The sequence below is a fragment of the Crinia signifera genome, chromosome 2, assembly GCF_055691185.1.
Source record: "Crinia signifera chromosome 2, ASM5569118v1, whole genome shotgun sequence".
In the NCBI taxonomy this organism is placed as follows: domain Eukaryota; kingdom Metazoa; phylum Chordata; class Amphibia; order Anura; family Myobatrachidae; genus Crinia; species Crinia signifera.
In genome coordinates, this window is record NC_139218.1 from 145,179,993 (window position 1) to 145,252,081 (window position 72,089).

The 72,089-nt window shown below is 43.9% G+C and overlaps 1 protein-coding gene across 1 annotated transcript; it reads left to right on the plus strand.

Moving 5' to 3' along the window:
- The first annotated feature begins 7,744 nt into the window (after positions 1 to 7,744).
- On the plus strand, positions 7,745 to 44,745 carry PROK1 (prokineticin 1). The gene is made up of 3 exons (XM_083173081.1): positions 7,745 to 7,816; positions 13,020 to 13,145; positions 44,554 to 44,745. Exons 1-3 carry the CDS (start codon positions 7,745 to 7,747, stop codon positions 44,674 to 44,676), a joined length of 321 nt encoding a protein of 106 aa, XP_083029207.1. The 3' UTR covers positions 44,677 to 44,745.
- The last annotated feature ends 27,344 nt before the right edge of the window (positions 44,746 to 72,089 follow it).

A 72,089-nucleotide genomic window follows, 5' to 3' on the forward strand; every position in this document is an offset into this window, starting at 1 on the left:
GTTGGCAGTTGCACTCCTATAATTTTGCCTGCGGCCTTTACAATGCGTTCTAGTTTTGAGCGCTCCCTAACCGTGCAATTGCCGAACCAGACGATAATGCCGAAGGTCAGAATAGTGCCCTGTGTTTCACTACATCCTCACTAGCTCCCTGCCTCTCCCTACTGCCCTACATCTCACTGTGCCCTCCCTAGCTCCCTACTTCTCACTTTGCCCTCCCTAGCGCCCTGTGTCTTACTACACCATCCCTAGCACCCTACGTCTCACTGTGCCCTCCCTAGCACCCCAGGGGCAAACGCAGGATTTTCAGAAGGGGGTTTCCAGAGGGGCAGTGCAAAGCACGGAGATGGACACTTAGGTGACCCAGTATATGCCGGGTCAGTTAAAGTATTATAGATAGACCAAATGTATATTAATAATAATAATAATAAATATATGTATATATAACACACACACATATATATATACTGTATATACAGCAGTGTAGACCCATGGGCAAAGCAATGTACTGAATGAAGGGGCCCTGATACATAGCTTCCAGGGTTGTACAGGATGTTTAATATGCAGAGGAGGGGTGTATAGTGGAGTGGGCTTATTATTCATAATTTTCTGGTGGGGGGACAGCTTGCTTGACTGCAGATATCTCCAGTTCCCGGAAATAGATTTCTTAGATTTTAATCTAATTAAAAACTAGAGAATCCCACCTACCAAATGGGATCAGAGTTCAGGAGGCAAAGCAATCTGCCAATGAGAATATAAAACTACATACCAGGTGTGTGAAGCTGGAGAGTTAATCAGCTGCTGGAAGGCTGATATCTCTGGTTCTGGGAACAGTAGAGACAAGCTACTAGTGTCCATAAAAGGGGGAGAGTCCCAGATTTTGAAATTTACCCTCATAAAAACTCTAAGTCAGAAAGAACCTGAAATATCTGACTGGGAAGAGCAATTAACAGGCTTGGATGAGGACCACTATTTTGAAGTCAGATATCTCCGGTTCCCAAGGGCCTATTTTTAATATTCTTGTACCCATGGAAAGAAGGGACCCTCAGCTTTCAGCCCAGTGTCTATAGACTCCTGGGGGGTTTCTGGGTACTTAGAAACCCCCCTGCGTGAACTACTGCACCCTGCATATTTTCTATCAATATATCAATATTCTATAAATTAATATTGAGGTGCATGTCTACTTAGTGCAAAGCAGAAGTGAAATGTTTGCAGAGAGATGGAAAAATCTTATTATTACATGTGGCACTTTTGTTTGCTTTAAGAATAGATTCACACTAGAGGAAGTTGTCTGCACCAGGAAAAAGAGCAATGCACAAAGAATTGCTAGGTCACTTCCAGAGGTTCTACAGACTGCAGTGTACGTGTTTAGGGTATCCCGTAGTCCATCTGGCATAAAAATTTGACAAATAAAAGTAAAGGAGAAGACCAAAGACCTGAGTCAAAGTTGACCAAGGGCCCGAGTCATACAGATTAGCCAAATTAGCAACACAAATAGGGAAAATATCTAATCACAATCCCCTTGTAAATCAAAACAGAAAGTTGACATTTGGGGTTGTCTGAAAAACGCAGTTGTGTCCAGCCGTTTTAAGCAAGGGTGCATGATGTCAGCCTGTCTCTGTCAGAAAGTTGTGGAAAGGTCAAACTCAAATTTGCACAGACTCACATTTACTCACAGATTTACAAAGGACTGGTTTTCTGTCTGTCTGGGTGGCAGCTAACTACACGTAGTCATCTGCAACTTTGCAGATGAGCGAACAGGTATGAATATGAACCCATATCTGTACTCTTCCACTCCATTATTTCATTCAAATTATTTAATATTCTATATGCAAGTTTTAATGTGAAAACCAATGGTTTGTTCTACACCTCACTCATTTTGAAACTTTGTAAATCGCAGCACACCGAATGCAGTTTGCCAATGAGAAAAAAAGTGTGTGGTGTGCAATTAGCAGTGGCTGGCAAGCGGTAGTCACTCCCCTAAATGTATATACAGAATAAAAAAAAGGAATATATGCCAGCGCTGGCTGAATGATAATACACAGGTTGGCTCACATTGATACACTATATTTAATAACCATAAATAAGTATAATAGAAAAAAAGATATAAAATACTAAGATTAATGTTTAAAAACAAGAGGAATGATTAAATCACACACACACACACATATATATATATATATATATATATATATATATATATATATATATATATTACCCTCTCTGTTGTGGTATATATTACAAACTATTCAACTATTTATAAAGTCATTTATCAGACGGATAGATGATAGAATTCATATTCCCATTCTTTTGGTTGTCCTCTGGTATGTATTTTGAAATTTGTAATCCAAAGGGTGGTTATAGACAACAGTGTTCCCCAAATGCTCTAGAATTTCAAGGGCTCAAGACTTCCATTGGCATCCCACTTTGACATCCATTTATTAGGGATTGGGTTATGTATCCCACAGATTTTCAATCTCAGATTCAGTTTTTTGTGTGCACTGAAGTTTGGGAGAGGTAGCGTAGGTCACAGGTAGATCAATAAGTGCCAGCTAATGGATGAATGTAGCTCAACGCATTTCCCCAGATAAATGAACCTCTGGCTTTCTCAGGAGCAAGTGTTTGACTGTGAACAAAGTGGCTCAGTCAGGGCCGGCGCCACCACTAGGCAAACCTAGGCATTTGCCTAGGGCGCCGGCCACTGGAGGGCGGAAAATGCCGCCCGGGTACCTGTACCTGTCTATTTAAACCTGGCGGCGGAGGCAGCGGGGGTCCCTGCAGTCTATTAAAAATCACGAGCGCTATCCGCCGGGCTATGCGGAAGCGCTTCTATTGTGAAAACTCTGGCAGCACGGCGCACGCTGATCTCAGCCAATCAGCGTGCTGCCAGAGTTTTCACACTAGAAGCGCTTCCGCATAGCCCGGCGGATAGCGCTCGTGATTTTTAATAGACTGCAGGGACCCCCGCTGCCTCCGCCGCCAGGTTTGATTAGAGAGAGCGCCGAACGAAAGGTACCCCCCCCCCCGGCACCGGGGCGCCCCCAGCCCGACTCGCCTGGGGCGCTCCGGTGCCTTGCACCGGCCCTGGGCTCAGTATATACAGCTACATTAATTACCAAGGTGATTCACCTGTGTAAAGGTGCCCATACACGTTACAATTATTGTATACAATATTGTATACAATATCACATCTCATCGATTTTCAGTTTTGCGATGAGATGAGATCTAGTACAAAAAGTATGTGCAGCACATACTTTTTGTACTAGATCTCATCTCATCGCAAAACTGAGAAGCGATGAGATTCGATATTGTATACAATATTGTATACAATAATTGTAACGTGTATGGGCACCTTAAGACTCAAACTTTAATCAAAGGAACCGTCATAAACAGAAGTATCTTAATAGATATAAAAGTAGGCAGTCCTACTTATTAATCTGTACTAAATCAATTTCAATAAATATAGCTCCAAAGTGGAGGCTATTTAAACACAGCAGTTAAATAATTTATTTATTAGAGGCCTGGTTGGTCATGTGACCCGGAAGTTATATGGCCGCATTTTTATATTATATATTGTAACGATCACTGCTATCCGGCGCGCACTGGAGTCACCAATTAGCCTCTTGATTCCTAGGGGACCTCCGTATAATGATTACAAAACAAAACAATTGTTTACATACTTTAAACTAATAATCCATAATTAGTTTATAAACTTTTATGCTGTGTACACACGGGGTAATATGATTGCTGGGGATATATTGCTAGCAATATATCCCCAGCAATCATATTGCTCAGTGTCTCCTTTTCATCAGCGATGAAAAGGAGACAGTGCTACGGGGCGGAGGGGAGCGCAGCAGCAGCAGACGCTGCTGCTGTCACTTTGATGGGAGGAGGGAGGGAGCAGCGGCACGGGGCTGGGGAGATCAACGCTGATCTCCCGGCACAGCGATCGCCGGGGAAAGCCGCTGGTCGCAGGAGCATGCTCCTGCGACCAGCGACCATTAGGCAGTGCACACGGGAGCGCGCAGCTGGCGATTTATCGCCAGCTGCGCTCCAAATCACTCCAAATCACTCAGCGACCATATTCCCAGCGATTTTACATGAAATTGCACCCGTGTGTACTCACCTTCAGAATGAAAAAGTTTGCCAATGAGACCTACAGTATTATTATCCTTTAGTACTGTAATAAAGTATAAAATATAGAACTGTAATTAGTGAATTCGCAATCCGGTCGATGATCGAACGGCTGCTCATGCACAGAGTCTACATTGCACATGCGTGTACACATATTGTGAATAAATATCTGTGCATATAGCAGTCGCATTGTGGCCCATTTTCTGGGTTTGTTTGTGGAAACACAGGTGTAGGCGTGGGCTTAGGCAGTTATTTGGGGGGTGTTTCTGACGTCAGCGATGACCACTACCAGCCTGGTTCTTTAAGCAGATTAGTGGAAGCTGTAGAAAAAAACAAAGAGTTTGATTACTGCGAATAGATCCGCGAAAGGCATCACTATTTGCGATGCATGTCTGTTTATTCTTTCTGCCTGGGTTGCATTAGAGGCAACTGCTTTGTCTCTAATTAGCAATCCATGCTGAATTAGGTCCTGTGTTCACTAATAACAGGTAGATGATTAACAATTCCAACTTTTAAACCCTTTTCATACGCCTTATAAATCTGAGGAATGTAAAATTGATGCAGTGATATATTTATTCAGCAGCAACATATCACCAGTGATTTATATAAGCAATAACAAGAAGAGCTGAGCTCTTTGCCACTAGTAATTTCTTTATACTGTTATTGAATCAGTGTGAGGGCAAATAATTCACAATTACAACAATACATTTGTGATGTGCTATGAAAATAGGGTCAGCTAGGTATAAATTAAAGTTGTCATTTACATTCTGCTTCTTCCTAAGCAGGCAAAACCTATTACAGTTAAGAAGAATAACTATAACATTCTGCTTTCCAAAAGTAGAAAATGTCATGACCTCTAAGCCCTGTGGCCAGCAGAAGGTTCTTACAAAAGAACTGACATTTGCCCTCCGCTGCCCAAGGCAAGCAGACAAGGCCTAGCAGTGGTGCACGTGTTCATATGCTCTTTTAGACCCAAAGGGTATGGACCTGATATATATTTGGGAACTAAGCCTGTGGCTCCTATACTCAGGTAATAGGTCCATTGAATACTATTTAGTTTGAATGCTACACTAACTGTATTATTAGACCTCTGACATTATTGGGCACTTGCATATTGCAAGCTGTAGGGGGTCTATTTACTAAGATGGGAGTTCCACTGAAGATTGGGATTCAATCTATTATCTTTTATAAGGTGCTAAATAAATGAGTAGAATCAGATTGGTTGCTATAGGCAACATCCCTTCTTCAATAGGTAAATTGACCCCTAAGTCTGTGCTGTGTGTTGGCCACTAGACCTTATTCCTCCTCTCTAAGTATTTATTGTGGGGACTACGACCTGACTATTAAATCTAGCTTTGTGAATAGTGGTCACCTAAAACACCTTAAAGACCAGGATTCCAATTTATAACACTTTCATCAGAATTAACAACAACTTAGCGTGCTGCACTTTGGCTACTAGGATATTTGTCTCAGATCTTGCATCAATATGCCATTCTTTAGGAAGCAGTGACATTATGGGCAGGTATAGTCATTGGCAATTCCCCACCTAAACATGCTCGGTGATGTGTCTGTTGCTGAGTTAAAAAAAAACAGTATGTACACCCTGACCGCTCACCCTCATATAGCTTACCCCCCCATCCCCCACACACACTAGTTTATTCCTGCCACATTCACTTAATCTACATACTGTAGGCAAGCATGTGCTGGTCATCCGCCACCAGTTCCCAGACAAGTTCTTCAGTTTTTGCATCACTTTCAGTGTCCATCTGTATCTGTATTCTCAGCCCTCTCTCACTCCTCTTTTCCTTGCTCCTCACTAAGGGTTCCAATGTTTTCAGAAAAGCATTCCATTCAGAAATTGCAATTCAAGCTCATTGAACTTTTTGGAAGATTCTCTTCATGATGACCCATGGCGCAGCTCTTTGTTACGATCCGCCTCCAGCGGGTCAGTGTAACTCTCCAGTCACCATGTTCTGTGTGGGTTTTGTATTTGTTCACTGGATCAGTGTTCCGGGTTTTGCTGATCCACCTTGCCTGGTCTTTGGGTGTCTTTGGGTGTCTTTGGGTGTGGCTGCATGCTAGGTTATTTAGCTATGCTTCCAGCATGCAGACCCGACTGGTTATAGTTTTGTTTGTCAGGGTTCCTGCTCCAGAGTGTTCCCGGTCTTAACACCTTGTATCCAGCATCCACAGTGTCTGTGACTCGTGTTCCTGGTCCCATGCTGCTTCAGTCCTCAGTACCTGCTTTGTCCAGCCTGCAATGTCCTTGCCAGACCCTGCTGCCAGCCATTATTTCAGATAAGTCAGGGGTCCCCTGCATCCTTATCTTTGCATTGTCCTTTGTTACCATCTCTGCATTGTTGCAGTTACCTGCACAGGAGGGTCAGGCCTTGCCTGTCCAGGGGGTTCCCCTCTCCTAGTTCAGGTATACAGGGTTATTATGATTCTCTTTCCATCTGTGCATTGTTGCACCCATTGTGTACTTTAGGGACATTCACCTAGTTAACATCTGTGCATTGTTGCACCTGTGGGTTCATACCCTCACGTTCTGGGAGTGTATACGTAATTTCACCCATTCTTGCAGTGTGTTCGATTTCCTGCGGGCCACCTTGTGGAAGACACTGGTCTTGGGCCGGACTTAATTCGGCCCCACAAACGTGGTTGTTATTGGCGAAGTCTTAGCTTGCAGGAGGCCAGCAGGACCGTCGATCCTCTGCAATCAGGTTCCCGCACTCAGCCCTGCCTAACACTCCTACTGTCACTTACCGACCCCCATGGCTTTTTTCTTCTTCCACAAATAAACCTTTTATAGTACATTTTTTAAATGATACTAAATTCTGAATCAATTGGGCTATACTTTTAGCAGTTCATGAGGTGGGTTAGAACATATAGGGCCAAATGTAATATGGTGTGAGAATCAGAAAGTGAGAGATTTTGGGAGAGTTTTCCTATTTTTTTAAAGTGGCAATCAATTACACTGCAAAATCAACCTGGGTTTTCAATGTAAATGATTGCTACTTTAAAAAAAATAGAAAACTGCTCCCAAATTCTCTCTGATTCTTACACCCTATTACATTTGGTCCATAAGGTTTCCTTTTATGGTTTAACTGTCCTTTTAGTGATTTTGTACGTAGACTTATATTCCTGTATTATATATTCCTGAGGAAGGCTACTTTAAATTATACCTGCAGAGCAAACATTATTTATCTTTTTAGTCTAATTTGTGCATATGATATTCTGAACATTGTATAGTTGCCATTATGATAACATTTTTAAATGGCAAAAAAAAATCACCCCCTACACACATAAAAATAAAGATAACTAAATAGCAACAGAATGTAAAGAATGATTGCTGAGAAAGGGTGAGCATTCTGTCCCTAACAATCTCTAAATCTTTGTAGCATCTTATTCGAAAGACCTGTCAGATAACTGATTTTTTTCTTAACTAATGTTCATTATAGATTCAGAGGAGCATACATCACAGAGGGAAACTGAAGAACTCTCTCCCTTATATACAGGGGCTGAAGTAAAATGCTGCCATACTGCATAGAGACTCTAGAAGATAAAGCAGGACATCAGGATCTTCTCCTAGATATTGTTTCTCTAATTTGCAATGAAAATTATAATGCAGATATTTTTTATTTTGCTGATTATCACATTTTCAAATTGTGCGGTCATAACTGGGGTAAGTCTGATTTTATATCTATAGATATATATCTATATATAAATATAGATACAGTGTATATATATATATATATATATATATATATATATATATATATATATATATATATATATATATATATATATATATATATATACAGGTTGAGTATCCCTTATCCAAAATGCTCGGGACCAGGAGAATTTTGGATAACGGATTATTCCGTATTTCGGAATATTTTAATATTTCAATGATGTATTTTGAAGTATCTTGCATTTATGCTGTATAAACACATAAAATAAACACAAATATATTTTATTACCACATAAAATACACACAAATATATTTTATTTGTTCAAAAATCAAGGTTTCAAAACGTGAAACAAAATGTGTGTACTATCTCAGCACTGAATTTGAATGCCAAGCAATCATTGTCATGCACATATATAGTGCCAGTTACATATCATGTCCCCAGTGATGCTGTTACAAATGTCCCCAGTAAGTTTTTAGCAAAAAAAATTTTTTTTTTCACTTTCTGGAATGTCTGGTTTTCGGAATAATTTGGATAACGGATATTCGGATACGGGATACTCGACCTGTATATATATATATATATATATATATATATATATATATATATATATATATTTCAAATGTTTCATTCTGCTAGCTTGCCAGTAATGTTGTCAAGAATGTCATAACAGCACTTTATATAAGATAAAGATTGATTTTAATTTAGATGCAATTCCACGTAATATCCTTATTTAAAGAATTGTGTATTTACTTAAATACAGAAAAATAGGTATTTTATATGAATAAGCACTTTACTTGCCATGCTTAAAAGAAATTACAAATAGCAGTATTTACATATCAAATTGCTTTACGTAATACTGCGGACTTAGCTAATGATACATAATAATACCCCATTCTCACAGAAAAGCAAATTATCAGGTTAAAAATTTCTACCTGGTAATTTGTCGTATTGCCCTTTCTGTATGAAAGAGTCAATCTGGGTCGTAAATACCTTTCAAACAAAAGGAATACCTGAGTTATTCAGCAAATTACCGGTAGAAATTTTTAACCCGGTAATTTGCTTTTCTGTGTGAAGGGGGGTCAGACTGGGATTGGCAAAATACCGGGTAAAAGACAGGATTTTTAGACATTTATGTCTGAAAGTAGTATACATTTCTTAGCGTATTAACCCCAACAAAAATAAACAATGTAACTGCACTATGTTGCAAACTTAAATATTATGGTATCTATTTTTCCATCTATCTGTTTAGAAAATAGTGCAAAATATGCAATTATGGAATGACAGAAATGTACTGTCATTGTGAAAATACAGCAACCGGCAAAGTTACTAGTGTATTTACCCCAACAAAAATAAACAATGTAACTACACTCTGCTGCAAACTTAAATATTATAGTATCTATTTTTCTATCTGTTTAGAAAATAGTGCAAAATATGCAATTATGGAATGATGGAAATTTACTGTGATTGTAAAAATACAGCAACCGGCAAAGTTACAGTATGTTAGACAAAGAAAGCAATATTTGCTGGGGCCCTCTTATTACAGCTAAAACTTAACTTTTTGTTACATATTAAAATATGACTCACAAAAATACATAACACCCAAGTAACTAGTAATCAAAGTGGGGCATAGGAAATAAATCCCCCTATTCACTTATCAGCAGATAATCACACTGAATATACCAATCCTGTGTATGCGTGAAACAATCACCCAGGACCTTTTTCAATACCTCAGGTGTTCGACATACTGTATGTAAATCACAATATAGAAATGTTATGAATAAACAATGCTGTGATACATGTACATAGCAATAACCCAACTGCAGGAGACATGCAGCATGCCAGGATTGGCAGCTATTTCTGTCTTAAATATGTTACCAGCACATATAAGTGCAACCCCACACTGAAATGTTGATTGCCATATCAGGCTCTACTGTAATAAGTATTTAAGTCTCCCAGAGCGTCATCCATACACTTACTATTTATACCTTCTCACACCAGGATGCAATTATCCAAGTGTTGCACAGGAGTGTGGATTTTCCTATGGGATGCTTATACTAATATATTTATTTATATATATATATATATATATATATATATATATATAGCTATATATATATATATATATATATATATATATATATATATATTTGCAAATTGTAGCAGTTTGTATATATCAGCAAATTAATTGGTGAATAGATGAAAAATGCAACTTTTTTCTTTTATGTTTTTATGTTTTTATTGCACAAAGAAGAGAATTTACAATAAAGAATGTCATTGTACAATAGTAAGGTCGATTCCATACATTTTCTTATCATTTTCTTCATGTAATAACAATTATATGATTACAAAGTGTGGTGGTGGTGGTGCCATGCCACTGTGGGCAGCTGCCCGGGCCCCTCCAGAGGCCGGGGCCCGGGACAGTTTTACCCACGGCACCCCCCTGTCGGCGGCCCTGTATATTGATGGCACCACTGGCCACCAATAATGTTTATAATGCAGTAATATATACATTACTGGCACATGCCAGCAATGTATATATTACTGGCACCACTGGGCACCAATGTTATTATTAAGCCAGTAATATATACATTGCTGGCACAGACCAGCAATTTATATATTATTGGTACCACTGGGCACCAATGATTACGTATTAGCTAGTAATATATACATTGCTGGCACAGGCCAGCAATGTATATATTCAGGGCCATCTTAATGCAAGGGCTTGATGGGCAGTTGCCCTAGGGCCCCATAATCCTAGGGGCCCAAGTTCCAGTGGCGGACTGTGTCGGGTGGCAGGATGGACTGTGCCCCCCGAGCCAGTACAACTCTACAACTGCGGGACCCTCCATAAAGAAACAGCTTTAACCTACTACCCGTCACCCTCACTCACTTCCCATCACCCTCATGCTGCTGTCACCACTATCCTTCACCATCACCGGCCACCCTTACACTGCCGTCACTATCACCCACTACCCGTCACCCTCACACTGCTGTCACCCACTGCCCGTCACCCTCATCCACCACCCTTATGCTGCTGTCAGCCACTATCCATTACTATCACTCACTGCTCATCACCCTCACACTGATGTCACCCTTATGCTGCCGTCACCCACTATCCATCACTATCACCCATTGCCCATCACCCTCATGCTGCTGTCATCCACGATCCGTCACTATCACCCACTGCCCGTCATCCTCATCCACCACCTTTACGCTGCTGCACCCACTATCCATAACTATCACTCACTGCCCATCACCCAATGGTGTGTGGCATATTGTGTAATTGGCTTTATAGTATGTGGTATAATGTGAAATGGGCATTATGGTGTTCTTAGTCCCCTGTCCCACAAAGCCATGCCTTAAACTTTTCGCAGGCCAGCAAAGTATATGTTACCACTGCCACTGCCCCCCAATGCATATTTTATTATGGCGTAACGTATACATTGCTGGCAAACATGAATTAATTTCTCCCTATGTGCACGGCTACAAATTAAATGTTTGCCGTGAACACGGGCGGGATTTTGCCCGGTCAGGGCGGCGTGGGGTGGAGGTTACCAGATTGCTCGGCTCCAAATATACACAGCCTCACAATCAGTTCTGAATCAGGCACCAAGAACAGGAATGCACTGATTAAAATGGCCCCTGCTCCTACCTTTGGAATTCAAACCCAGCCCATTATGTAAATAGCCTTGTATATGAAAGATTTTCAGCAAAGTCTTTCGCCTCCTGAAAATCTCTTGCTCTTTGAGGAAAATAGTCCAGTGTGTACACACTACTTTGGTGAAAGATTTATCTATCAAAGATTTTGGCAAAGTCTTTTGAAATTAAAGTCTACCAGTGTGTATGGGCCTTAAGTTATACAATAAAGATGTGTCAAAAATACACTCAATTGTCAGTAAAGTGTTGCCAATTCTCAGTTCCAAAAATGCTATTTGAGGGTCTCTAATCAGAGACAGAATTTAAAAAAACACTTTGAAATACAATAGAGTACAGTTACTACTCCTGTGAAATCCTTGCCACCTGGGGATCTAAATAAAAAGGTTATGTGGAAAACTAGAACAGGGAGGCTCTTGTAGGGTAATAAATACATTTAAATTGAATAATTTATGCATATTTTGGATTAAAAATCTATACATCATTAAAATAATCTATGAGAATATCAATAACACATTAACAAGGTCCAGGAAAACCGATATTAACCACATTGAGTACAGCTTGTTACATAATTAACATTGTTTTCCTGGACCTTGGTGATGTGTTATTTATTTGTGCATTGATTATTTAAATGATGTATGGATTTTAATCCATATTTTTATTTTTTAAATCTAAACTACTCTAAATTTTTATTTTTATAGACAATAATGTGAATTCAAATATATAAAAACAATAGAAAAATTCAATTGAATTCTAAAAACTTTTTTTTAAAAGCAATTTAAACTTTAACTGGACAAAGTTGATAATTTAAGTTTATGTTTTCTATATATATTTATTGAGGGTAAAATTATACTAGTGAAAATAGAGAGTGATAATATGAATGAATTGGACCACAAATGATAAATTATTGCTAATGATAAGAATGTGTTAGTTACAAAGTACTGTAAATATTGGAGGAAACACAGTGAACATAAAATCCTTAAGCGTTGTGGCGGTCAATTAATTTTATAAATCATGGTGTTTGGATATTTCCTGACCATAATTAAATAATTAACATATACAATGTAGTTTAGTATTACTCATGTAAATTTTAGTTTTACTCTTATTTTACTGTTGCAGAAGAAATTACATGTAATGAGAGTTACAAAACAGATATTTTTTCTACAGTAGGAGGTAAAATATGTAACCATTGCCTGTATATTGTAGGGATATTATACTTCATAATTAAAGAACTTAACTGTACAGGATCTCAGTGAAAGAGAACAACAGAGCAATTTATTGTAATATGGGGTGTTTCTGTTACCTCGGATGCAATACATTACTTATCTTCTTTGTATCATTTGTGGAAAGGAAATCACACTTTGTGTCACTTTATTACAGTGATGGGCTTGCTGAAATGATGTTACATTTAAATACAATGCATATATATTTGAATGTCATTAATGACTACAAGTAGCTTTTTTTTTAAGATTAGCTTTTTTTTTTTTGTACATAGTATCCTTATATAATGAGTTAAAATCCTTCTGAATCACATTTTAGGCCTGTGAGAGAGATCTACAGTGTGGGGTTGGAACCTGCTGTGCAATCAGCCTGTGGTTACGTGGACTACGAATGTGCACGCCAATGGGACAGGAAGGAGAAGAATGTCACCCATTTAGCCACAAGGTATACAATCATCCTACAAACATATCAGTTCACTTTGAAACTAGGGGAGTGTCACTGTCACGTTTATAATGTAGCATCAAATGACTCATTATGGAAATAATTTCTATAAACCTGAGACATTATCACATGAACACGAGTCTTCTGAGTAGTTTTTCATATACTGCTGCAGTGTCCAAAGCACTAATTACAAATGTTGTCTGTGTGACATGCATGACCTGTGAGTGGAGCGTCACATAAATGATAGCTGGGGTGATGAACAATTCAGTTGATATTACAAAATAAGCCCCTTGAGAGATGCATTTCAAAATGAAAAATACATATAAGCATCAATAAAAATAAATTATTACAGGACAGTCCACTCCAGTTGGTACATGAAAGCAATAAGGTTAAAGTTGAAGCCCGGGTCTGATATTTCTGGAAATATAGCATAGTAGATATAGCAATCTGGCTGATATGCTGAATGCCTCTGTATATCAAATCTTAGAACATCAGATCATCTGTCATTTATAGTATAGAGATTGATTTTTATTTGATGTAAACTGCTCCCCTGTGTCTTTTTTAGTGTGTCTCAATATCAGTCTCTTTGGAAAAAACGTCAATCAAGGGAGGGCAAACTAAAGGCTGTCATGGAGCAATTTTAAGAAACTGAATTATCAGTGAGTTATAATTCAAGGTACTTGTGTAGTTTCACGACGTCACGCTACACTGTCAGCGTAGCCCAATGGCAGCCTAGCGTAGTTAGCGTAGTGTCCCAGCAGCAGCCTTGCGTAGTCACCGTACTGTCCCCATGAGCTGCAGCTCTGTCCCCGGGGTCCCTAGCAAGCCTAGTGAGCACCTCTCACACAGTGCCAGTAACCACCAGATCCCCTGCGTGAGTAGACGCCAGCGGAGAGGTGCTCCATCTGCCTGAGACGCACAAGCAACAAGGGGGGTCAGAACAAAGGTTCTGTGGCAGCACTAGGTTGGGGTGATTTTAAATGAAGGTGTTGAAAGATTGGATGATCTTTACAGACAATTTTATGTAATGATTATACAACCTGTATACACGTTGTTCTATTAAAATTCAGATGTAAAATATCATGCACATAAACAATAAAAATTATTTATAATAAAACACTCTGCCTGCTGGGTCTGTGTGGTAGCTCTGGATAGAAAAGTACTCACCAATTGCTCAGTACTTTTCTATCCAGAGCTAACACTAACTGACTACGCTAACTGCGTAACACTGACTGACTACACTAACTGCATAGCGCTGACTGACTACACTAACTGTGTAAGCTCCGGTTAGGCGCAAAGGTACACACTACGCTGGCTGTGGGAACACAATGCTGATGCTGACAGGGACGCTGACTACGCTGGCTGCGATGCTGACAGGGACACTACGCTGACTACGTAACTGCCACCGTGAAACTACTCAAGTACCTAATTCAATATTTTCTTCTTTAGTTACAAAGTCAGCACTTACAAATAGATGTACTCAAGCTAATATAGATACACCTAGTCTAGACGCCAATATAAAATGATATTATTTATTCAATACCCCTTGAATCCCTTGACTTCTAAATTAGGGGTCCACAACATCTAAAACATAAGGGGCCCATTTAGTATAGGATCGCATATGCAATTCCACACACATTCCACTGCAATTCCATCATTCTCCATCTTGCCCATTGCATTACCCAAATGGCTGATGATATCATTCCTAGGACAGAAATTCCTTTGCACCACTGTTACCAGTTTTTGGTTCCTGTATCTTCCCTTAAGTGTAATTTTGTATCAGCAAGTGTTTATTTGTAGTTACAAAAACTGTTTACATCCGATTCTGACAGATCAGCCTGAGAAATCAGATGAAAAGTGGCCAAATCGCAGATGTTTGAGATCTGATCAGATCCGATGTGAGTTCCCATGCACATCGGATAGGAGGTCAGATGTGCATAACATAGGATAAATCACAATCTGACCCATCAGCCGTGCATCCGATTTCCCTTGAACTCCCCCGGAGCTTCCCAGGAGTCCTTTTACATGTGATAAATTGCACATAATTGATCAAATGTAAAATTGGCACATCAAGTGCCAAATCTTATGGAAGCCCTCCCGATCTTTTGTATCAGTAACTCTAATTTATTTCCAATAGTAATGACAATTCATAAGGCAATAATACCAATATATTTTTGGAATGAGAGTATGCTGACCAAGAATAAAGCCACAATGCCCTTCTTGCTATTACTGCATTAGCCACAGCTGTAGCAGCAAAAGTAATTACATCCAAAGAGGCTTTACACAAATACAGCCCTTTGTATTATCTCCAAACTCTTTAATAAATATCGCTTTGAAATATTTCTTACAGATCTGTATACACCGCTGCACAATCTAAAAGCTCTAGAAACTGAGGCAATAGCCACACCTGGCAGTTTTTTTAAAAAGAGACCTACATTTTATTTCTATTGTGTCTTTAAAATAAGCTCCATCTTCTATAGAGATTGATTTAGACAATACTTCAGGAACAGCAGCATCCCATTATTGGTATCATACACCATTTAAGAAATTCTGCATCCCTTATGGAATACATACGGTCGATCTTATGATGTGTACACATGGTGAGATTCCCTTGCTATTCGTCTTAAGATTTGATGGCTATGCAATCTTTTCTAACTCTGTACTATTTACATCCAGTTTATGCTATCTACATTCGATTTGCACTATATAGTCATTGCTGCCCTGTCTATCTGGGTTTCGATTTGTGCTGTCCCGGATGCGTGCATTGAGATCACAAAGTAAAAAACCTGTGCGATCTGCATGCGATTTTGACTATACAGTCAAAATCTAGTGTCAAATCTCACCGTGTGTACGCAGCATTAGCAAGACTTCCTTGTCATTTATCCAAATTCTACCATTCCTTTGTTACAATCTCCTTAATAACTTTATGTACAAGAAAAACTCTATTTGTCTTTAATCTACCGTATCATAAAAACAATGAATCCTGTTCATCAGCTTTTTCATGTTCCTTTATAGTTCATAGATTTGTGAATATTCTTAAAAATACTTTTAATTATAGCAATGTTAAAAGTCCTAATTTGTTTACAAATGTCTCCAGACTCCCCACTAGAGATATCTGCAAATTCTTGACTTATACCACATTCTGAGAAATCCATCTTTTCATAATCAGATCAGATTTCGTAATTGAGATCAAGACCTTGAAAGGTTAAAAAATCTTCCTTAGAACAAATGATCTTTCCATCCATTTCATTAACTCGTGAATCTGACTAGACTGCTGGCTCTACACAGGTGAAGGTCTGCACAAATAGCCAATAGCCTGATTCCCACAGAATGATCTGTCACAGCTGCACATTTAGCATTTAGACACACTATAGAAAAAATAATAAATCATTTTCTATTAACCTACTATAACTAAAGAAAATAACTATGCTCCCATCGCATAAGGACTTACCCCATCTGGGCACTATTTGGTTGTAGGAGAGAAGGCTCCTGTCCCATGTCTGCATTTTTAACCTGCTCTAGCTTGTCAGAAATAATGGAGGGCAACAAACAACTCCTATATCCCGATGCATAGCACCATATAAATCCCTCTGTCCTCATGAGGGACAGGTGCATGTGCCATACGGAGCTGCAATGCATGCTGAGTTGCCATGTTATTGACCTACTCCAACGCCTGAAAGTGCATTTCTGCCACTGAGGACAGAAATGATGACTGAGGACTACTGATCCAAAAAATTACCAGGTGACTGGATTAGAGCTGAAGACTGAAGAATGTACCAAACAAGCGAGTAATAGATCTAGAGAATTTTTAGATGAGTGGACTAGAACCGAAGTCTGAAGAAGGTACTGAAGTAGGTACTGCAGAGAACTGACAAGTTAGAAGGAGCTCTACACATAAAGTCTGGCAGTGAAGTATGGTACTGGCATCTACTGCTTGTTATAAGAGTAGCTTTATAACCCTGGACTCACCATACTAGCTGCTGGCTCCTGCCGTGGATTGGTCAAGGAGGTCATATGACAGTAGTCCCTGCTGAGTGCCATGATAGGAGAAGAGACGCTGCAATCCCCTGCAACCGGAAGAGCCGGAGGCAGGAGCCAGCAGACAGGATAGATGCTTACCAGCTGGAAGAGGGGGAATCCAAGCAGATGGGTTAGTTGGATCATCTGGACGGGTAAGCATCTCCACGGACAGATCGTAAGAGAGCCCCCTCCCCACTTTGAAGTGGACTCAGGATACTTCCTAAGCTTGTATTGAATCTCTTGATGGAATTTCAGCTTAAGAAAGGGAACATTGATGCTTCAACACAAGTTATTTCCAGTCAACAAGATATGGCAATTGATCAAATGTCTTGAATCTAAGATTTTCTTGATTTCAATATCCAAAGTTTAAAATTAAGGGTTTTAACAAAAAATATATAAGTTGGGAATCTATAGAAAAGGATGTAACTGTAACTTGTAGACAAGAGGAGAGATCACAAATTTCATGGTGGAGAATCATCTGAGATTCTGTGTGGAAAACCAAACTTTATCTACTACTGTAGTTTGAAACTGGGAACTGTTCTTCTTTGACAGTTAACACATTTATTGTATCGGGTTTAGGTTTTAGATAGGAATGAGCTATTTTCCAAATGTTAGAAAAGAGACATAATGATGATTTAACTGCAAGAACATACAAATTAAAAAAAAAACGGGAAGACTTTGAAATTCTGGTACTTGGGGATGACGACCATAGATGACAAAAAAGGAGTGGCTTCTGAGGAGGAATGATAGGATGCTATTATGCACAAATTTAGCCTAAGGCAACAGTTCAGACTAGTTATCTTCAGAAGATAGGTATAAATGTAAAAAGCATCCAAAGCTTGATTTACTCCTTCTGTTTGACCATTGAATTGTGGATGGTAAGCTGTGGGTGAAAAACTTTAAAAATTTTGCTTGTAAAGCTGAATAAAGAGCCCTCCAAAAATGTAGCTACAAATTGAACTCCTCTGTCCAAGATTATTTATGTAGGAAGACCATGCAATCAAAAGATTTTGGAAATAAAAAAATAGGCTAATTTGGGAGCAGTAGGCAATCCTTTCAGTGTGATGAAATGAACCATCTTGGAAAAACACTCAATGATTACCCAGATTGTATTGTGACCATAAGAAGAAGAAGGTAATTCTGTAATTAAATCAGTAGAAAGATGGGACTATAGACATTCAGGATTGGAGAGAGGCTGGAGCTCTCTGGCAGGAGGTTGAAGAGATACCTTGTTCTGAGAGCATTTCTTGCAGGATGAAATAAACTCTTTAACATTAAATTTCATGGTGGACCAGCAATAGGAACACTTGATGAATTCCAGATTACTGCATGAATCATAAAGCATAAGCCCATAAAAGCAGTCGAGGCCAAAGGTGCAGATCCACAATTGTTTTTCCATGGGGTACTGGACAGGTCCGGACATGTAAGTGTATCCCCTGCTGGACCGGGACATAAAGTAATGGTATCTATACCACTTTCCAGATAAGATATTTAAACATTCAGGAAGGCAATAGGATTCCACATCACAAATACACATAGATGTTTCAACCTCTGTAGCTAAGTTAAAAGGTAATCAGTGCAGATTTAAATTGTTCAAATCCTATCATAATATAAATAAATAATCTATAGATATATATTAGACCGTGTAGACCATAGCCACATAGGGATAAAGATTGTTATGACTTCACATCACATATATATATATCTATTACACAAAAAAGATGTACCCCTTCAATGCGCTATAGGAATATTAGTTGGGCAGCAACCCCGTTAGTCCCCCCTGTTAGTGGGGGATATGGGGAAAAAATGGATATAGAAAAACAGAGTGCGCCCCTGGTATGTAGTTCCACCACCAAATGAGAAGAACCGTAGTGACAATATACAAATCACTTTTCAACAGGTTTAATACAATTTTTTTCTCTCATAAAATACAATATAAAAGCATTTTTTTCATCTGTAAGGAGTCAATGATTCGGTTCAACAAGTCCAACAGAAACAGTCCAACGCGTTTCGTTGAAAACTACTTCATCAGTGGTAACATTCTGGGTGGTGGAAAAAAAAACAAATTACTCACTATGCATGCATGGCGAAGTGGTAAATTATAATGTAATAAATAGTGATGGTAGGAGTACATACCCATAGGTACAAGGACCATGAGTTCTATTGGGAACTCCAGATGTCGACCTTTCAGGGAAGGTGTACAATTAATAAAATTGGATCCCTTGGAGATCCTAATGAATAGATGCGTACCTGCATCTGGAACACATATAATGATATGCATAAGGAGGAGAGCAAGCAAAGCATGGATAAGGGAAGGTCTATATGGAATTGGCAACATACCAATTTCCACAAATGTCCTTGTAAAAAAGTCCTTGTTAAAATCACAAGTTCTGAGGCAATAACCTATAACATCAATGGGTAATAAGTGTCAACTTCCCATATTGCCCAAAGCCATATCAAAAATAGCCCCATAACATTTATGGATACTGCCTACCCCTTAAATGGGAAGGCACAGGCCACCACTTAAAGCAATGAAACACCACATGGCATGTTTTTAACATGGGGTTTAGATATGTACAATGTACAATCTCTCTCTCTCTCTCTCTCTCTCTCTCTCTCTCTCTCTCTCTCTCTCTCTCTCTCTCTCTCTCTCTATATATATATATATATATATATATATATATATTATTGTTTTGTCCTGACGACGGGGGAGACCCCGAAACGTAGACTTCCAGGCAATAAATTTGTCCTACGTTCACCTGCCGTACTAGTCCCTGAGTGCCCTTCTTTTCCTGTATCTGTCTACTAAGGGCTGCGAGGCCCCTTGGGTGGCACCAGGGCAAGCCAGTTAATTTGGACTACATTTAAGACCTGCGTGAGGATCTTACCCTTGGATATATATATATATATATATATATATATATATAGACACATAGACATACAGGATACCACCACACTTGCCATTCCTACGAGTGGGGTGCAAACAGCACACGCCATTCACTGGTTGTGGTGAAGTTACCACATGCTCTAGTAAATACAAGTACAGGGGGCTCAACACTGGCCATCATAAACTAACACCTCTTACTATACAAATTATCAATTAAATAAATAATGGGGTTTTAGTTCATGAATTGATCAATGCATTTAAGCTTGCAGCCCATCGCCAAGGGACCCCATTTCAATGCAAGTTCTACACTAAAAACTGGTCTCTTTAGAACCTGGCAACAGCTGACACATCATAATCAAAATGAACATGTGCTTGTTTCCTGGTTTAGAGCTTACCTTCCACCTACCTTATGGCTTTTAAAGGTGAGACAATCACCAACACAACTCCTGAATTAGCACTAACGGGGCAGCTGTCACAGGTTTCAGATAAATTAGCTTACCTGGGGTGCATGAGAAAGCTATGATCACAGAACGATAATTAAAAATGAACTCACATATATAGATACAGGATACCACCGCACTCACCATTCATACGAATGGGGTGCAGACAGCACTCACCTTTCCCAGGTTGGGGTGCATTGGCCTGTGACCACATGCTCTAGTAAATACAAGTATAGGGGGATCAACACTCACCATAATAAACTAACTCACTTCAATATACAAATAAAAATAAAAATAAATAATGGGGTTTTAGTTCATAAATTGATCAATGCATTTAAGCTTGCAGCCCATCGCCAAGGGACCCCATATCAATGCAAGTCCTATACTAACAATTGGTCTCTTAAGAACCTGGCAACCGCTGACACATCATAGCTAAAATGAACATGTGTTTTTTTTTCTAACAGAAATAGTCTGCCTGACAGATTGTTGTAATGGCCCTTGATATATATCTACATGTTAAGCAGGACTCCCCTTTAAACGTCTTTTTTTCAGCGTAAACATTCCTAATTTGGCTAGTCTGACCTTAAGGCCTCCATCCCTTTTATTAGTTTAGTTACCCTTCTCTGGACTTTTTCCAATTCTATGATGTCTTTTTGTAATGTGGAGCCCAGAATTGTACTCCAAATTCTAGAGGAGTTCTAACAAGTGTCCCTAGCTTCCATTCCCCCTATTTGTACAGGCTAGTATCTAATTTGCCTTATTTGGTGCTACATGACACTGAGCAGTGCACCCCAGTATGTTGTCAATTTCCTAGGTCCTTTTCTAATTCTGATTGACCCAATTCTACCCTGTTTAAATTATATGTAGCACCTTGGTTATGCCTCCCTAGATGCATAACCTTACATTTGTACACATTGAAAATAATTTTCCATTTTCTCGCCTACTCATCTAGTTTATTTATCCATACTAATCACCTGACACAATTTTGTGTCATTGGCAAAGATCACGACTGTCGGGATATCCCTACATTTGTGACCCTGGCCTGTTCTTGGTCCACTCACCTGTTAATTGGCAGGCGGGATTCATTGTCCTGTCTGCCGATTGACAAAAAGGGGTCGTGGCCGTGTAAACGGTCGTGGATTGTCAATATATGGCTGGGAACGCCCATGAAATGGTGGGCGTTCCCATGGGCGCATCCCCTGGCCCGCCGTCCCACGCCCCCTGCCCGCACTGTTGTGTGCGAGCACCCGGCGAATAATATATTCATCGTGGTCGCTCACACACAGCAGCTGCACATGCGCATAAATTACTTTGCGACGGCGCAGTCACATTAAATAACTCCCCTGGGACTACATGCAGAGGAGTGTGTAAATCAAAATAGAGCTCTAAGTCCACATTATTTGTTAGTACTACAGATGGAGTGCCTCCCTGCCAATGCAGGGAATCACCAGAATCCCTTAGCTGGTGTAGGCTGGCGGAGAGGCACTCCATCTGACGGTGATGCACGAGCGTCTCACACGCATGCCCGTCCCTGTCAACATGGAGGCGGGGAGTGCTTTTCCTGCCAGTCTCACTTCAGGGAGATGGGCAGGGTTCGGGGGGGGGGGGCAACTGGAGGGGCTGCGGGGGAGCTGCAGAGGGCTCAGATGGAACGGGGCATTCGAGCGGCTCGTGCCCCCTTCCATCGGCTGGCGAAGGCTGGCGGATGGCGATTGTATTGCCTGGAGCAGCAAGTCCAAAATGGCCCCATTTTGAGTTGGAATTTCTACAGATTGCATGATATACTGGTTCTTCAGAAAGTTTAGAAAACCCCCACATTTAGCTGAAGTGCTAGTCTCATTAGTCCAGTCTTTGTCTGGATAGATAAAATCCTCTTCCCCCGACTACACGAAGAGGAAAAGCTCTATACAAAGGATGGATTCCCCAAAAGGGAGAAAACATCCAATAAGAGAAGAGGAAACAAAAGCGGTAGACAGCTCTCCCAGAAAAAGAACAAGACAACCGATCATCGGATGGGACACTTTATCCCAATCAGAGATCACTTTATTAGATAAAGGTCTTAAATTCCTTCCAAATCAGCACATAGATCAGTTTGAGCTATGTATAGACCTGAACCAATTTTTTCAGAAAATTGAGGTTACAACACTTACTTAAATGTAAAAAAAAAAATCCAGTCAAGCCTCACTCAGGAACCATTAATTCTAACTCCAGTGGAGTCATCTAGATATCTTCTATGAATCCATCAAGGAAGAGTTCGGCAAAATTAACCTGACAACTGTAAAACAAGCCTTAACTAAATTAAAAAGCGACAATGAACTGTTCATAAAGTTGGCCGATAAAGGTTGCGCTGTAGTAGTACAAGAGAGATCTGACTACATCCAAGAGGCCTTGAGAAAACTGAACGAGAATTCTACATACTCCATTATCCCTAACTATCTTACTGCCAGGGCCGGCGCCACCACTAGACAAATCTAGGCATTTGCCTAGGGCGCCGGCCACTGGAGGGCGGCATTTCGCCCCCCCCCCGTGCCCTGGGGGTACCTGTCCTGCAGCTGTGTATATAAAGCTTGCGGCGGCGGCAGCGGGGGGTCCCTGCCGTCAAGAAATAACGAGCGCTATCCGCCTGGCTACGCGGAAGCGCTTCTGTTGTGGAAACACTGGCCGCACGCTGATTGGCTGAGATTCAGCCAATCAGCGTGCGCCGTGCGGCCTGTGTTTTCACAACAAAGCGCTTCCGCCTAGCCAGGCGGATAGCGCTCGTAATTTCTTGACTGCAGGGACCCCCCCCGCTGCTGCCGCCGCAAGCTTTATATACACAGCCGCAAGACAGGTACACCCCCCCCGGCACCGGGGCGACCCCACCCCGACTCGCCTAGGGCGCTGCGGTGCCTTGCCTATAGGGATGAATTACTAGTAATTCTAAATAAAGTGCTTTGGAATTACATAATTTGCAAGAATGAATATGATTACTTATCAGCTGAGAATCCAAGGATCCCAGTCTACTTCTAACTACCAAAGATCCATAAGGATAAAGAACATCCACCGGTTAGGCCAATTGTGGCAGGAATCAACTCTTTAATAGCAAATTTATCACACTATCTGGATCTAAAAGTCAATAAGTATGTTAAAGCACAAATATCATACCTCAAAGACTCGACTAGTCTACTAAGAGAACTGATCACCCTAAATTGGTCACCCGAATTCCAGTGGCTGATATTAGATGTACACGCTCTGTACACTTCCACAGAGATGTTGGCACTCAAAGTGTAGCAGGCACCAGAGTCCAATATAGACTGCAAGCTCCCTTCCAATGAATAACTCTACCCAGGGTCCATGGGCAACAAATCTATGTCGAAAGAGGAAAGAAGGGGTGATCCACCATAGGGCATTAAATGATACATTTAATATACCACATCAAATAGGTAAATCCAGGCACAACAGGTATTTGCTCATACAAAGACATAAAACTCTGTGGGCTGGCTACTGTACGGCATATTATTAAGGATACCCAGGCAAACAGCTACTCCAGGTGTGTAGTCCTTCTGTTCAGGAGACCTTGTGTCGCCACAAGCGATGGCTCACACTGCCGCATTCCAGGTACTTGGCAACTGCTGACACATTGTACTGTATTTAAAATGGAAACAAGCACTTCTTCATTTTAGTTAGAATGTGTCAGCAGTTGCCAGGTTCTTTAAGAGACTGGTTGTTAGAGTAGGACTTGGAGAGAAGTGGGGTCCCTTGGCGATGGGCTGGAAGATTAAGTGCATTGATCAAGCTTTGAACTAAAACCCCATTTATTTGATTATTTGTGTATTAAGGTGAGTTAGTTTATTATGGAGAGTGTTGAGCCCACGGTTTCTTTATTTATTTGAGCATGTGGTTACATGCCACTGCATCCCATTTCTGGAAATGGGGAGTGCAGTGGTTTTCTCTATGCAAATATGTGTGTGTGTGTGTGTGTGTGTAAGGATAATATAAGCTGTATAGGAAATAAGCCATTTTTATTTTCAGTAAGTAGACAGGATACAGGTTTTACAGCAGGCAATTCACAGGATTCACAAGTGGGTACAACAATCCTGAGGCCCCTAACACAGACCACACACGCCAAGCCTATTGCCCAAACACAATATATTTATATATTGTGGCACATGAAGATAGTGTGGAGGATTCGATGCAGGTTTTAGAGCAGCAGCAGTGTGATCATGGTTGGGCTGATTAGCAGCACCTGTGCTCTCCAGATATAAGGGTTTCCAGGGCAGAGTGTCATTGCTCTTGATGGCGGAATTGCTGCCCAAGTGATAGGCCGGAGTGTGGGCTACAGTAGGGAGCACTTAAACTTTCTGAAGAGTATGTACTATGCTGTGAAACCTGTATGCTGCAATGCTGTAACCATCCTTTCTTATGCTGATTACCTGGTAAGCTGGGTACCTGCTAAAGGCCAAAACTTCATCTTATCCAGTGTATGTGAGTCTTGGGGGGATATTCAATCTCCCGCAGCCATCTCCCGATGTGGGAGATGGCTGCGGGCCCTATTGAATGCTGTCTTCACAAACAGTCAGGCTCGTTCTGCTGAAAATGGCCGGGAATTGACGAGCTCCGGGCTGCAGCTCGCCGATTCCCGTCCGCAGCTCGCTGCACCGCCCCCTTTCTTGTCCCGTGGCAGGAGGTACATTGAACCCCCCTGCAAAATCTCGTTCGAGCAGACCGAGAATGGGACAGGCTCACGGCTGTCGGGCCAGCTCGACAGCCATGACCCAACAGTGAATACCCCCATCTCATTATATATAATCTTCCAAAATCAGTCAAGCACTCATATGTATACATGCAGCAGCTCTGGATGTTCCATCCATAAATAACACAAGCTCCAAAGGAGAACTGCATTCCAAAGACTTTCATAAATGCAAATATGTATTTAGCATCATCATGCGATCAGGATCAAACATTTTTGGGGACAAAACCCCTTTGTTAGGACCATACACAAACCACAAAGCAACCCCTATATACTCGACCCAGACTAATTGCACAAACCTGCACCTGCACTGTTCTGATAAATGCAAATACTGTTGGCTGCAATCCAAATTCCTCTACCGGTATGTGTGTTCCACACAGGCTAAAAGGTCCCTTCCACCAACTGCGTAATATGATATCTGGCATTGAAAACCCGGAAGCCAGATGATAAGCTGAGTATGCTTACATAAAGCCCAACTCTATTAGCATAATCCTAATTATAATAATGCCCCTGTAAATATAATAGTAATATATTATAGTAATATGTTAACATACCTAGTGCCAAATAGGGTACAAGAATCAGAAAGATTTTAAAGAGGCAATCATTTTCACTGAATTTTCAATGATTTTGCCATGGTATTGATTGCCACTTTAAAAAATAGGAAAACTCTCCCAAAAGCTCTCACTTTCTGAACCTAACACCCTTGGCCCCTAGTATCAAAATCCCTATTAGTATTATGCACAATATTACAACCCAAATAATTTAAAGGAGCAGTATTAATTCTTCCAGATTTGGGGAAGGGCGCCAGGGTACAGGGCAACAGAAGGGGGGGGGGGTCTGGCCAGGCAGCCAATGTCACTGTTGGTGGTGGGGCGGGCCTGCTGATGTCACTGCTGGGGGGCGGGCCTGGACAGGCGATGACAGTACAGGGGGGTGGGCCAGCCAGACGACATCGGTCGTCGGAGAGGTCAGTATGGGGGGTGGGCTGGGTCCAGCAATGCCAGTGCAGGGAGCAGACATCTACAGCGGTGCTGGGCTTCCGTGGTGGGGGGGTTGGAGGCAGGTTGTTCTGCCTAGCATGAACACTAAACAGCATAGGCACCAGAGTCTAGACACAATATTATACTGTATATGTGTAAGAATTACAAAGAGAAATCAAACAAAGCATTATGACCAACAGACCAAACATAGGGCCTGATTCAGATCTGATCGCTGGGCTGCGATTCTTCAGGTAAATGCCGCCCGCCAGAGTGTATCCCCACGCTTGTGCATAGCTGGGAATATATTTGCAGCTGTGATCACTGTGGGAAAACCATTCACAATCACTCGCCATCAAATGGTTTTCCCTGTTCACAGCCACCAAGTAAGTCTAGACCTACTCGGCACTGCGATTACCATTGGGCACACCCAGAAAATGTCGGCATGCCACCCTCAAATACCCAGTGCCTATCACTCAACTGGCTTTGTTTGTATGGATGGCTCATGCTTGTACAGTGCGGACTGTGCACATACACGATCACCCGATAATCGGGTAATAGTTTACCCTGGTCAACCCCATTCATAGACACAGGAACATGATCAATAATAAAATATTTTACAGACACCATTGGATGATTTTTGTCTTTGAAATGTGTTGCCACTGCTTGGTGAATAGATTAACCAGCTACAGAAAGACAAATCTCAGACCTTTGGGCTGCCGTTCTTGAAAAAAAGTCCTACTACAAAGAGTCCACAAGGGCATACTATCACATATACTGTAAATGAAGATGAAGAAGTAAGCACATATCATATATTGTACATCTTACCAACATGGGGCTTCTTAAAGGTTTTACAAAGTACCAAGTAACTACATGTGGCACAAGGACAGCAACTATAGCACATTTGTGTAGACATTGCTTAAAGCGCAACAGAATATGCTGCGCTATATAAGAAACTGTTAATAAATAAATAATAAATAAATAAATGCTGGTATACCATGCCTGGTGATATCCTTGCGTCCAAGTCTATCTTTCAAATTGCCACAAAAAAGCAAAAAGCCACTATCAGACTTTTGTCTTTGAATACTAGTAAATTTGAATCTGAGTTTACAATAGGCCAAAGAGCCTAAGTGGCTTACCTCTCGACGGCATATTATTTGGCTTATCTTTTTATGAATACTCAATTCTACTGATAGTAATCACTCACACAATACCCTCTCTCTACAAATTTGCCAATTAAGGTTAAACAGAAATATAGGACCTTTATCAGACTCACAGGTGATACGTGCAATGGGCCTTATTCTGGTCCACACGCAACGCTGCAAAATTTGCAGCGTTGCATGTGGATGAAACGCTGCTTGCTGCTTTTATTGCTGTCCGCCCCCCTCCCTCGCGAATTTAGCATAAACATCCATTCGCAGCCTTGAGTGCGGGGGCAAAATCATTTCATGGTCTCTGACCATGGAATGATTTGGAAGGCGTACAGTATGCAAAACTAAGACACTCTCTGGGAGATAACTTAAGCCATTGATGACTGTGGAGAAGTAATAAGCAATCCTGTACATTTAGTGATAATAACCTGTATGCTGTAGCTGCTATCAGTCTCTGTCTCTGGAACAGGGTAGATTGAGGTTAATATTTGCAGGTGATGACTCCTCTCCCACACCACTGCAGATTACAGTCTCAGCCGCCAACCAAAGCCTCCTTCATACAGCCGCCAATGAACTCAGCCTCCTTGTCCACACCACCAAACACAGCCTAAGATCACTGTCTCCATCAACCACAGCCAAGCCACTGCCACTGACCACAGCCTCCTCCAAGACGCCACTGCACCCAGACTCCTCATCTGCATTGCCAATCACAGCCCAAGGGGAGAAAGGAAGGATTGGAATACACAGAATTACCGTATGAGAATCCATCTACCAACCTGTGATTCTAGTAAGGCTGTATTTGGTTTTGTATAAATCTATATAAGGTCTAATCCACCTTGGAATATAGCAACCTTTTGAGCGCTGTTTTCTTCAAATTCACTATCTATTCTTCTTGGTAGGCTGAAACAGGGCCAGTGCAAATAGTATTCTGTGCTGTGCATTTGGGAAGACTCCTGGCTTTCTTTGTGCTTTCTGTTTGTCCTCAGCTCAGCCTGTCTGTTGTTCCATTGCGAGGGATCCAATTCCCATTGCAGTGACCTCAGCCTAGCCCGTTCCATTCTACCCAGTCCAGTCAGACTGATACCCTCCAGATTCCGTCACAGCTCCAGCTATTTCAGTCTTCTCAGTTCTTCAATCATTGATCCAATTTTTTCTACGTCATTCCCACTCTTCTAACTGGATAACTTCCCATGTCTTATTCTCATCTTCATCATCTTCAAGCCATCTCCATTCTTCTAAAAGTACATAATCATCATCTTCAGCCTTCTATCTTCAAGCAGCCAATCATCCTAAACCCCTATGCAAGAAATTATTGCTTTCTTATTTGTTTTTGACCATTGACTTTTTCTCAAAGAAGTATTTGAGGCCTGCCTGTTTATTTTACTTTTATGAAAAGGTCTTTCATTAAACCTGCTCATTTTAACCCTTCAGTTCTTAGTCCTCCTGCAGTTCTTGAGCATCACACAAGTCCATTAAATCCTACATCCGTGACACAACTTGTTTCTTGCATTGCTGAAATTGTTTCTTTCCAGAAATTTATTCTTCCATGATGGTAATTTCTTTCTTCAGCGGAGAGGTTTTGCCATGGGTTGTATCAGGACACCCTCTTAAGCTAATATTTTTATGCTAAACAAGAGGAGGATACAGCTGTATGTTTGTTATGGGCCCATTCTTCTCGATTTGCCGGACACGGTGGAGTGCAAAAGACTTTAATGTTTCTTCAGCGGTCCTATTGGTGGCCTTCTATGCAAACTGATGTAAACAGCTTAATTTCATCTTGTGTTCAATGTGCCCAGCACAAAACTCCACGAACATCACCTGCTGGAACTCTTCTGCCACTACCCATACCAACTTAACCATGGATTCATCTGTCCATGGATTTCATCTCAGAATTACCACCATCAAAGGGACACACAGTAATTTGGGTAGTGGTCGACAGATTCATCAGCTCCAGTTTTAGCACAACTCTTCATTGCAAATGTTTTCAAACTTCATGGTCTTCCAACTGAGATCGTCTCGGATCGAGGAGTACAGTTCATAGCCAAATTCTGGAGGTCCCTGTTTTCCGCAATCCAGATTAAGCTCGAGTTTACTACTGCATACCACACACAGACAAATGGCCAGACAGAATGGGTCAACCAAGATCTAGAAGCCTTTTCATGTTTCTTTGCCTTCACAGGACGACTGGGTAGACTTGTTACCTTGGGCCAAGTAAGCGCACAACAACTCCTATCATACTTCTACTGGTACCACAGTACATAATAATCATCTTTAGTCTTCTATCTTCAAGCAACCAATCATCCTAAACCCCTATGCAAGAACTTATTGTTTATTTGTTTTTGACCATTGACTTTTTCTCAAAGAAGTATTTGAGACCAGCCTGTTATTTATGAAAATGATTCTGTTGAATCATTAGATCAATCAATATATTCTATGATTGTAACGATACTGGTGGTATTACCTGAAGTCCAGTGGCCGAAATATACGTGAATCTAGAATTTTCTCCACTAGAAATTCTTCATGTTCATTGATTTGAATAGGACCTGGCGGAGGCAAAGTGCGACCAGGAAAAGGATTTGCAACTACTGGCTTTAGTAATGAAACATGAAAGACAGGATAAACCTTCATAGATCCTGGGAGTTCAAGTCGAAAGGCAGATGAACCAACTTGTGTCAAAATCTTAAAGGGACCTATATATTTTGGTCCTAGCCTGGGAGTGGGTACACTTACTTTTAAGTTTCGCGGAGAAAGCCATACATCATCACCAATGTTTAAAACTGGTGCAGCTCTACGATGTCTATCTGCGATACACTTATAACTGTCCTGAGCATGTTGCAATGTTTCTCTTAGTAGTTCAAGATTCTTCTGTAGGAACTCTAGTCTGGATGTAACAGCAGGAAGGGGTGAATCCAGTGGAAAGTTGGGGAGTAGGTTTGGATGATACCCCAAATTTGCATAAAAAGGACTCTGTCTTGTAGATGAGTATTGTGAGTTATTGTATGAAAACTCTGCCATTGGTAAAACATTAACCCAGTCATCTTGCAGAAGGCAAATGTAACACCGTAGGTATTGTTCCAATGTCTGGTTGGTGCGCTCTGTCTGACAATTAGATTGAGGGTGGAAGGCTGTTGATAATTGAATGTTAATATTAAGAGAACTACAAAACTGCTTCCAGAAATGTGAAGTAAATTGCACTTCTCGGTCAGAAATGACATAATCAGGAACTCCATGTAGACGAAAGATTTCCTTAATTAGTAATTCTGCTGTTTCTTTTGCAGAAGGAAGTCCACTAAAGGGTACAAAGTGAGCCATCTTTGTCAGTTGATCTACCACCACCAGAATGGTTGTCATACCCTTGGATGATGGTAAATCCACAATAAAATCCATGGAGATTGATCCCCATGGACGGGAAGGGACTAGTAATGGTTGCAAAAGTCCAAGTGGAGGTGTGCGAGGAGTCTTAAACCTGGCACAAATACTGCAGGATGATACAAATCTTTTAACATCTTCCTTGAATTTTGGCCACCGAAAGTAACGGGATAATAATTCATGAGTCTTACATACACCCTTGTGGCCTGCAAGTCTAGAGTCATGAACAAATTGCAGTACCTTTAATCGGGATGCGGTCATTCGTCAGACTGCATTTAGGTCTACAGTCATTAGGTCGACCCCACTAGGTCGACTGGCAGGAAGGTCGACCTGACTTAAGGTCGACATGGGCCAAGGTCGACATGACTTAAGGTCGAATTTGCATAAAGGTCGACATGAGGAAGGTCGACTGGTCATAAGGTCGACATGGGTTTTTCACTGTTTTTTGAGCCGACATGTGCCGACAGGCGGTATTTCATGCCCTACCATCCACTAGGGTGTGGTGGGAGAATAAAATAGTGTGCCGAGCGCAGCGAGGCACCGTGCCCGAAGCATTGCGAGCGAAGCGAGCGATGCGAGGGTCCGATTCTCATTGCCAACTGTGTCCATGTCGACTGTGTCGACATTCGGATAAAAAAACAGTGAAAAACCCATGTCGACCTTATGACCAGTCGACCTTCCTCATGTCGACCTTTATGCAAATTCGACCTTAAGTCATGTCGACCTTGGCCCATGTCGACCTTAAGTCAGGTCGACCTTCCTGCCAGTCGACCTATTGGGGTCGACCTAATGACTGTAGACCTAAATGCAGTCTGACGAATGATCCCATTCCCTTTAATCGTGCTGCTGGTGGTACATACAAGCAATGTTTATACTTCCATGTGCTATCTTGATAGGTTAAATGTAAGGAGGGTTTAAAAGAAATGGATCTGTTCTGTAACCTTCTTTGATGTCAAATAAGAGCTCACCCTTGCCAACAGCACCCAGAAATTTTGATTTAGAGAGGATTGTTTCTTCTGGTTCACACTGGGGTGAGTCTTCCATATATGCTCTGGATAGGGCATCAGCTTTCTGGGATCCGGGCCTATAAGAGATAACAAAGTCAAAATGATTTAGGAATAAACTCCATCTGGCTTGTCGGGGAGATAGTCTCTTTGCAGACCGAACAAATTCCAGATTCCGATGGTCAGTAAACACTGTGATTTGATGTGAAGCACCTTCCAGCAAATGCCTCCATTCAGTAAAAGCAGCCACGATGGCCAATAGTTCCTTATTCCCTACATCATAATTCCTTTCTGACTTAGTCATCTTATGAGAGAAAAAGGCACATGGATGCAATAACATCTTCTTTCCTATTCTCTGTGATAATATTGCCTCAACTGCAGAATCTGAAGCATCTGCCTCAATGATGAAAGGGAGTTCTGGATTAAGATATATTAATATGGGATCTGTAGTAAACCTCTCTTTAAGTATGGAGACAGCCTTTTCAGCTTCTGGAGACCAATGGAAAGATGATTCTTTCTTAGTTAGTTGAGTGATTGGTGCCACAATCTTGGAGAAGTCCTTAATAAATCGTCTATAGAAGTTAGCAAACCCTATGAACCTTTGCACTTCTTTAATATTTCTTGGAGTTCGCCAATCTAATACAGCCTGGACCTTGCTCGGATCCATTCTTAAACTTTGAGGTGAGATAATATAGCCCAAGAACTGAATCTGTGTCTGATGGAATTCACATTTTTCCAATTTGATGTACAAACTGTGTTTGCGAAGACGTTCCAGTACAGAACGAACCTGTTGTTGATGTTCCTCTTGGAAATTTGAAAAAATAAGTATATCATCGAGATAGATGACAACAAATTGGTCAATTAAATCCTTGAAAATGTCATTTATGAAGTGTTGGAATGTTGCAGGGGCAATGCACAATCCAAAAGGCATTACCAAATATTCAAAATGTCCATATTTGCATCGAAAAGCAGTCTTCCATTCATCCCCTATTCGTATGCGTATTAAATTGTATGCTCCTCGTAGATCTAATTTGGTAATTTGTCAGCATTCTTCTTAATACAGATGTCAGAGAAGTCTCTATATTGTGGAGGTAATTGTTCCAATACAGGAGGAGTGGAATTATTTAATTTGCTCACTTCTTCCAGAGAGGATTCAGATTTCGAAATAGGAAGAGGAGTTTCTGAGGAGAGTCTTTGATTCCCAGTTAATTGATGGATTATTTGCAGCCAACCAAGGGATTCCCAAGATAATAGGAAACTGAGGAGAAGAGATCAGTAAGAAGGTCAGAGTCTCATGGTGATTCTGCTCAATTACAGGATCCAGGGGTTCTGTTTCATGAGTAGCTGGACCAGAGTTCAAAGGGGAGCCATCCACAGTTTCCATTAATACAGGTATCTCTCTCTCTAGATTTAATGTTATTTCTCTTAGCAAACCTTATGTCCATAAAATTGCCATTCGCACCAGAGTCCACCATTGCAGAAGTGGAAATCCATTGTGCACCGATCTGGAATCTAATTTGAATTGAGAAGTGTGATTCACTGTTCTCCTTAGTGTTCTCAGTGGATGCTAAGGTAGAGAGACGTGGAATAATAGCATTCAAATGCTGAGGCATATCGGAATTCACAGACTCCTGATCTGAAGAATCTGCTGTGAGGTTATCAGATTTACTGTAAATCTGTAATTACTATATTTTATTAGGTGTAGTAATTAATGTACTATTTTAGTCCGTCGGTACCCTCTTGTTCTCCATATATGTCTATATACCCCCTATATGTGTGTGTAGTTCCAGATCATATATTATTAGGCTGTATAATCCCACCTCAAATGTAATGTCTGTATTTCCCAGGACTTTATTCATGTAAGCATTGTACCATTGGCAATCTCCACAGGGGGGTTTACAATTCTTTGTAAACCTCTGGGCTCTAGCAGACTTTGTGGAACCGGCCACCACAGGGGGTGATCAGCCCATAATGTAATCAGCCGATTATTGTTCCTGCTGTTTACATGAGGGGGATAGCTGAAGGACAATCACCACAGGGGGTGATCAAATTCCCCTACTATCAACAGGAAGGTTGTCCACAGGGGGTGACCACCACATAATGTAATCAGACTGTGTTTTGTATCTTGTGTTGACTCTGCTATGCATATCTTGGCTACTTCCAGACTTTCTGGAACCGACCCCAGCAGGGGGCAGAAGCAGATGGGCAGCAGCAGTACCTGGGAGGGGGAGAGGGGTGCCTTTGGGATGTAAGTTGGGGTTTTGCAGGAAGAGAGGGGAGAGAATTGATGGACTGTCCTGGACTAAGAGGTTATGCTCTGTCTAGGTATCGTGTGGACTTATATGCTATCACTGCTGTGGGGATTAAGTGATAGTTTGCCCTGTGGAACTGATCTGGGACTGTGACTATACAAGGACTGTCTGTTTGGGCCTGCTACCTGAATATCTTTCTACTCTGCAATTTACCTTTGCCACTGTTTATTGTCTATTTGTGCGTGCTGTGGAAAATAAACCATTCTTCTGGTTTCATCTGCTCGGTGTCTGAGTGATTGAGGAACTCGTACCCTCACATTTGGCGGCAGCGACAGTGGGATCATTCAGACACCAACCATCGAGCACAGAAAGCACAGAGAACAGAGGATCAGACCATATGTAAGGAAACGGAAAATGCAATAAGGTGATGTTCAGCAAGTGAGCAGGTGTCAGTCCTGTGAAAGGGAAAATGTTTCCAAGGAAAGAAAATCGATGCCTCAAGACCCCTGTAGCAGAGGAGCTCAGGGATGGAGGTTCTTCAGTGTATCGGCAGGCTGGGAAGCCGAATCTGTTATTTATTGTCAGTAAAATGCAGTATATCTGGAAGTACTGGGAAGACGCTCAGCAGATGGTCAGCGGGTGGAGAGTATCCAGCATACAGGACAAGTTGTGTTACCTGGGGGATGCATTTCTGCACTGTAAAGGTGAGGCCACCTCTTGGAATCTGCTGGGAGAGCCAGAGTTTGTAGAATTTACAGAGGAAGTGATTGCCACAGTTACCCAGATGCTACAAAGAGGACAATATTCTGAGGCTGAAGGACAAGTCCAGAATACATTGATGCCCCAGATAGAACCAGAGGAAAGGTCTAGAAGGGGGCTACTGCAATCTGGGCAGACAACCGAGGGGTCTGCCACAGAATTAATTGTTACTGCAAGAGAAGGGTCGTTGTCAGGGGGGCCCCTAACTGCCCTTGAAGAAATGAGTATGGAGGAGCTGATAGCAGAAGGTCAGCTGCGAGGTATACCCATCCGATCCTGCACTCGCGGGGAAATCCTTCAGCAGATCCTTCACGATCAGGGAGATCCTACAAATGCATTTGCTGATTACCGAGCATGGATTCTCCATTTCGGTGCACAGTTGAGTGTGTGGGAACAATTGCAGTGTCTGGAGGAGTGCTTCGTGGTGGCAGAGGAAGAGGCGATTGATCGGGGGCTCCTGGATACCCCAGCATGGCAAGATCAGTGTCGCAGGGGGCGTGATGAAAGGCACCGTTTGCAATTGCTTCTCCCCCATCCTAGGGAGGAAGCTGCTCAGTGTTCTCTGCAGGGGGAGGTTATCCCCAAAGTGAAGGAGGTTATTCAGGAGGAGCTGCGCTACAGCTTCCCTTTTGCTGAGGTGGGAGATGCAGAATTATTAACCTGCTGCCAGGGGATCTATGAGGACTGCGTCCAGGAGGAGATCACCGTGGTTAGAGGAGTATCCAACAACATCCAGGCCACCAGCACACCAGTCACAGATGACGTCGTGTTTCGGGCTGCCCAGCATACTCAGCTGGGGAAGGAGGCTATCGCGGAGAAGGAGGTGTGCGCAGAAGTAGCTGCAGGTGAGCATCTGGCTTTTAAGGGGACAGAGCTGACACAGCCTGTCCTGCAGCCACCAGCGGAATTGTTTGTGATGGAGGGTCCCTCCTCAGCCCTGGACATTGAGACCAAATGCTGGACTGAAATTTGCCATGCCCCTAGTTTGGGTGTGGGGGAGGAAGGACATGACGGGGTGGTGGAAGTGCCAGGGCCAGAGCCCCTATATTGGCCTGCTGTTTGGCCCCTGTTCCTTGGGCAAGAGGGGGAGGTGGAAAGTGGTCCCTGCCCCATTGTGCCCGAGGCAAAAGTATTAGTAGGTTACAATGTTGCAGAGGGGGGGTACCCAGAATCCGAAGAAGAGGAATCGCTACAGCCCTTGTTAGTTCCAATGTATGACTTAGACTGTAATCATGCCCTTGCTGGTTCTGCAAACCAGCCGCCTTTTACAAGATGGGTTTGGTATGATGTCACCCTGTGGGACTCAGGTGGTATATCCAAACCCCAGATTCTCGGCTCTGCATCCCGCTATTCCAGGTTGTTATTGGTTCCTGAACAGCTTGGTACCGGGACTACAATAGTAGGGGAAGGAATGTGAGGTTATCAGATTTACTGTAAATCTGTAATTACTATATTTTATTAGGTGTAGTAATTAATGTACTATTTTAGTCCGTCGGTACCCTCTTGTTCTCCATATATGTCTATATACCCCCTATATGTGTGTGTAGTTCCAGATCATATATTATTAGGCTGTATAATCCCACCTCAAATGTAATGTCTGTATTTCCCAGGACTTTATTCATGTAAGCATTGTACCATTGGCAATCTCCACAGGGGGGTTTACAATTCTTTGTAAACCTCTGGGCTCTAGCAGACTTTGTGGAACCGGCCACCACAGGGGGTGATCAGCCCATAATGTAATCAGCCGATTATTGTTCCTGCTGTTTACATGAGGGGGATAGCTGAAGGACAATCACCACAGGGGGTGATCAAATTCCCCTACTATCAACAGGAAGGTTGTCCACAGGGGGTGACCACCACATAATGTAATCAGACTGTGTTTTGTATCTTGTGTTGACTCTGCTATGCATATCTTGGCTACTTCCAGACTTTCTGGAACCGACCCCAGCAGGGGGCAGAAGCAGATGGGCAGCAGCAGTACCTGGGAGGGGGAGAGGGGTGCCTTTGGGATGTAAGTTGGGGTTTTGCAGGAAGAGAGGGGAGAGAATTGATGGACTGTCCTGGACTAAGAGGTTATGCTCTGTCTAGGTATCGTGTGGACTTATATGCTATCACTGCTGTGGGGATTAAGTGATAGTTTGCCCTGTGGAACTGATCTGGGACTGTGACTATACAAGGACTGTCTGTTTGGGCCTGCTACCTGAATATCTTTCTACTCTGCAATTTACCTTTGCCACTGTTTATTGTCTATTTGTGCGTGCTGTGGAAAATAAACCATTCTTCTGGTTTCATCTGCTCGGTGTCTGAGTGATTGAGGAACTCGTACCCTCACATCTGCTTCTGCTAAGGTGGCTACTGTCCTTTGAGGTTTTCTGGAACAATTTGAAACATAGGGGGAAATTTACTAAATTTACTTATTTTTGACATTTACTATCCCGAAAATACGGCTATTCGTATTGACAGAACATCAATACGAATTGCCGTATTTTCGGGATAGTAAATGTCAAAAATAAGTGTATTTCTGGATACAAATACACCTATTTTTACACCTATTTTTTTTACAAATTTCCTTTAGTAAATTCCCCCCTTAATGTCCAGACTCGCCACAATAAAGACACAGTTCTCCTGACGTCGTTGCTCCCTTCTCTCATTGAGACTACGCTTGTGAAGTGTGTCTACTTGCATGGGTTCATAATCCAATTCTTTAGTGGATTTAGTCTCAGAATTACCATAAGGTAAACATTACAGGTCGTTATAATGAATACAAATGTTTGCTTGCCAATTTTTACACCTATTTTAAGAAATTCACTTGGCAATCAAAGGGTTAAAATAAGAAGTGAGCTTTTGAGACCTTCTCATAATGATAAATTGAACAAAATGCTGTGGATTTCGGATTATACAGTTGCAAGTCCTATTGAAAGACTGATGGTGGCTTTCAGTCATGGCAGCAAATTGAAAGATAGACTTGTATGGATGGATATCACCAGGTATGGTATGCCAGCATTGAGCAATAACTACACAATGCATGGTTGCTATAGATTCTGTCCTTGTGCCACATGTATCAAATACAGGAAAAAATCGTAGGACGGCGCTATACTGTGGGTTAAACAGTTGTATTATATGGAATGGTGTCATGTATGTTAGTCCTTCGTAGCTTTGTTTCCCAACTTTTTTAAAAAGTCAGACTAGTAGCAAATGATCTAAAAGAATGGCAGCCATAGGTCTGTGATTCATCTTTCCCTATATGGTAAATCTATTCACCAACCAGTGGCAAAGTATTTTAAAAACAAAAATCATCCCCTGGTGGCTTTGAAAGATTTTATTATTCATCATATTTATGTCTGCCTCCATGGTGGTGGCCAGGGTAAACATCTTAACATTAACCCCTTGGGTGGTATGCCTGGAAATTTTCTGGGCTCAGCTGCACTGCTGCAGCGGGCTGTCCCGGAAAATTTCCGGGCATACCACTAATGTGGAATAGGTGCGCGCAAGTGATGGCTAGGTGTGCACCACCACATCACTCCCCCCATCACCTTTGCTCCCCTGACCCCCGTTTCCCCAGCCGCCATGCAGTTTACAGCAATGATGTAAGCGGCAGGCTCGGGGATGTTCGGGGTGGTCCGGGAGTGCTCAGGAGTTCAGGTGCCCGAGTCCTCCTGAGCCGCCGCGAGCATCCCCAAGCCTGCCAGCTGAGGTCACTACTGTGACTGGGGTAGTGGCGGCAGGGGAGCTCAACCTCCGGCATACAAATGCCAGAGCAAAGGTTAGGTGGGGTTGGAGGGGGCTCCTACAATCTGTGGTGGGTTTTGCTAGGCAGGACAAACCAGCAAAACCCACCACTCAAGGGGTTAAGGAATCTAAATGGATCTTGATATTAAACACTATTCCACCAATGAAATTAAATGGAATTACCTGACTTTGTTGATTATAATTGTGATTATGTTTGATCTGTTTGCGAGAATTTTGTTTAATTTCTCTTTTGTAATAATTACAATATTATTGTGTGGGGTGTAGTGCCTGTGCTGCTCCATTAAATAACTGGTTTGTAGTATTGTGCATTATTATTATTATTAGTGATTCTGATACTAGGTATGTTAACATACTATTTGTCACACCAGGGGTCTGAGTCACAGAGACGAAGACCTCTGGTGGGGACTCGGACCGATATAGGAATCGGGAGGCTTTAAGAGACCCTTGCGCATTCACTTGCACAACAGTGCACCCAGAGGCAGAAAGGAGGCAGGTAAAATACAACCGGGTTTCATTGAAGAAACCGATGACAGGAAGGTTGTAATTGGCAGGCAGTAAAGTATGCAAGATGACTGATGCAATATGGCACAGATGGTATGTGGTGCAGAGCACTGATGAAGTCCTTTAGAACAATAAAGTCTCTATGGTAGGAGCAATACTTTACTGTGGCTTCCCTTGGATGAGATGTGGAAGGAACGATGGCTGGAACATCAAATTCACAGGACTGATGACTGGAATATCAGACACTCAGGAACGATGGCTGGAACATCAAATGCACTGGAGCTAGGCTGAGAACTGCTGAGGTGAAGGTCCAAGGCTGAACACCGGATCACAGGAGCTGGAATACCTGGAGAGAATCATACAGCAGAGAGAGAGAGACAACTGCACCAACAGGAGACAGTTGACAAATGAAGCACTAGCATCAGTCTGTGGACTCCCAGCATACTTATACCCACTGGAAGGCCAGGATTGGCTGGGTATGTATGACAGGGAGCTTAGACTGCACAGAATTGGTTCAGACTGAATGTGACTGAAAGGAGCATGGCAGCCCCATGTCAGGCTAAGGCGGGAAAGCTTGTGTGTGCAATGGCGGCGGACTGGAGGATTTCCGGACACTGTCACTCAGCTTGAGGGGAGAGAGACACAGCTCAGCGGCAGACTCAGCTGCACTGCGGTAACCGGGAGATAACTGCCGGACAGACGCATTGTCGCCCAGGCGGCGTCTGGACCTGAAACCCAAGCTCAGCCTGCGCAGACACTTAGCCGGTAAGAGTACTTGCTTGCACACTGGGATTGTGACACTATTACTATTATATTTATAGGGAAATTATCATCATCAGAATTATTTCTTATAGAGTTGGGCTTCATCCAGTCATACTATCAAGAATTGCAGTGATCGTGATGTTCGCGTGTGCCACTTACCGACATGCTAGTGTCTTACGCCGCTGATTGGCCGCCGATACTGTCTGGCATGATGTCTCTGAGTCACTTCCCCATGTGGCCGCTTTACACCTGGCATTCCCTGCGGGCCCTGAGTAACATGGGTGCTCACCTGTAGTCAGTTGACCCCTGACACTTATCCAGCAACTCCAGCACCTTTCTGGGTGATCACAACACTCAGGTAAAACCAGGTAAGACTACTTCCTGGTTCTGTCCAAATTGCTGCTGCAGCCATCAGCCTATCATCAACCACCTTGGGGGATATATAAGCAGGCCTACCAGAGTCCTCCAGTGCCTTGAAATTTTGACTGTGAGATCCCCAGTATAAGCTCCCAAGGCTCCAGGCTTCTTTCAGCTATTCAGGTACCTGGGTTGCTACGGTTATATGGTCTGGACCTCTGTGTACTCAGGAGAATTTACATACCTGTGAACTGCCAGTTTTCTGTGGAAAACTGGAAAAAAAAATAAACCTTTCAGATGAAATAGTTTCCAAAGTGCATTGGCATCGTAAAGGTTTTGAATCCAAACAGCAACACGTTTCAGAGATCAAGGGCGAAATGTAATAGGGTCCGATTTTTGTGCATGTTCAAAAATTGCCCCAAATTGCACCTATAATAATCACATTTTTGCCGCGAATTCGCATATATAATGAGATGTGAATTTGCGGCAAAAAAAGTGCAATATGGTGCGAATTCGGGTGATTTTCAGTCATGAAAATGTGCGCATTTTCAGTCATGAAAATGTGCGCATTTTCAGTCATGAATAAAAGTCCCCCCCATCCAAAGCATTCACCCGCTGAACGGTCAGCATGGGCAGGGGACCTGGGGGAGTGTGGACCCCCCAAAGAAGGGGTCCCCCCCATCCAGAACTTACCTGCCCATGCTGAAGCCCGGCCCTGTCCTTGATGCCCCTGGGCATCGAGCTGATAAATACAAACACACACACTGACAGTAAAACTTTATTACATTCGGAGCCCATTCATCCAATACTCACCTATTTTGCCACGAACCATCGGTCCCCTTCTCCAGTAGAATCCACTGGGGTACCATCTTCAGCGCTTCTCCGGGAGCCCTGAAGCACTCTTCCCACGGTCTGGTGTTCTCTTTAAATCTCAGGCTCCACCCCCAGACTGGGACTTAGGCCCGCCCACCAGCCAATCATAATCCAAGAAAACCCCATGCCAGACCATGATTGGCTGTTGGGCGGGCCTAAGTCCAGGTCTGAGGGCAGAGCCCCAAATGTAAACAGAACACCAGACCATGGGAAGAGTGCTGCAGGGCTCCCGGAGAATCGCTGAAGACGGCTGGTGAGTATGTTTTCTCTCCACAGCTCCACATGCTTTGTGGCAAAATAGGTGAGTATTGGATGAATGGGCTCCGAATGTAATAAAGTTTTACTGTCAGTGTGTGTATGTATTTATTTAACTATTTGTGCTACTGTGGGTCTACAAGTCCCAGCGGGCCCTTTATTGCCCCACATGCTGGGACATGTGGTTCTTCAAGTCCCTGCATGTGGTGCAGGCTTGCTGGGACTCGTAGTTCCACAGCAGTATACAATAGTTTTTCTTTCTTTTTACACCATTTATCAGCTTGATGCCCACCGCCCAGGAGCATCGAGGACAGCCCCGGGCTTCAGCATGGGCAGGTAAGTTCTGGAGGGGGGACCCCTTCTTTGGGGGGTCCCCACTCCCCCAGGACCCCTGCCCATGCTGACCGGTCAGGGGGTGAATGCTTTGGCCGGGGGGACTTGTATAAAAAGTCTCCCCCTGGCTATGGCATTACCCTGCTGGCTGGTTGGGCCCGGTGCTGGTTCTTGAAATACGGGGGACCCCTAGTCATTTTGTCCCCCGTATTTTGGGAACCAGGATCGGTCCTTGAGCCTGGTGCTGGTTTTCTAAAATCAAGGGAACCCCCAACATGTTTGTCCCTGTGATTTTATGAAACCAGGACCTTTTCTGTGAGCCCGGGGCTGGTTATGCTCAGAAGGGGGGCCCCACGCCGTTTTTTCCCCCGTTTTTTTTTTTAAACCCTTTTTTTTGGACAGAACCATGCACAGATCACAATGATCTGTGCATGGTTCTGTCAAATTCGCCAGCTAGAACCTGGTCTAATTTTTTGGTGATTTTTGGTAACGTTTACCAAAAATCGCACCCTATTACATGTGCAAGTTAGATGCTTTCCAATGGGTAAACCATCTGGATGCGACTTGAAGTGTGACTAAAACTCGCCACTTCAAAATGTGCGATTTCGTGGCAAAAAGTGTCCTTTTTTTTTACCGCACCCTATTACATGTGCGATTTTTGGAAAACGTGGGATTTCGGCCGTTTTTTTACCAAAAATCGCCCATGTCTAAAAAATCGCCCCCTATTAATTTCACCCCAAGTTCCTTCCTCATGCTGGATCTCTGAGTGCTGTTTGCTTTGGATACTGTATATTAGAATAGACAGATAGATAGATAGATAGATAGATAGATAGATAGATAGATAGATAGATAGATAGATAGAATTTTTAGTCTTTCCCATCAGTCCCTGCCCCAGTGGAGCTTGCGCAATACATTGCGTGAAGTCCCCTCTCAAAACAATATCCAGACTGGGCTGGTATGGGAAAACAGCTAGAAAGGTAAACTCTGTGGGGTTTCCCCTATTTTCCTCTAACCAGTACTGGGCTAAACCATACCGGGGATATTACTATAGCAGGGAGACAGACAGTGTATAACCAGTCCCAAACTGTTCAGCCTGGGCTGGAATTTGCCAGAAAGTAGAAGCCCCAGCAAAAAAGTGTTCTGCCCCCCTGAGGAATCACCAGGCCTGGGCTGGAAGCTCTTGTTTATTACATGCACCCCTTGTGACGGTTGGTGCTAAGTAAAAAAAATAGAGATCGTAATATTGTTCTTTGCAGGCAGACTACTGATCCCAGCAAACCTTCCCCTGCATGTCAGCACTTTTGGAACAAGTGCCAACATGCCCGAACATTAAGGGCCCAGCGGCATCTATTATATGCCTAAAAAAAGTATATTAAAAATAGCAGAGAACCTCCACACTGAAGGGGGTAATCCTTTATTTAACAAAAAAAAAATACACACCAAACCCTTGGAGCACTTCCTTTTGGTCTATGTCGAAGTCCAATCATGTTCTGCAAAACAAATAATAATAATTTTAAATCCGAGCTACATGAACAGCATTGTACTCTTTTGCCAAAATAACAGATAACTTCAATTGAAATGGAGAGATTGTTGGAACTGACAAATTTTGCACTTGGCGGCTTTGGTTTAGAATCAAAATTTAGATTTTGACTAGATGCACTGGTGATTTTGTCTATGTTCACTATGAAAGTCTGGCATCTCGTCAAAATTGCTTTGTCTGCGCAGGCTATTTTGTTAAAGGATTCTGGCTTAGCAGGGGTGCGCTTCGGGATCAGATGCATGTTTAAAACCATGTGATTTTGGCTATCCAGTGATAATCGCCTGACAAAATTGCACCGTGGGTACACCTCTTAAGACATCAGAGTGTTAGGATTATCTGGGGTGTACTCTGGTTTAACCCTTTCGGTGACTGGCAGGACTACAAGATCTTGATTATAGCCTGATTTGTACTCCTGTGGCCGAGGTGGTGAAGCCAAAGCAGTCCCTGAGCCTGAAACTGCCTCTCTCACTATAGCCTGAGTCGGCTGGCACCTGCGCTGGTCTTAGACTTCACTAATAGCCACCTTTCCAGGGCAGACTAGCTCCACCCTGTACTCAGATGCCACCTGGTCTTTCGCGGTGGCACAAAGTCCCAACCGAGTCAGGGTACTAGTAAGAGGATAAATTGACAAAATAACAAAAGATAACTAGGCTCTGCACATATACAAACTTAAGAGTATGCAACCTTGTAAACAGAAGCTGAACACAGGATTTGCGTCCCTTACCACGATAATGCGAATCCGTCGCAATAAAGCAAACAAAACTATAACCAAGGTATTGCAACCTACCCGCCTAAGCGACTCGCCAGGCTAGACCAATGCCTCTAACATCTGCCTGGAGACAAACAAATGAAAAACATACACTAGATAAGTTAGCATGTTATTAGACCTGCAACCTAACTACATCCATGACTCTGTCTCAGAACAAGAGCTATGATTGAGGAGTGATTGCTGGGAGGAGTGATTGCTGGAATACTTAGACTGGAACAAACTGAACACAGGAGTAATCTCAGGCAGTAGTAGCTACGAACGCTGAGACTCTCTAGGAACATGGAATTAACCAGGAACCAGAAATATACTAAGTATATAACGGGACTAAACAGGACTATAACAGGACTGAGACAGGGTTGTAACAGGACTGTAACAAGACTATAACCAGCAGGTTCTCAATGCTGGGAGCATACCTAAATACCCAGTGGCTTATGAGGCAGTCATACCCAAGACTAAGGTATGCATGGAAACATGGCAAGATGGATCAGCCAAATCCTGGAGTGCTGATCCGGTGAACACACAAAACTCCACACAGAACATAGTGACTGCTGCAAAAACACTGACACGCCGGAGGCGGCTCGTAACACAGAGTGGTGACTAAGTGTAAATTGTAATGCCAATAACGTTTCTTACTTTAACTGCTTTTTTGAGCAAATATATTTTTACTATTTTTTTTCTTGCAGGTTCCTTTCAATGGCAAACGTCTGCACCATACGTGTCCCTGTATCCCCAGTCTCATCTGCTTAAAGTTTCTCAATGGCAAATATCGATGTTCAATTGATTTCAAGAACATTAATTTTCAATGAAATTCTTTGTTCTCTAGTGCTTCTGGTTTATAACGTATGATGACTTTCAAAAGCTATTGCATACCAATGTCAAAGGGCAGCTTGCAATATTGTCTTTTATGAACTTGTAATATATATATATTTTACAGCTGTGACTAACAATAAAGTATTAAGTTTATATTCCTACTTGTTGTGGTTTATAAAGTAGAAATAACTATCTTGCAATTAAACTTTAGTTAACAGTAGTGGGATTAAAGTATATATTTACATGCATTATTGATGGAATACATACGGATGATTGGCAGATAGGATGCCAACAGCCAGAATATCGATGCTGGAGATAATCCCAATGGGTATTTAGCCCTAACCCTCCCTGCCCACAACCAAACTATAGGCCCCCACCCCGCAGCCTAACCCTAGCTCTCCCTCCTAGTGCCCAACTCTAAACCTCCTACTCCGCTGCCTAAACCTAACCCTAACCCTCTTATCTCGCAGTCAAACTTTCCTGACCCCCATTGCCTAACCCTAAGTCCCTCTTCTAGTTCATTAATTCATAGACCCCCCCCCCCAAGCCTACAGCATACCTATGATTGGGATGCTGGCAGTCAGATTCTGTTGTCGGCATTCACTTTGGCATTGTGGCACCGGTCTTCTGAGAGATAGTCTGGATGCCTGGTTGCTACATTCCTGTCCCTGAAAATGTTATGGAACATAGACCATACACTACAATGGCTAACAAAATCTAAAAAAAAAGAAGGTTTTTACATCAGCGTAACAGTGTAGGTGCTAGTCCAAAAAGCGCAGCTGTAAGATACAGGCTCACAGCTTATACTTATCCACACAAAAATCCAAAATCAACAGATATAAACGTTAAAACAAAGGATGATGAGATCACATATTCAAAGTCTTCTATTGGTCAGCCTTCGCAAGGCATTCTGGGTAGCTAGCTGCTGGTTGGATGGTAGTCTAGTCTTTTGTACACATCAATGATGTTGGATACAGGCCAGCCCAAATTAATGCAGGAATCACACACAATACACTTTGCTGTAACTTATAGCTAGTAATTCTACTAATTTTAGTGCGGAACCTTAAAGTTTAAGACCATGTGCAAGACAGAGGGGCTTTGCAGGCACACTATGCACTCTTTACTGCTAACATGTATTCCTTATGTAATTAATTTATGAGGTTGTTAGCATACATTTGGCCAAAGATATGTACCTGCCCACCACGTTAAGGTCACCTCTTTAGAGCAGGTCCCTAGCACTATGGGGTTCATGCCTGGGGTGCAGGGCACCCCCAAACCAGTCCAGCAAAACCACCCCAGGGCATCACATAAATAAAATATAGCTGTGAAGTGTAATAGAGGGTAAAGTGTCATAGAATGTAGGGTATGTGTAAGCAACTAATAGTGATAAAGGGTGTGTCAAAAGTATAAAAAAAATTGTGAAAAAATACATATAAAAAAGACATACATGGAAAAATGATGATATGTTTATGTGAGTGTATGTGTAAAGTAGCGATGCCCTGGAGTGGTCCAGCCAAACAAGCCCAAGGGGGCCCCGCACCCAGACAATTCCCCCAAGAAAACTGACAGTTATAATGTATTACTTGAAATTATGCCTTCGTCACAGTTGTGCAGTCATTGCTAGTCCCCGCTTAAAAACATTTGAGGGTGGTGGGGGAGGGGTGCTAATCTAGGAAGAAGCAATCTAAGGCTTTAGGTGTGTAAGGATAAACTCTTGACCAATTGACTATTGCATGATGGTCTCAGCAAAAGTTGTAAAATAGAAAACTATTTACTGACAGTACATAAACCAATCAGAATAGATTATTTTGAATGAAAATTGCATCAACCAATAAGATGGTCTAATTTCTAAACTAATTTGCATAAGGGCTTTATTTGCTCTCCATAACTTACTGAGGTCCTTCCTTACCCTGTCTAATTGAAAACCAACAGAACCAGCCAAAGTTGGTTGATAACAAGAATGTTCTTGACTAGTTGTCTTCGCTTCGCAGCCTTTTGGCCTGGGCTGAGGTCTGGGCCTGAGGTTACGAGGTTGGGAATCTTTTCTGTGGGACATCTACAACACTGAGGAGGTATCATCGCTGCAGGAAATTTGAAGCATCATGGCTGGAACACCTTCGTTTTTTCGTGCAAGAAAGAAGGAGGAAAGATTGTGGACTTTATCGTCTTGTGAGGGAAGTTTTGGTGGAGCTGGCAGGAGTGGAGATAAGTACTATTTTTTGTATCCAAGATTTTCTTAACCAGGGCATGTATGATGTCAGTTTTTTGGAAGGGAAGGACAGTTACAAAGTTTATGAAGTGTTAAAAGAGAAATATTTGGACCCTAAAATGGAGGGGATTGAAATGTGAAATGGGACAAAGGGGATAGGTTTTGGTCTGGGTCTTGTTTAAATAAAAATAATGGGGTGGGTATTGTATATGAATGTAATAGGAAGATTATGAAGAAATTGGATTTTTGGAAATTTAAGAATGACAGGGAAAGTACTAGTTGTGAAGAGTGTGATTCTTCCCATATTATTGTATGTTGCATGTGTCCCCGTCCCCCCCATATGGTGTTTTTAGGAAAATGGTGAGGAAATGTTTTGTTTTTCTGTGGGGTAGTAAAATGGAGTGGTTGAGACGTGAGTATGTGGTTAAATCTAGGATTAAAGGAGGGGTACATTTTCCAAATTTTTATAGATTTATAGGAGTGAATTATGTGGCAATTGTGGTGAGATTGTTTAAGGGGAGTTCAAAAACCTCATGTATGACAAAATACTTGGCTGGATGGATGTTGTGTGGGATTGGATGAAGAGGTCTTTGAGTGGAGTGTGCCAATGGCCTTCAGTTGCCCAGAATGGTATGGGTTTGTGGAGCGATTCATTAGGAAGCATGTTTTGTTAAGTATGAGTATGGAAGAGTTTGTGGGGAGGAAGAAAATAATAAAGGTTTTGAAAGACAGAGAAACTGTATGCAATATTGAATATTTGAGATTAAAAGAAGCAGAAGTGGCGTGGAAGAAAATGGAATGAATGGGATGTCAAATAAACAAAAAGATGTGGTTTGGAAAAGTAAGCATGGTGTCTTGCCTGTAAGAGTGGTGCTTAAAAAGAGAGATTTGACAAGAACAGACATATCCCCGAGAGAAGAATGTGGAATAAATGAGACAGTATTGCATGTGGGGATGTGGTTTTGCTAAATACTGTAAGTATGGAAGGGTATGAGGGGATTATGCATAGAATTGTGTGGTGTAAATGGGATTTCATGGAGGTTGGCAATGTTTGATTTGGGAGTAAATGGGACAATAAAAGAAAGAGTGATGTGACTATTAATGTGTTGTGTAATGGAAGGATTGTGGGATAATAGGAATATGTATGTGTATAAGAAAGAAGATAAAAGTGTGAATGATTGTATTAGGATGGTGTTGGGGAAATTGTATATATATTATTTGTTGGATAAAGAAGGTGGAGGTGGTATGGATGCAGAGGGAGTGTGGAAAGTAAAGAAATGGATGCATGTGGTGAAATGTGTATAGTTCAGGGGGGAGGTGATATGGTATTGTGGTGCTTTTTATAGGTTCTTTGTAAGGGGTTTTTTTTTTTTTCATTTCAAAAAAGCAAAATAAAACCAGTTGATGAAGGAGAAAAGTTTATCACTCAGAGAGTCACGTGAGAGATAGTCTAAAGCAGACATTCCCAACCACGGTCCTTAAAGCACACCAACAGTGCTGGTTTTAGTGATATCCAGGCTTCAGCACAGATGATTTAATCAGAATCCCTCAGATACTAATTAAGTCACCTGTGCTCAAGCCTGGATATCTACAAAACCTGCACTGTTGGTGTGCTTTGAGGAACATGGTTGGGAATGCCTGGTCTAAAGGGTAGACTATTTAAGCAATTGATTTTAAACCTGATGGTTTTATAAAAAATAAAAAAAAAGACTATTGCGTGATGGTCCCAGCAAAAGTTGTAAAATAGAAAACTTGACTGACAGTACATAAACCAACTAGAATGGCTTATTTTGAATGAGAATTGTCTCATTATAAAACTAATGTGCATAAGGGCTTTATTTGCTATCCATAACTTACTGAGGTCCTTCCTCACCCTGGTCTAATTGAAAACCTACAGAACCAGCCACAGATGGTTGATAACAATAACATTCTTGACCTTGCTGGTTGAAGATTATTGCATGATGGTCCCAGCAAAAGTTGTAAAATAGAAAACTGTTGACTGACAGTACATAAACCAATCAGAATGGATTATTTTGAATGACAATTGCATCAACCAATCAGATGGTCTCAATTCTAAACTAATTTGCATAAGGGCTTTATTCGCTCTCCATACCTTACTGAGGTCTTTCCTCACCCTAGTCTAATTGAAAACCTTCAGAACCAGCCAAAGATGGTTGATAACAAGAACATTCTTGACCAATTGTATTCCTGGTTTAAGATTATTGCATGATGGTCCCAGCAAAAGTTGTAAAATAGAAAACTGAAACAATTCTGTTTTTAAATTGTTGAATCGTCTTGCCTACATATAGGAGACCAGATGAGCATTTGATGTAGTAAATGACATTTTTACTACTGCATGTAAGTGCGTGTTTGATCATTATCCGTTCTCCTGAGCGAGGATGAAAAAATGAATCACCCACTTTTCAGTTACTACATGTAACACAGCCCAGGCAGCGATAATTGCTTTTCTTTCTGTTTAGGATGTAGCTTGGCTGTGGTGTTTTTAGGCAAGAAATATCATTGTGGACCACCTGGTCCCAGATATTTCTGCCTCTTATAGGAGTGAAGGATGGATTTGTCTTTGAGGGCTGGAAGATTTTTATCAGTGGATACAATGGGCCATATTCTGTGAGCAGCCTTCACTAGTTTGTCACTGCTGGTGTTGTAAGCTTGTGTCCATACAATTTTGTCTGTATGGTGTGTGAGGGTAGACGATTATAAAACCTCGAATCTGTCCAAACTCAAAACTTTTTGATTGGTGTTCATCAAGTTTTAAGGGGTAACCCCTCTGCAAAAAATGTTTTACCATGCCATTAATCTGTAGGATAGCATCCTCCTGCCTGTCACATATTCTGATGACCCTTATGAACTGGGAGTAATGGAGCCCCCATTTTAGGGCAGGTGGACGGTGGCTCTCTCCATGCAACAAGGTGTTCCTATTCATGGGTTTGGTATAAAATGTGGTGTGTGACTGACGATTCTCTGTATGATGATGACATAAAGAAAGTTGATGCAATCGAAGCTGGCAGACCATGTGAACTTTATGGGCAGTTTTCAATGCTCCCGATTCACCGTTTTTTGGGGGGCAAATCAGGCTGTTTTCACTCCTTGCGGTGAATATTTTTCACTGAAAATCTGATTCACCCCATTCAATGTTCACTTTTCGCCCGAACAGTGAATGCCGGCCAGGTCTCCGTTTCATGCTCACTGCAATTCGCTGGTGTATTTCAAGGGGGTTTTCACTGTGATTCGCTGAGAGTGTATTTAATGCTAGGATGGAGAACTGTTTTCTCCATGATTTACGCCATGAATCACCGTTTTGAATTTGACTTGGTGAACTGGAATGTGTTCTTTTAAAATAAAGAGTTTTGTTTTTTTCAGTGTAAAAAAAATCAGTAATTTTATTCTGTGAACACACATTACGCCAGCAGGGGGTGGGGAGCCGCTCATTACATATTCACTGCACACTGGTCCCGCTCATTACATATGCATGGAGCGGGACCAGCGCAGAGCTCCCTCCACCGCATCCCCTGCCAGCTCTCCTCCTTCTACCCCACACATTCCGGCGCAGGCAGGGAGGATTCCATCTCCCTGTCTTCCACCGTCCCCCGGCTTCCTGCGACATTCACCGAGGGGTTAAAAATCGCCGTCAGGGGCAGTGAGCCCCTGCAGCTTTGAATAGGGGGAGAGAGAGGGCTGGCAGCGAATGCTCCAGCTCTCCGGAACCTGGCGATTGTGCAGCGAATCCTAAACAGGATTCGCTGCCCATAGCGGAAAAAAAATTGAATACTGGCCTATGTCTGGGTCTAGAGTGTTGATGTTATGCACGACACAGTTGAAACTGTCCTGTGTATCTGCCCAAAACAAGATTATATCATCTATATACCTGAAGTAGAAATGTATATAGCTGGCAATTTGTACATCTGCAAAAAACAAGTAATTCTCAACCACTTGCATAAACACATTAGCTAGACTCGGTGCCACACATGATCCCTGCATGTTTGCCTGTGTTTTTTAGATGTTGATATTTGCATATAATAGCTATATATATATATATATATATGTGTGTATATATATATATATATATATATATATATATATATATATATATATATAAAAATATATATATACATACAGATTCTTGTTGCCCGGCACTCGCTGTTTGAATACGTTGGTAATACCCGGTGCCCTCCACGGTGGGGTCTTACGCCCTTGCAGATAGTCGGTACAGATGGGCGGCACTCACAGGATTTCTTGATGAACAAACGTGTAATTTTATTTCAAACACGATCCAACATGTTTCGGGCAAGACCCGAAACATGTTGGATCGTGTTTGAAATAAAATTACACGTTTGTTCATCAAGAAATCCTGTGAGTGCCGCCCATCTGTACCGACTATATATATATATATATATATATATATATATATATATATATATATATGCATTCTTTTTTGCCACCTTCTCCCTTTCACATTTCTTATCTTAGTAAGAAGAATTTATATATGGTAAACCAATCCAATCTGTTTAAGGAGAAAGGGAAGGTATGCCCTCACAACATGGCCCAGCACTAGCACTAGAAGGAAGGGCAGATGTGACCTTACTGAGAGGTCTCAAACGAAGGGCGGAAGTTAAAAGGTGCCGAGGAGAATAAGAAGGACCCAGACGAGGGAGCATCAATATTGCGAGATCCTGTGGAAGCCTGACACAGGTGAAACTAGTTGATCCCTGTACATCAAGCCCGCCGAACACTGTGCTCACTGCGACCTGGCAGTGAAGTCTGCCGGCAAACCCCCTGAAACACCGGACACCGGAATCTCCTTCATGCAAAGGATACAAAGATGAAAGAGACCCCTGACTGTCACTAACATAATAAGGTAATTGTTATGAGAGTATCCCCGAACCTGCTCCCTAACTCTGTTGCCCCGGCTCAGAGTCCACGAACCCGTGCAGAACTAGTCTTCACCTGTACCCGTCCTGGCTGTAAGGTCGAATTAGGTCCACCCTGACTCCGTTACAGGTAGGTCTTAGGATGGGACAACGTATTTGTGGGGGCTGACCGAGAACAAGAGGACTACTAACTAACCCAGGGAAGAGCAGGCCAAGGACCCCTCCAGAGACAGGGAACCTCTGAAGCCCCCTAAGGAGCAACAATACTCAGTGGATGGAAAGATAAACACTATATGCACTGGTACCAGATTAGAATAATACACAGTGGGGCGCAACAATGCACAGTGGTGGTAAATAATCAAAATATAAGAGCACAAAGTATATGCAGGGTAACCCCAGACTTAGCTGATAACAGGCTGAAGCAAGCTGCGACCATCCGAAGGATACCAGACCAGGCAAGACTGACAGGTGAGGATAACCGGGAACACAATCTAACAGGCAAAACTGAGAGAAGCTAGAACCGGTGTCTGTTCCCAGCAGACACTGGCTATTTATTCAAAACTGGTGCCAGCCGGACGTGAGACATCAACCGCTGATGCCGAGAGCCGCCGGGCGGAAGTTCGGGGATGTTGCCGAGCAACGCCCCAACGCCCGGACTGAAAGAGAGGCTTGGGACGTTGCCCAGATACTCGATAAAGATCTCCATGCACCTTCTTTGAAGAAAAGATACTTTGAAAAAATCCATGATAGTCCGGGGGTTAGAGGTCTTTCGACCTCTCCTCAAGGGGGTGTACTGTTAGACGCCGCTGTCCAGGATTTCCAGCACACGGACGGCGGATGTCGGGCGGCACCAGAGCGCTGGGGACCCTTCCAATGAACCAAAAAAGACAATTGGTTGCGAACCACCTTGGAGTCAAGAATACTATCAATAATGAACTCCTTGTGTCCCTGATAAGTGACAGGAGCTGGTCTGCGAGAAACTGGCTGCACCGCAGCGTTAAGTAAAGAAGAGTGAAAAACATTGTTAATTCTAAGGGATTTGGGAAGATGGAGTCTAAAGGCAACTGGATTGATTTTGTCAAGGATCTTATATGGTCCAATAAAGCGAGGACCTAACTTCTGTGAGACCTGACAAAGCTTAATATTCTTGGTAGATAACCAGACCCAGTCTCCAGGTTTAAAAGAACATGGCCTCCTGTGATGATCAGAAAAGCGTCTTGCGGCCGCAGTCGCAGAGAGGAGAGCCCTACGGACCCCGGCCCAGACTCTTCTCTTACAAGTCACCCACCTAGAATTAGCTGTTCTGGCGGGAATTCTAATTTTAGAAATATCAATTGTTGAGGTCAAGTGGTTTCATAAGTGTGACTGAGGTACAAATCAAGTAAACTGTGGTCAATCATTGTTAGCCTTAAAGCATGTAATTTTAGGGGGCCTTGAGTAACGAGTTTGGCAAACTCTGAGAAAGTATTTCAGTCATTGATATACTTGCCTAATCTCAAGGGTGGGGAAGGAATAAGGCAAATGTCAGCAATGTACAGTGATGTTGGTGCTGCCAAAATAACGCAATCATGTGGTACAGAAAAACTTATTGACCATACCTTTTTAAAGTGTATGGATAAGATGACACAGGCACTTTGATCAAGCCAGTGTATATGTATAAATCTGTGTAATGTGTGGTGGTACATAAATTATGTTAAAAATCAAATGATTTTTAAACTTACTTCTCCAGTTCTTCACCAGTACGCAGATGAAAGCTTTCAACAGTATATTGTCAATTTATCTTGAAAACATTACATTTTGTGTCTATATGAACATTTCTTTAAAATATTCAAGACAATTACAGGTTGAGTATCCCGTATCCAAAATGCTCGGGACCAGGAGAATTTTGGATAACGGATTATTCCGTATTTCAGAATATTTTAATATTTCAATGATGTATTTTGAAGTATCTTGCATTTATGCTGTATAAACACATAATATACACACAAATATATTTTATTACCACATAAAATACACACAAACATATTTTAATTGTTCAAAAAACAAGGTTTCAAAACGTGAAACAAAATGTGTGTACTATCTCAGCACTGAATTTGAATGCCAAGCAATCATTGTCTTGCACATATATAGTGCCAGTTACATATCATGTCCCCAGTGATGCTGTTACATATGTCCCCAGTGAGTTTTTAGCAAAAAAAATTTTTTTTTTCACTTTCTGGAATGTCCGTATTTCGGAATAATTCGGATAACGGATATTCGGATACGGGATACTCGACCTGTACTACAATCCAAATGCCCCAGTTTCTGTGGGCATATTACTGTACCGTCTGTTGTCAATCACCAATGAAACATAAAAGGATGCACTTTATTTTCCCATAATATTTGCTTAAGCCACTTACTATGCACATACCATGAAATGCAGAGATTGATGGGGCACAGATCATATGCTCACAATATATGATGTCACTGCAGATGATAATCTTCTCACATTGATAAAAAAACGAACCTTTACGTCAATGATTTAATGAGTTCTCTCTACAGTCATTTGTCAGGTTATAAAATCACTGTCTTAATGTTACGCCCTCCCTCCGTGATTTATGTCAGTGTAAAATGGTCTTACTGGGACAAAGTCACGGGTCAATGACAGAGACCTGTGAATTTTCAAAACAACTTGCAATTTCCAGGGTCCCATTGGAAAAAGTGTACCAATTATTTAAAAACAATTATAATCATTTGTGTATCAATTTTAAATACATTATGAAAAGTAAATAAAATAAGTGTTTGTCAAGCAAGGACCAAATGTGAAATCATGAATCAACGATATTCCCTTTTTCGGAGTATTATATTAATGTACCAGTACAAACAACTTCATAAATTAAAAGAACATGAAACAAATAACAGGGATTTTGTACTTACCGTAAATCCTTTTCTCCCAGTCCACAGGTGTCACTGGAGTAACAGTGGGGGATAGAAGGGCGACCACAAAGAGCATGGGCACTTTAAATATAATTGAGTGTGGCCAACTCCTCCCCTTCTACTTCTCCACCTAGGCAGACCCAAGGATGTGCCCGAATGGAGCTGGAAGAAAGAACACGCTTTCCAGAGGAGGTTAGTATAACACACAAGAATACACAATCAACCAGAAAAGATTGAAACAGAAATAGAACAGTAAGAACCACTGAACCAAACATGCCACACAAATAACATAGCAGGCAGTTCACAACATAAGTAGAACTAATATAGCAATTTAAACTGTAAAAGTTTTAAGGCAGGAATTCCTAACAACAAGGAACAGCGCCGAGGCGGGTGTCCAGTGACACCTGTGGACTCGGAGAAAAGGATTTACGGTAAGTACAAAATCCCTGTTTTCTCCTTCATCCACTAGGTGTCACTGGAGTAACAGTGGGGATGTCCCAGAGCTCCCAACACTGGTGGGATGGCACTGAGACCCCCGTAACACTGACCGTCCAAACTGTGAAGCCGACGCCGCAAAAGGGTCAAATCAGTAGAACCGAACAAAGGTCTGGCGACCTGAGCAGCTGAATAGATACCCCTCTGGCAGCCGCCCAAGAGGGGCCCACCGAGCACGTAGAATGCGCTGTAATTGAGGCAGGAGGGCGTTGAGCACTTGCCACATAGGCCTGACGAATAGTCAGGCGGATCCATCGAGACAGAGTCTGTTTTGAGGCTGGCCAGCCCCGTCTGACCGGATCATAAGTGACAAATAGAGCGTCCGACTGCCCTCAGAGATGCTGTTCTGGATACATAGATCCTCAGAGCCCTGACCACGTCAAGAGTACTTTCCTCAGGAGAGGCGTCTTGGAAGGGGGGTACCACAATCGGCTGATTTATGTGGAAGGCCGATACCACCTTTGGCAAGAAGGAGATGCTCGTGCGAAGTTCTGCCCTGTCCGCGTGGAAGACCAAAAAAGGAGGTCTGCATGACAGGGCTCCCAGATCGGAGACTCGCCTGGCTGATGCCAGGGCCAGGAGGAGCACTGTCTTCCATGTCAGGTATTTGAGGTCCACCTCCACTAGTGGTTCAAACACCGCAGACTGCAAGAAACCTAGAACAAGATCCAAGTTCCAAGGAGCCGTGGGTGGACGAAAAGGAGGTTGCAGCCACAAGACTCCCTGAAAAAAGGTATGTACTTCAGGTAAAAGGGCCAACTTCTTTTGAAAAAAGATAGATAACGCTGATACCTGTACCTTTAATGTAGACAGACGTAAACCCGCAGCTAAGCCAGCTTGCAGGAAAAGAAGAAGACAAGCCTTCTTGAAGAGGGTAGTGGAAACACCGTGACTCTCGCACCAGACCACGTAAGCCCTCCAGATGCGGTGGTAATGCTTGGAGGTAACATCTTTCCTGGCCTTCATCATGGTGGGTATCACCGCCCACGGGATACCCGCCTGCCTCAGGATGGACCTTTCAGCAGCCACGCCGTCAAATGAAGCCAACTTAAGTCTGAAAAGATGAAGGGCCCTTGGCTGAGAAGGTCTTCCTGAAGAGGCAGGGGCCAGGGTTCGTCTATCAGCAGAGACGTGAGACTGGTGTACCACGACCTGTGTGGCCAATCCAGAGCTATCAGGAGGACAGTGACCTCCTCCCTCCGAATTCTCTGCAGCACCTGTGGTATTAGCAGAAATGGAGGGAAAATTTACACAAAGTGGAATGGCCAAGGGGCCACCAGTGCATCCACTCCCACCGCCTGAGGATCCCTCATGCGAGCGAAGAACCGGGGTTGCTGATAATTGTGGCGAGACGCCATGAGGTCTGCCTGGGAACACCCCTACCTGTGGACCAGGTGTTTAAACACCTGGGGATTGAGGCACCACTCTCCTTGGTGTACGTCCTGCCGACTTAAGAAGTCGGCCTCCCAATTTTCGATGCCAGGAATGAATATGGCGGAGATGGCCAGTGCATGATCCTGAGCCCACAGCAGGATGCGACTTACCTCATTCATGGCAGCGCGACTCCACGTGCCTCCCTGCTTGTTGATGTAGGCTACTACAGTGGAGTTGTCGGACTGTACCCTGATGGCCTGACCCAGAAGGAGATGATGGGCCTGCAGGAGAGCATTGTAAACTGCTCTGAGCTCCAAGATATTTATGGAGAGCAGGGCCTCCTGCTGAGTCCAACGGCCCTGGAACTTGTGATCCAGGATAACTGCTCCACAACCATGAAGACTCGCATCTGTGGTGAGCAGTATCCAGTTCCAGATGGCGAACCTCTTTCCCTCTCTGAGGTTGGCAGGGTTCAGCCTCCACAGGATAGAGTGTCACGCCCGCACTGACAACCGAATCCTGTGGTGACGGTGTAGGTGAGAGCCTGACCATTGCCGTAGAAGGCAACGCTGGAAGGGTCTCGATCGGAATCGACCATATTGGAGAGCCTCGAAAGAGGCAACTATCCTCCCCAGGAGTCTGGTGCATGTAAGGACCGTCAGTTGTCTGGTCAGAAGAACCATGCGGATTAAGGCCTGGAGAGAGTGTATCTTGTCCTCTGGAAGAAACACCCTCAGAAGAGTGGTATCCAGGACCATTCCCAAGAACTGTAACCGTTGCGACGGCTGCAGCATTGAGTATCCATTCGTGACGAATTAGAGTACTTTGAGTCAGGGCTATGTTGCCCAACAGGGCCTCCCTGGATGGAGCCTTCAGCAGAAGGTCGTCGAGGTATGGTATTACCGTCACCCCCTGGTTCCGCAGAATCTCCATTATCACTGCCATGACCTTGGTGAAGACCCCTGGGGCGGAGGAGAGGCCAAATGGAAGGGCCTGGAATTGCCAATGTTGGCTGCGGATAGCAAACCGAAGGAATGCCTGATGTGGAGGCCAGATCGGTATGTGGAGGTAAGCGTCCTTGATGTCGAGTGACACCAAGAACTCGCCCTCCTCCAACCCAGTGATTACAGATTGCAAGGACTCCATCCTGAACTTGACTGGCTGGAGGTAAGGATTTAGATCCTTCAAGTTCAGGATAGGACGCGCCGAGCCGTCCGGCTTGGGGACTAGAAAGAGGCTGGAGTAGAACCCCAGGGTATTTTGATCCTCTGGGATTGGGATCACCACCCTTGCCGAGACCAATTTTTGGATGGCTGCGGTCAGTAGCAGGCTTTTTTCTCCTGAAACTGGCAAACCTGTTTTGAAAAACCGGTGTGGAGGCGGTTTTTGAAAATGTATCTTGTAGCCGAAGGCCACAAGATCTCTCACCCAAGCGTCTTGGCAAGACTGCAGCCAAATGTGCTGGAAGCCTTGAAGACGCGCCCTCACCTTGGGGTCCCCCAGGTGGGGCTGAAGCGCATCATGCAGAGGGCTTAGTGGAGGCCTTGGCCTCTTGGGTGGAAGTGGAAGCACCTCTGCCACGACCTCTGGAGCCTCTGTATGAGGCAGCGCCCCCTCTAGAGCGACCACGGAACTTTTCCTGCGGGCGAAAGGATGTCCCCTGGAAGGTTCTACGTGTAGAAGGGGGAGGGGCCGTGGATGGGAGGAATGTGGATTTTCCACCAGTGGCTTGAGATATCAACTTATCTAACTCGGGCCCAAACAGGACATCACCCGTGAAGGGGAGTGCCTCCACTGCCCATTTGGATTCTGCAGAGCCAGAGTGATCGGCGAGCCGATATGGAAAGAGCAGAGATGCGAGCACCGATGATGCAAACATCATTAGAGGCCTCCACCATATATGACGATGCCTCCGAAATATGTTCTGCTAATTGTACCAGAACATCAACCTCACCTCCCTGCTTCAGTTGCTGAGCCAACTGTGAGGCCCAAACCCCAATAGCCCTATTGACCCAGCATCCGACCTGAGCCGGACGCTGAACTACCCCTGCTGCAGTGTAAATAGACTTAAGCGTAAGCTCAAGCTTACGGTCTGAGGCGTCTCTAAGAGTAGTGGCCCCCGGTACCGGGAGAACCGTCTTCTTGGACAGACGCGTGACCGAAGGGTCAACTACAGGTGGAGTCTCTACCAGCTTTCTGCTTGCAGCAGACAAGGGGTATGAAGACAACAGTCTCCGGGAAATTTGAAATTTCCTATTAGGGTTATTCCAGGCCTGTAGCACGTGGTCATCTAGTTCCTCTGCAGGAGGAAAAGAAGCTGCTTGCTTTGGCTTTTTGCCAAAAAGGAGGGGCGACTGGGGGCAGACGCCCATTCTTCCACGTCCAGTGCCAGGTTGACCATATCATTGAGGTCATCTAAAACTTGTGCAACCGTTCCCGGTTGCGGTGGTGGCAAATCTAGTTGCACGTCCACCTCTGGGGCAGCATATTCCCCTTCCTCAAGGTCAGGCATATCCTCATCTGTGTCAGTGTCTAAGACCTGTGTGAGGAGCCTTTTTAGCACTGGGGGTAGTGAATCATTTACAGAGGGCCGTATGGGCTCTCGGGCCAAGGCCTTTGTTAAACCCTCCACATCTAAGGTTAATTCCCGCTGCTGTGATCTAGAGGATTCTCTGTCCCTTTGTGCATCTGATATTTCAGAGGACAGGCGTGACATCACCTCGGTGAGCTGTAAAACCCAAACAGGGGAGGACTGCTGTGAGGTAGAAGGAGGGGGTTCAGTGGTGCATTTTTCACACACTGGTGTACCCTCAGCAGATTGTGTAAGTTTAGAATTAGACTTCTTGCAAGACCTCTTAGAGCTGCCTCCTGCCATTATAACAGTGCTTGATCAAAACAAAATATATAAATATATATGCAACAATCAACAGGTTAATATAACTGCACACACACACACACACCAGGGGATAGTACAGTAAGAAGCCAGGCAGAAAGACTGGACAGGAGAGACAGTATTAGAGGAAAGAGCTGCCAGAGGCCTGAACAACGCTATGGTATGTACCAGGGAGCGCTATAGCCCAATTTACATACAGCCCAGAACTGTCTCACCCAGCTCTAACCCCACTGTCTGCATGCAGGGCTTGGGGAAGCTACTTTGCAGGTCTGGACACCAGGAGGAAGGCTGTACTTGAGTCTGCAGACTGTCTCAGCAAAACGGAGTCCCTCAGCGAGTCAGCAGCGGTGCGCACTGAGAAGATGGCCGCCGCTGTGCTGGGTCACGCTGGGGAGAAGCCCGGGCTGCTGGGAGCGTACCACGCGGTAGCCCCACCCCCTAAGCTACTCAGTGCTCTCCAAAATGGCGCCAGTTTTAAATAACCTAATAAAACCTGCGCTACCACCATTTCTGTTCGCTGACTCCCCGCGCTGAGTGGGGAGCCAGGCATACGTTACCGCTGCCTTTGCTGGTCAGCGGCGGTAGAGGCTGAGGGAGGACTGGGCACGCACCGTGCGCAGTGGTGTCTGTCCTCCGGAGACGGTGGTCTCTGCAGCCGGGGACCGGGTGCAAGCCGCACGCAGCTGCGGCCGGATCCCCTCCGACAGCTCCCGCGATGCAGACAGGCAGCGGCAGACTGCCTGTCTGTTGTTGAATAAAAAAAATGTTTTCAAGCTTTTAAAAACTTGTGCCCTGGAGCAAGCCAGAAGTGTGACCAGCTCCCATGAGGGCACATTCTAAGACTGCCTAGGTGGGGAAGTAGAAGGGGAGAAGTTGTCCACACTCAATTATATTTAAAGTGCCCATGCTCCCTGTGGTCTCCCTTCTATCGCCCACTGTTACTCCAGTGACACCTAGTGGATGAAGGAGAAACTTTAAAATATTTTATTTTACAGCAAATTTATTATTATTATTATTATTATTATTACTATTATACATAAAGCAAATTATGATGGCATCACATACAGATGGCGCCGGGCTTGTCTTTGCTGGGGATGGCGGAGGACTCGCCACCCGCCATCCCACCCGCCATCCCCCGCGCCCGCGCCATCTGTATGTCGGAAGGGGACGCGCGTGCACGAGGTGCACGCGCGTCCCGTTCCGACGGTGCTTTTCCCCGGGTCCCCGCCGGCTTCCCCGGGTCCCCGCCGGTCCACACCGCCCCCCCGCAGCCCTGTCGGTCTCACTGAAGCTGGGGACGGGCAGGACTGCACCCGCCGCGCCGCCTCGCCGCCCGGCTATTGAGACGCTCGTGCGTGGGAAACGCACGAGCGTCTCATTCAGCCAGAGCGCCAGATTGCTGGCGGATCGCCAGGGACACGGTCCTGGCGCTCCGCCAGCAATAATAAGGCCGGCGCCATCTGTACATAAAAAAATGTATAATACAAAATTGTAATTATGAATTATGGTAACAAAAATAGTACTGTATATATTTAATATTAAAGACAAGCGGTAAACATTCACACTTTTGTGCTACCATTAACCAACAGAAACAAAATAGATACATACATACATATATATATATATATATATATATCAAAAAGAAGGACAAGACGGGGCTCCATAGTGCATAAATGACAATTTAATAACAACATATAAAAACATGGTCCAGGAAAAGCAACACTGTACTCGTACCGATACATGCAGCGCTGTGGGCTGGGTACCACAAGATATTCAAATTTGAATGCCAGGCAAAGCTCCTACCACCAAACACCGGGGCACTGCTGGAAGCCACGAACCACCACTGGGGATCACCGTCACGGGTGTCAGTGTATCGGGAACCATACGGGAACAGCGACGGAGGAGTGAGCCGGGCAGCAGTTGGAGCAGACGTCACAGGCCCTGTGACCGTCGGCTCGCTGATTAAGTAGCAGTGACCAACCAATTGGTCGGTCACTGCTACTTAATCAGCGAGCCGCCGGTCACAGGCCACGCCCACTGATGAAGTTGTACTACGAAACACGTTAGGGCGGGGCCTGTGGCGTCTGCTCCAACTTCTGCCCGGCTCACTCCTCCGTCGCTGTTCCCGTATGGTTCCCGATACACTGACACCCGTGACGGTGATCCCCAGTGGTGGTTCATGGCTTCCAGCGGTGCCCCTGCATTTGGTGGTAGGAGCTTTGCCTGGCATTCAAATTTGATAATCTTGTGGTACCCAGCCCACAGCGCTACATGGTTCGGTACGAGTACAGTGTTGCTTTTGCTGGACCGTGTTTTTATATGTTGTTATTAAATTGTCATTTATGCACTATGGAGTGCCCCTCTTGTCCTTCTTTTTGACAGATTCCTTTTCCTCTCGTGAGTCCCGAGAGTTCAAAGAGGTGGCTGCTATTCATACTTTGGATATAGTGCACTAGCCCCAGGTGTATTCTGTCTGAGCTAGACCTATGCTGGAGTGGTCCTAAGAAATCAGCGCCGCACGTCCATCACCTGCTTTCCCTTCCAAACAGACATACATATATATATATATATATATATATGGGATGCAGTGTAAATCCCGGCGGTGGGATCCCGCCGATGAAATACCGACACTTTCTCCCTCCGGGGGTGTCCATGACACTCCCGGAGGGAGAATAAATTAGTGTGCCGAGCGTAGCGAGGCACCGGGCCCTCTGCGTGGCGAGCGCAGCGAGCCCGCAAGGGGGGGGGGGCGATCCACGTCCCCCCCTTGTCGGGATTTCGGCAGTCGGGATTCCAGCGTCGGGATTCTGAGCGCCGGGATCCCGACCGCCGGGATTTAATACTGAATCCATATATATATATATATATATATATATATATATACATAGACAGTCTCTGGGGTAGAAGCAGCACTCCAGCCTCCAATGGTACTTCTGGTTTCTTCAGAACTGGGCACACGAGAACTAGATCCTATAAGCACTAGGTGCCAGACACACAGGACCCAGGACCGGGTCTTTCGGCTGAGACGGGAGCTCACAGTCGACATAGTGGTCGACATTGGAGCACAAGGGCATCATGTGCAGCTCATATGAGCAGACCTTTAGAAATCATCTAGAGGACCAAGCAGATGAACAGTCTTCCCATTCCACATCATGCACAGCATTGTACGGTCTGGATTGGAGTATAGACACATGAACCTGACTGAACGAGTCTGCAACTCAGTGTTTGTCTTGTTGTTATGTTGTATATATTTGTCCTGTACCTGTCTTTCAAGTTCATACACGTTGGTGATTGTAAATAGTAATTTTAGAATCACGGAGAGGTTTAAGTAGTCACGATTAGATGATTGACTTTATTTGTTCCTGCCCCCAGATCCCCATGGTAACGCTAGAGACGCGGCCTAACAGATCGGCACACAGGAGGTGCGCACACTAACGGAGGGAGGCGTGTCGAGGCGAGTGACACGCCAGACGAACCCCCCAGTGGGCGGCTCACACCCGCGGCTGCCAGCGTCAGAGACGGACGGAGGCAATCTGACGTCACCCCTGTGCGCGATCCCCAGCCGGACGGCGTTGTGCGTGGGAGGAGGGTAAGTGATCCAGTACACTTTGAGGGTATAAAATGTGGTGCACTGTCACTTTTCATTTGTGTATGCCCAAAGTTCTTGATAAAAGTCTAAGCGACTGAAACGTCGAACGGAGAACCCCAAAGTGGTCTGACTGTTTTTTTTTCATTCTTCAAGTCCTGGTGAGTGCCGCCCTATTGCCCCATATATATATATATATATATATATATATATATATATATATATATATATATATATATATATATATATATATATATATATATATATATATATATATATATATATATATCGATACCTTGTTAACCATTTTACTGAAACTACTATCGTTCATACAAATGGAACAATGTACAAACATACAATCTAACAAAATGTTTAGCATAGGACAAAAAAATAAAAATAATAATAATAATACAGGGTAGGGAGGAGAAAAAAAACAGAAAAAGACCAGAAGAATAGCAGATTGTTCACAAATATGTTGAGCATTAACAATTGGTGCAAAATGCATACGATGGATGCTGATTTTTGTGCATGTTAAAAATATCAGATAACCCTGCCCCATGCACTAATAATTAAAATTACAAAAAAAAAGAGATGTTTATTGCCTTAAGGTCCACATAAAGAACGATCCAAACAGAGGACGGATTATTAGATTTCCCATCAACTCACTGGCAGCTTCCTGTTAGCTCATGGACAAACAAAGAATGTCAGTCAGTTTGTAAATGACCTAAAGCTACCACCGGAGCCTGTAAATATTACAAGCAGCAGGTAAGATCACAGGATTAAGTGAATGATTTGCAGGAATGCGCATGAGATAGTTATAGTTTATGGACACCAAACGATTTGCATATTTATGAACAATTGGTCATTCAGATGCACTGAAAAATGCAAAATTGTTATGAAAAAAAAAAAAAAAAATAAAGACCTGTGTGGGGACTTTTAGACACTAGGTTGGCCCTATATCAGGCTTTCCCAACCACGGTCCTCAAGGCACACCCAGAGTGCATGTTTTAGTGATATCCAGGCTTCAGCACAGGTGACTATTAGGGGTGTGGTATAACACACCGACAGTCGGGATTCCGACAGTCAGTAGCCCGACATCGGAATCCCAACTGCACAGCGGGGGGGGGGGAGAAATGAAGCCCCTTGCGGGCTCGCCACGCTGCGGGCACGGTGGTGAGCTGCACTCGCCACCTATTTCATTCTCCCTCTATGGGGGTCATGGACCCCCACGAGGGAGCAGTCGGTATTCCGACGTCTGAGCAATGACTGTCGGTGAGCCATCCAGCATCCGACTATTAGTGCCTTAGTTATTTTTATTTAGCCTGTGAAGCATGTATTTCACGGAAACATGCACTGTTGGTGTGCCTTGAGGACAGCGGTTAGAAATGCCTGCTATATACAGTACATGATTATAGATGGTATTATTGATTAGAACAAAATAAGTGAATTTGAAATTACATATATGCAACATTGAAATCATAGGTACTGAACCGTTTCTAATGGATATAATAGAGCAAAAAAAAAACATGTATAAATTTGCGGTCTAAACCAGTGGTTGTCAAACTGTGTGCCGCGGAACCCAGGGGTGCAGTGGGACACTTGCAGGGGTGACTCAGGTTGCGGTCAAGGACCAATTCAAATTATTTTGATTCAATTGAATAGGCTGGTGGATGGTGATCCTAAAACATGTGGACAAACAAAAGCAAATCCTGTCCCTCACCATGTAAATGTACCTAAGGTTGACATAAAAGCAAATTGAATATATTTTTCTAAATTTCTCTACCAACCTTTGGGCTAGGGGTGCCTCTAAAAAACTTCAGATACTCTAGGGCTCCGGTATTCACAAAAGTTTTAGAACCACTGGTCCAAAACATTGGTTCTCAAAGTATAATGATAACAAGTAAACTTTCTACAGGTCAAACAGCAGATGCACAGGTGTATTCATTGATCACTGGAACATTTTACAAGGTGAGGAGACCTGTAAAATAGGAACCATTTGTGGTCCTGAGGACAGAGATTGATCACATTTGTTTAAGCCACAAGTAAGCATCTAATGATTGGCAAGATAAAAACAGCAGACATAAAATAATAATTCAAAGCAGATCAGGCTTAAGTTTTAATTAATACTGTATTTTAATAAAATTATGGATTTTTAAAATGGAATGAAGTCTTCTTAAAAACATGTAACCGGGCGTGGCCTGGCAGCCATAGCGAGCGGACGTGTGCGCTGTGAGCTCCGTCCAGACCGAATCCTATAGCCTGCTAATACCTGCTTCCCCCTCCTAATACCCTGCCCTCAGCGACACCCTCGACCCCCATACCCTCTGCAGAGCACCTAGAGACCGGTTGCGGAGCCGGGGAGGGCCTCCTGCCTTCCCGCGGGTTGCGGCCTGGTCCTCTTCACAAAGCCGGGACCTCGATTTCGGGGCGGGCGACGGAGGTGTGCGGACGCACATCCCCAGAACACTCCTGAAGCGCGTGAGGTGGCGGAGGGGAGAGGATTGATCCACAAGCCTACCACTAGACCCAGGGACCGGAGAATCGGCACGGAGGGGTGCTCGTGATCCGGAGGACGCGGCCGCCATTACTGCAGGCTGGAAGAGGCCCTGTCACGAGGTGAGGTGGGGCGCTGCTAGGGTATCGCGGCAGCCCCTATCCCCAGCCTTGCAGGGCTGACTAGCCTGGCCTGAGCCCATCACACCCAGGCAGTGTAAGAGATCCATCCCCACAGGAGATCTCAATAATCAGCGCACCCCCTGCTGCTCCCCCCCATTACAGGGCAGACTCCCTGCCAAAACAGGATACAGCATCCCTCCCTAAGCACCCTGAGGGCAACAAGGGGAATACCACACCTCCAAATCTCCCCCCAGCTGCACTGGGCCTGAAGTATAGGACAGGGAGCAGGGTGAAACTCATCCCTTACCACCAACACCAGGGCAGCAAAACGATAGCTCATCCATCAGAGACAGGGCCAGTGTTTATTAGAATCTGGGAGCTTCCCCCCCACCACTCCCTACCTGGAAAACAACACTCCCTTGCCTTTGCTCTGCCTTGCTGCTGGACAGCATTAATCCAATCTAGCTGGATAAGCCCAGCTCACCCCAGAATCTGTGAAAGCTGGAAATCACCCTCCCTAGCTGCTCACACTCCCCTACCCTACAGTCCTCAGAGTGAGCGCCCTGAGTGACTTCTAATCCACTGCACAGCAGCAGCCTCAGATGTGAGAACCCCAACTACCTGCTGCCACTCACTCACACTAACAAGCCCGAGGTTAATATGACCCAGCGTTACCGTTAACCTACCTCCCCCACCGGTGCCACTCTTTCAGAGACTAACGTATCCAGCACGAGTGCTCCCTCTCCTTATCATGCCCCCCAAGAGGGTTAAAAACGTGGTCCCCTCCAAAATCCCCCTCCCTCCCAGGACATCTCCCCCTCTCTCTACGGTCCAGCATAGCCCCCCCACCCAGGCCTCCCACTCCCGGGATGCGCCGAGCGAGACAACAGCAACAGCAGGGCTAACTGGCGTAGATATGGACTCAGATGCTCCTGTGACTATGAGGTCCCTATGCCAGGTCTTTTCTGCATTCCAAGCAGAGATAACCAAGGACCTGAAGTCGACTATCCGCGAGGTCAAGACTGAACTAGTAGCCATAGGAGTCAGAACCGACCACCTGGAGCGTAGAATGGATGAGATTGTAGCGTCACACAACGACCTGATAACCTCCTATGATTGCCAGCAACGAGATATCGACCAATTTAAATCCAAGATGGCGGACCTGGAGGACAGGTCCAGACGCAATAACATAAAAATCAGAGGCATTCCCGATTCGGTAGCTAACGCTGAACTGGAAGACTATGCCATCGTCCTGTTCCGCAAACTACTCCCCTCAGCAGACCCCAAAGACCTCCTGATAGACCGTATACATCGCCTTCCGAGACCCAAGACAGTCTCTTCTGACCTGCCGAGAGATACGCTCCTTCGGGTGCACTTCTTCACCGTCAAGGAACGCATCCTGAAGGCGGCCCGTGAGTCCAAGAACTCGGACACTCTAGGCGGCCTGCAGATCTTTCAGGATTTTTCTCCAGCCACTATAGCCAACAGAAGAGCTTTTGCCCCCATCACCGCAGCACTCCGAAACCACGAAATCCGGTACCGGTGGGGATTCCCGGTCAAACTCATCGTGTACTATGAGGACTCCACCTACGTCATCTCCTCTTTGGACGCTGGGGTTAAACTTCTGATGGACTGGGATATCTCGGTTACCGGTCCTCAGGAGTCAAGACGCCCACAAGCCCTACATCAGGACTGGTCCACTACCTGAGAATCCTTCATGGACCTAGAAGATTGTATCACCCTGTTCGCGAACCTGTTGCCCAGGCTCCTGCGCTCTCCTCCACCGGGACGAGAGCTTCATGTTAAGTATCATCTTTCACTGTTTCTTTTTTTGTAATATGCAGGATGCTGGTCAACTGGGACTTTATATTAATATTATGGTTCTCTCTAGCAATAAGCTAGGTTCTGTTCTCACACTTAGATGTGTTTCCTATGTTACTATGTTTATGTACCTCGTTATAGTTTTATATAAGTTTTATATATGTTCATATGTGAGTGGCGGCTCCCCGTTGTGCGAGCCAGGCCACCACCCCGACATTGCACATACTACTGCAAGACCCCTTCCCCCCGCCCCTGCAGTAGTCATGCAGGTCCAATATTCCGGACCTTTTTGTTTTACCTTTCCCTGTTCTTTTCCCTCTCACCCCCCCCCCCCTACCCTCTACACGCCTACATCCCGCCCTCCGGGCTCTTCACGGACAATTCGGACGCTAACCACTGGGGCAAGACCCCTCCCCTACTGAGACATAGGTTCCTACCGCAACCCCCCTTCATATACAATGCCTAATTTCCTGTCTATGAATGTAAAAGGGCTGAACTCCCCTAACAAAAGAAGAATGGCCCTGTCCTACTTTCATAAACAAAAGGCCGATGTGGTGGCTATTCAGGAGACGCACTTCAGCTCCTCCAACTCCCCAGTATTCAGAGACGCAAACTACCCTACAGCCTACTACGCTAATGGCCCCACTAAACGGAATGGGGTTGCCATAATATTTGGCAAACATACTACTTTTGTATTACAGTCACAGACCCAGGACAAGAGTGGTAGATATATTATATTGTCTGGCCTACTAGACGATACACTGACCACCATCGTATGCTTATATGCACCAAACTATAATCAAATCCCCTTCCTGCGCAAACTATTTCTTCTAATACAAAAATCCGCAAAGGGCCCTGTGATTCTTCTGGGTGACTTTAACCTAGCCCTTGACCCAAAACTAGATAAATCACGTGTATCCTCTACCCCTTCCTCGCAGTTATCAGGCCCGTCCCTAGCTTTTCGCAACCTCCTTTTGGAGTTTGACCTCTATGATATATGGAGAACTAACTACCCCTCCGGCCGCGAATACACTTTCTACTCCCCAGTCCACAACTCATATTCCAGGATAGATTATATACTATGCGACAAATGGACCCTACAACACACGAAAGATGTGGACATTTTGCCCATCACATGGTCAGATCATGCCCCGGTCACATGGTCTTGGAACACTCACTCCCCCAAAAACCCCTCGAGACCCTGGAGGCTTTTCCCCCATCTACTTAAAGACCCCACCTCTAGATCTACTATATTAACTTCCATAAACGCTTACCTCGCTACCAACTCCCCTCACGACACCTCCATCACAAACCACTGGTGCGCTCTAAAGGCAGTCACCAGGGGAGCCGCAATCCAAGCAGGCGCCTTCCTCAAACGAAGGTCTGCTAAGTCCCAAATGGAACTAGAAGCCAGACTGGGTGTCCTCGAAACACAGAATAAAACCACCCCATCCAGAGCCCTCAAAAAAGAGATATCAGGTATATGCAGCCAGATCCAGAAACTCCTTCTTGCCCGCACCCAACTGGCACTGAATAGAATGCGACACAAATTTTATTTGTTCAGTAATAGATCAGGCAGAATGTTAGCTCGAAAACTGAGGGCCCAACAAGCCAGAAACAAAATTAAGCACATTATAACTCCCTCCAAAACCAAGGTCATTAACCCTAAGGATATAGCGAACCAATTCGCCCAGTATTATGCCAAATTATATAACTTGTCCTCCGACCCCTCCACCCCCCAGCCCTCTCCAGACTCGATATCTGCATTTCTCGACAAGGTACAATTCCCATCCCTCACCCCAGAACAATTAGCAGCCCTTAACGCCCCCTGGTCACAACTGGAAATACAAACAGCTATCAAATCCCTACCTCGCAACAAAGCCCCAGGCCCAGACGGATTCATATCTGATTTCTACATCACATTTAAAGACTTAGTAACCCCATTACTGACGGACCTCTTTAATGAACTATCCACGCTAGGGTCTGCCCCACCAGAACTACTTGAAGCCCGCATAGTGACTATCCCCAAGCCGGGAAAAGACCCATCCCTATGCCAAAATTACCGTCCCATAGCATTGCTAAATTGCGACATTAAATTGTTTGCCAAAGTGATGGCCATACGTATCAACCAGGTATTGCCGTTGCTGGTGCACCCTGACCAGACCGGGTTTGTCCCGGGAAGACAGGCCTCCGACAACACCAGACGAGTGTTCGATCTTATCGACTCCCTGTCTGGTGAGCAGGACCTCCTCTTACTATCTCTAGACGCAGAAAAAGCGTTCGACAGACTGAACTGGCGCTACATGCAGGAGGTACTCTGTCGATTTGGCTTCAGAGATCGCATCCTCACATCTATAATGACACTCTACAGCTCTCCTTCGGCCCGGGTGCTCAGCAACGGCTTCCTCTCAGATACCTTCAATATCACTAATGGCACTAGGCAGGGCTGCCCTCTTTCACCGCTTATCTTTGTTCTATCAATCGAACCTCTAGCCATTACCATACGCAATGATAACAAGATAGGCGGTTTAAAGAGTGGCCAGAGCCAACATAAACTGAGTCTCTTTGCGGATGATGTTCTGCTTTTCATAACCAACCCTACTACAACTCTCCCTTACCTCCATAATATTTTAGATGCATATAGTTTGGCCTCATATTACAAATTAAATACTACCAAAACAGACGCACTCCCGATCAACCTCGCCCCTTCCATCCCCCACCTAAAGTCACTATACCAATACAACTGGCAAAAAGAATCAATAAAATACCTCGGGATTAATATCCCCTCCACCACATCTAAGGTCTTTGACATTAACCTTACCCCCCTACTTTCTGCCCTAACTGCCCTATCCAATTCCTGGACTGCATTCGATATTTCCTGGATGGGCCGCATGGCTGCTTTTAAGATGTCCCTCCTCCCAAAATTGATGTATCTGTTTCGAACTATCCCCTACGACTTCCCTCAGAAGTCCCTCCGGCTAGGCTCATCTATCCTGACGAAATATGTGTGGGCCTCCAAGCCCCCAAAGATCGCTCGCGCCAAAATGTGTTTACCCAGAGCATTCGGAGGACTAGATCTCCCGGATTTGTTCTTATATCACTGGGCATCCCTCCTGGCCCCAATTAAAAACTACTCCACACCCGACTCCCCCACGAGTTGGGTTGCTATTGAGCAAGCCCTCTCCCCTCGCATACCTCTGGCCGACCTATTTAGAATACCGCGTCATCTTAGACCGTCCCAGCCTCAACTTCTCCCATCCACCAAAGCAGCCCTACGAGCCTGGGACCAATTACTAGCCACTTTAACTACCACAACTAACAACTTGCCCAATATCTCCATATCGACTGTAGCTAAACTCATCCCAAACCTAAACTTAAACTCCTGGAAAGCCCGGGGCATTACCACCCTAAGCGATATTATGGACTCACACTCCCTCCAATCCTTCGCTTCCCTACAGGATAGTTTCCTGATCCCTGCTTCGGAATATCTTCACTACACACAAATTGCTCATTGGTGGAGAACCAACATAGCGACCCTACCCCCACCACAGTCCTCTCTCCAAACTATCTTTTCCAGACCTTTCTCAGCACACACTAAGCGTGACATTTCTTTCTGGTATAAGACCCTGATTACCCCCTCTGCTTTCTCGAAAACTTCTGCGCATATGAAATGGGAGGCTGACCTGGGTAGAATGTTTACCCCCGCACAATGGCGCCAAATCTTCCTCAACTCTTATGATATGTCCAACTGCTTGAACCACACAGAGATGCACATCAAGCTCATAAATAGAATCTACATGACTCCTGAGCGTCTGCACACATTCTGGCCATCATCCTCCAACAAATGTTGGAGGCTGTGTGGTCAAGTGGGGGACATATTCCATATCTTCTGGTCCTGCCCCCTTATCCTTAAATATTGGACAGAAGTATTTGATCTAATCTCCTCAGTACTCAAGATTAAAGTCATCCCAGACCCAGCCCTGGCCCTGCTCCATGTCTACCCCCAAGAGATCCCCCCCGTGAAGAGACCAGTCATGGGCCACATACTAATAGCTGCAAGGGCCAACCTAGCTCAGCAGTGGAAACAGCCCACCCCCCCATCCTTATTACAGGTCATTATGAAGATGAACCACCATTTCTTGATGGAGACTGGCTCGACCTCTCCAACCCCCCCGCCCTCGCCTTCCTCCCACCGCTGGCTATTATGGCACACATATGTATCAGAGGGTGAGGGAGTCCAGTTCTTCCCTTGCACATCCGCATCAGACCCCCGCCAGTTCAGTCTAAACGAGTCCGCGGAGGCCAATGGAGCTGTGGACGCTTCAACCCTTCCCCTACGTATGTAACAACGGTATTGAGTTTGGCAATGCTGGTTCAGCCACTCTGCTGCCTTGTTGCTACACGATTATGTTAGATTGTATTTATTTATTTTTTTTCTATTATTATTTTTCTTATATTGTATTGTTCGCTCTGCGTAGCGAATTGCCCGATTTACTATGTGTCCTATTCCCCCCCCCCCCCCCCCCTGACAATGCCTCCCTTTTCTTCTTTTTGTACCCCATATATACTGATTATACTTTAATAAAAATTTATTGATGTTAAAAAAAAAA

What these genes read in the sequence shown, in the direction of transcription:
- PROK1 (XM_083173081.1), top strand. Translation starts at nt 7,745, where the DNA reads ATGAAAATTATAATGCAGATATTTTTTATTTTGCTGATTATCACATTT. An exon ending in ATTGTGCGGTCATAACTGGG is followed by an intron (nt 7,817 to 13,019) that starts GTAAGTCTGATT and finishes ATCACATTTTAG; the next exon opens with GCCTGTGAGAGAGATCTACA. An exon ending in GTCACCCATTTAGCCACAAG is followed by an intron (nt 13,146 to 44,553) that starts GTATACAATCAT and finishes TTTTTCTTGCAG; the next exon opens with GTTCCTTTCAATGGCAAACG.